The 72,089-nt window shown below is 40.9% G+C and overlaps 1 protein-coding gene across 1 annotated transcript; it reads left to right on the top strand.

The window, feature by feature from the left end:
* Window positions 1–29,377: 29,377 nt before the first annotated feature.
* Window positions 29,378–43,253, top strand: LOC126473616 (major royal jelly protein 2-like). Its single transcript, XM_050100786.1, has 6 exons — window positions 29,378–29,436; window positions 32,776–33,080; window positions 33,846–34,045; window positions 36,413–36,592; window positions 40,775–41,092; window positions 42,830–43,253. Exons 2-6 carry the CDS (start codon window positions 32,783–32,785, stop codon window positions 43,148–43,150), a joined length of 1,317 nt encoding a protein of 438 aa, XP_049956743.1. The 5' UTR covers window positions 29,378–29,436; window positions 32,776–32,782; the 3' UTR covers window positions 43,151–43,253.
* Window positions 43,254–72,089: the final 28,836 nt, after the last annotated feature.

Here is a 72,089-nt window from a genome sequence, read left to right as displayed (position 1 = left end):
CCTCCGCACTGCTCTCCAATACTAAATTGGTGATCCCTTGATGCCTCAGAATATGTCCTACCAACCGATCCCTTCTTCTAGTCAAGTTGTGCCACAAATTTCTCTTCTCCCCAGTTCTATTCAATACCTCCTCATTAGTTATGTGATCTACCCATGTAATCTTCAGCATTCTTCTGTAGCACCACATCTCGAAAGCTTCTATTTTCTTCTTGTCCAAACTATTTATTGTCCATGTTTCACATCCATACTTGGCTACACTCCATAGAAATACTTTCAGGAACGTCTTCCTGACACTTAAATCTATACTTGATGTTAACAAATTTCTTTTCTTCATAAAGTCTTTCCTTGTGATAGCCAGTCTACATTTTATATCCTCTCTCCTTCGACCATCATTATTTATAGAGATAAGGATTGCAAAAGCGACTCACGTATTAACATAAGGGATAAAATGAGGTGAGAGAAATAACATTTAGATAAGTTTTACAGCAAACATATAAGAAATATGACCAATTAAAAATTGCGGCACTGTTCACGACGATGAGAGGGGTCATTCAATCTTTACATCACAATTAAAAAAAAAAAAACCTTGCACAAACGTGGAGGCGAGTTTGCCCACGTATAGGTTAGATACATATGAAGTGTTTACGCACCAGGGCAAGCCCTTTACTAAAATTTACGCAGTTGTGAAATTTCAATTAGGTTTTCAAGTTAATGTAACTGTTACACTTCCGATAAAAGCAAGATCGGGTACACAAAAAATTGCCGCTAACGTAAGAAAATAACAATAAATATCTGACATATGTAAATGAGAACTGAAAGTAGATTAACAGAGGGCAAGCTTTGTCTTAAGAGACGAAGGGAACTAGAGAAACTAGTTTAGCATTCCTGTTGATAAAAACAGGGTTAGCTTAGTAAAAATAAGGAAATATGTATTGTGTTAGTAGTTTCCGACACGGGTTTTGATAATATCGAATCGAGTGAATTCTCATTAAAGCACTGAGTTATCAACTATCGGGATCTCTAAATCATTGTATCTACGTAGAATAGACTGATGCAATCACGAGAAACGAAATGATATTGACTGTCAAAATCAGTAATCTGATATGTCAGAGTGCGTGACTATAACCATTCGTAATTAACGCTCCCGCAGCAGCCGCTGGGGCCAAGAGTGCTGGCTATCCGGCTGCCCACCAGGGCGGAATGTACGGTACGGTGCTCCTTGCCGGCTGGCGGCTGACTAAGTCGGAAGGGCCGCTGCAACTTATGAAAGACAGCTGCAAAACGAACGCACGCTTTCTGTTTTAAATTTATCTTGGGCTAAGAAAAAGTTGCTTCATAAATGTGATATGAACTTGTTTATTTTTCATTGGAAAATTCTGTAAACTGAGATTTATACTACCAAAATATGTGGCTACAACATATTAAAATTGTTAACATCGGGCAAATATGTTTCAAGATAAATATTTTTAAAGCAAGCAGGTCCTAGTGCAATGCTGGAAACTCATACCATCTTCTGTTCTGCTTGGCAGCGAGAGTTTCTAATAACCTGCATGTTCCCTTACTGCACTGTTCACCTTTCCCAACATTTGATACACCAGTTTCGTAAGATACTTGATGCCCTTCAGATTCTATATGTACGTTTCTTTTGTCTTGTGTAGATTAGTAAATCAAACTGCATCTGCTGGACGATCTAGGAAGCAGAAAGGGTCCCAGAGCAAGCGAATACTGAAGTGCTTGCCGACATTACAAAGATCAGATAACGACAGAGTTGGCAGAAATCTACGCAAGTGTCCCTCTTGGCGTTCTGCCTGCCAATTGTACACTGGGGCCCATAGACAAGAATGGGTTAATAGGTGTACTGAAATGATAATGAAGTAAGTCAGGGATTGTTTCCACGTGCGATTGATTTGTCATTGACTGAAAATCGGAATGACCTGATTTACAAAAGACAAAGCCGTATTCGCCAAAATAGAAAATATCTCATGCTAGCTGATAGCTATAATGTATACATGAACAATAATAGGCTACGGTAAGGTTGAAGTGAGGTAGGGGAGAATCTGAATGACCAAATCTCAATCTTGGTGAAAAGACTTTCTGAAATGTAAGACTAATTTTACTAACTCGGAAACAAAATAGAGAACGAATGAACATGCCACAAATAAACAGTAAAAAAGATTGCACAAGTGGAAAGTGTTTTCTGTAGAGAGAAACTACTTCTAACGTGGAAAAATATGAAGTTTTAAGCCAGAGCAAGGATGATGAAAAGCTGTGTTTAGAGAAAATGTCTGTATTGGTGCGAACCGTGGGGAAGGCAGAAATGAAAGAACTGCAAGCCTTTATGCAATGGTCAGAGCAATGGATTAAGAGAGCCGGGAAACAATGTTTGTTCAAGGGGAATGCAAGTTCTATAAAAAGAAACCGCTGTTAACATGGGAAAAATTAACATTTAACCGAAGAAATTTTCGTGAAAAGGTATGTTTCGATTAGAACTGTGTCCTGGAGCGAAAACTGAATACTGAAAAAACCAGAAAAGAATTAATTGAAAGCCTTTGTAAATACCTTCAAAGTAGTACATTATGAGAATTGGGAGGAAGAACTCCAACGAATCGCCGACAAAAATGAATTTAACAAGGTCTTAGAAATGGAGAAAAGGGATCACATGGGTGTAACGGGTACTTTGATGGTGTGTATGAGGAGGACGGACAGTATGTGATCGTGATGAAAGAAAAAATGTATATCAGTCTGTAAGGAATCCGTGATCCCACGAACATAGATTCTAGTATCCGACGCCCGGGTCGATAGCAGACACGAATCGATTGTCGAGCGCTGCAGGAGGCAGTAAGACGAGTGTCGATTGCGTAGTAGCACTGGGGTGTGTTGAGTGACAAGTAGTGTTGGAGAGATGGGCAAGAATGGTGGTCGAGTTAATAGTAAATGGTAAAATTCACCAGAGCATGACGACTGAGCACGTCCCCCTGATCGTCGTGGGGTTGACCCTCACTAATATAGATTCGCAAGTGATATGAAACAGAAAGTGACAAGTGCCGAATTACGTGTTTCGCGTCAACCGTGTCGGCCAGCAACAACCATGGTTTGCAGTGAGGATTGTTGTGAACGTTAATCAGCAGCGTTGCGTGTGACGAAGTACTGAAATTCAGCAACCAATAAAAAAAAAAGTGTAATTCGACGTGTAAGGCGAAGGTAGCAACTGCCACAGAATTTGTGTGTTAGTAGGAAATACATATCAGTTTGTACATCGCAACCTTTGTGGTTCTTAATAATAGACAACTTTCAATCAATAACTATTCAGTCTCAGAACAGCCGCACTCGGTTGAAATACCCCTGAAACCACGGCAGAAAAAGCGATAGCCTTTCTTCAATTAAGCACACGGTCATATAATTACAATAATTAACTATCTGACGGCTACGGTAAATTACACAAAACCCAATAAGGAATTTAAATGGGGGGTGTTTCATCTTGGCTCCTGTGTATAGGACAGTTGCAGTCTTTGGATCAGAACAATGATTTTTTTTACTAAGCACCATTTCTGGTTTCAGTGGAATGACATTTGCAATTATCGGACAATTTTAGTGCAAGAGCAATCCGGTACTGTCGTTACAGTGACTAAAATCAGAGTGTTTCAACTAGAAACATTGTAATGTAACGGATGTATGGTGAAATTAGAAATCGCGGGAACGAAGCACATTATTTAAACAATAAAGTGCAAAGCGACTGAGAATCAGTAAACAGTTTCTTTTTACGAATTTAAGTGACAAGAGCAGTGTTAATGAACAATATATGGAAGTATGGACACGAGAACCTGTGTGAATTCCTGTCAAATTAATATTCTAAGAAAAGGGGCGTTTGTGCATAATCGCAATTGAACCAGCCAAAATTCTGTTACGAAAGTATGAGGAGCATGTTCTGAAGTGAGTTTGTATCCTAAATTATCTTTTGATCGGTGTAAATCGCTCAATTTGTTGTGGACCCATAAACTGTTAGCGCATTTGCGAGTGTTGACTGGTGTAATTGTTGGATGACGTCACCCAGATTCTGTGAGCGGCTAACCAAAGCATCTGAAGCCGTGAAGAAGTTCCACACGCCACGAAAGCAAGGATTTGGATGGCGAAGATGTACCACACTGACCAGTGAATACTGCAGAGGCAAGTGGTTGAAGTAGAAACAACGACGACGCGGCGTTTGACATCTAGTGGCGAACCCTCGAAGTATACGACGTCTGCGCCACCTACCCGCCGAACAACGATATACGTGGCAGCAGCTCCATCCCGTCGCCAACCTCCGAACTACGAGGCTGCGTCAGCGCTATTCGCCGCGGACGTAAATAGTGTACAGGGCACCACACCAGCTACAACGACGCTTCGCCTGACAGCTGCCGCGCCGGAAGAACCAACGCCAACACGACTAGCAGCGCGACTTCAAACGTCAAAACATCGTGACTTCGACGAGCGTCGAGGGGTGAGTGAGGACGATTTGCTGGCGCGATAGTAAACCGTATTGTTCTATCTTCAGAGCGCGGAGGGAACTTCAAATTAAATTTGTCAATTGCAGAAAAGATAAAAACAATATCTTTTGACTTTTTGTTTTTTGCGAATTTGCTCTGAAGCATGGTGTGCTAATATGCGCTTGTTTTCATGCTGTATAGCACAGAATAGTGTCTCATTTGCATTATTTATTGTAAACTACATGTTTAAGTTGTGTGTGTTACTTTCAGATTTTGTGTATAAATGTAGTCACTGATGTTTGATCTGGGTAGGCTTCTGCAATTATTGCTGTTCAATGGAGAGGTCTACTTTGCCAGTCTGGGTTAAACCTATACAGTGAAGGATTATTTTGTTATTAGCTGATTGATGAGTGCTTGGGTTACTAGAAGGTTATATTTATTTTATTTTACTTCTTTTTCTTGTCTGTGCATAGTGAATAGTTAGAATGGATCCTGAATTGAAAGAAAAGGTTGTGGAGGAGGTAGTTAGAAAAATGTATATAGTTCAGGAGGACAAAGATGAGTCAGGAATTGGTAGTAGTGAAATGTCAATGGACAGCCCATAGGGTCATTCAACCAGTTACCCTGAGACACCGATAAAACCAATTAGAAAGGAACTGAGTCTAGAAGATGGAGAATTGCAGCGAATGATATTTAAGATGCTCCAAGAAATCAACAAGAAAATATAAGGCATGTCCAAAGGAAGTGAAGAAATCAACAAGTGTTTGGAAGAGACGTCCAAAAGAAATGACGAAATCAAGAAAGGAAATGACGAAATCAAGGGAGAAAATAAAGAAATCAAGAAGCGTATAGAAGAGATATCCAAAGAAAACCAAGAAAACTTAAGGAAAGGGCTGCAGGAATTCCAGGAACAGATGAGAATCACCCTTCAGAGAGATGACAAGATACAGGTGAATGCAGATCGACTCCGAGAGGAAATGAGCTATATGAAGGCAGAGATAATTCGAAAAGCTGAGGAAGAGGTTGAGGGTGTCAAAACTGAATTGGAAGGGAGAATGCAAGAAGTTGAAGCACACCAGAACCAACAGATTCAAGACATGGTACAAATACAACAGCAGTGCCATGTTAATATTGGTAAATTGGGAAACAAGCAAGTGAAATATGGAGGAGGCTGTGGAACATATAGTCACAAATTAGATCAAACAGCAGCTGGAGGGAGTCCAACAGCTAGAAACTAAAACCGAAGAGATTGATAGGAAGATAAATAGTGCCACCTTAACAGTAGGGGTGGGCAAGTACATTACACTTGTAACCTCCCCACAAAAATTTAAAAGACAATATTATTTAAGAATGCTAATGGACATTGCGCTAAGTGTAACCTCTCCACTGAAATTTTAAAGACAGAAATAATAAATGAATAGGAGCCAAACGTAACCTCCCTGCAATTAAATTTAATGACAATAAAAGTGAGAATCGCAATCTGACTCAAGTATAAGTTCTTCATAAAAAAATTAAGGTCCATTCAGTGATAAGAAAATCTCAGTGATAATAATGATTCAATTAAACCGAAATATCGGTCTTTGGCCCTGTGCAAAAATCAAAATTAAATTCTTACCTCATTGCAACACCTAGTCAAATTTCTGCTCTTGTTGTTGCGCACCGCTTGGAGGAACTGCATTGCAAATAATAATATTCCCTTTTTTTTTTTTTTTTTTGTAATCTAATTGAAAACTGAAACTTTTGTTTAGGGGAAGTGGAACGAAATAGTTACTTCAATAAAAATGAAAATTTTATGTAAAATTGCTTTTGAAATCAAAGTTATTATTGGGGGCACTTGTTGAAAATTAGTTACAATAATTAAACTTTACATTATCCGATGATTATCTTCATTAACAGTATACCTCATTCAGCATATTGACCAGTGTTGTCGCCAGACCACATCACGCATTCCCACTGGACTGCTACCACTGACCGACCGCTCTGCATGACGACTACTAGCGTACTGCACGCCACTGAACAGAGCTGCTGCTCGCGACGACTACTGACAGAGTACTGCCCTCAACTAGACAGAGCTACAGATTCGCAACGACTAACTGACAGAGTACTGCCCTCAACTAGACAGAGCTACAGACTCGCAACGACTGACTGACAGACTGAGAACCGCTCGCAACACTCGCGCGGTCAAGCGCATACTCTCTGGTCACAGATGCTACAATGCCTCGCCATCGCTGCTATGTTACATACGTGTTTCAAAACCCTCCACTGGGGGGGCAAAAATTTGGCAGCGATGGTGAGTCATTTGGACTTGCCAAGCGCGGCAAAATTTTTCTTTAACTAACAAAATTCTACAACTTACAGAGTATTTAAATGTTGTGCACACGCACTAAGTACAAAATATATCAGACAAAGACAAAATGTGAGTACAAAACATAGTAGCAAATCAGAAAAATGTATATACCAATTATTTGACAGATAACAAAGTGCACAGGCACTGAAAAAAAATTCTTTAGCATATTCAGAACAAATAAACAGACTGGCAAAATATTATGTTGACAAGTGACATGAGTGCACATGCACTGCAGTTGAGAACATATCAGTAATTGATGAAATGTATGTACAATTAGTAACAAATGACATAAGTGCATACGCATTAAAGTATTGAATATACAGAATAGTAGAAATCAAATTGAAAAATGAGAAAAGTGTACAGGGACTGAAGTTCAGTAGAAAACATATTAACACCTAACAGAAGTGCACATGCACTGTAGTTCAGAAAATAAAAAATGTATATACAATATAAAAGACAAAAGTGCACATATACTGTACTTCAGAACAAATAAAAAAAAATGTCTTTAGCATTTTGGCAATAAATAAACATAATAGCAAAAAAAAAAAAAATATCATGTCGACCAGTGACATAAGTGTACTCGCACTGGAGTTTAGCGAATCGAAAAAATGTATAACCCATGAACATAAATAATGTTAGCAAAAATGATTTTCACTATGTGACAAGAATTAGGATAGGAAAGGGAAGGATTGCATCATGGTTGTAGCACTTTAGATTGCACACAGCTGTTTTGAAAGTCCATATCTTTCCACAGAAGTACAACACCAAGTGACACAACTTGAAGTTCTTTTCCCCTCAGAATTTATCACTGTAGCCAAGACACTGAACTGTCGTATTAATGTTTCATGTTTTCATTTTGGCAGTACATTAGGTACACCAAACAGTGGGACCATAATAACGTCTTCATCGCTCACGGTGGTGGACAGCATGTCGTGTCAACACCACGCTCTTACACGGCACATCAACGTAGAATTAGTGCAAAACCAAAGATAGTGCTCCATGATCACTAGGATAAACAAGACAAATGGACATCGCAGTAATTCAGGGTAGTTAGCTCATGAGGTGAAGGACATTAAGTCACATAATATTGTCAATTACAGTACTAGTTTGCGGCATTCATAGCCCAGTTATTGAACATTTCTGTACCATGTATGTAGTATTACAGAAAAATGTTCATTAATTGTTTTACATAGAATCAGTAATCTTCTTTTCCTAGTTACAAAGCATTATTAAATAATCGCATTCTTTTCCAGTTACAAAGTATAGCATAGTTAATTAATCATTTGTCATTCCAATATAGTATTAATCATTAACCTTCTCCTAATTACAAAGCATCATGAAACAATCGCATTCTTTTCCAGTTACAAAGTATGGCATAGTTAATTAATCATTTGTCATTTCAATATAGTAATAATCATTAGCTTTTTCCTAATTACAAAGCATTATGAAACAATAGCATAGTTAATTAATTATGCATCATTCCAATCTAGTAAGAATCATTAGCCTTCTTCTAATTACAAAGCATTATTAAACAGTCACATTCATTTCCAATTACAAAGTATGAACATTGAAAACAAGAGCTAATTAATGGCATAATTAATAACAATTCATTAAGTGACACTAATTATTGGCACTCAGTGGCCATCAGGTATCGAATAGTATAAAGCATTGTTCCTCATTCAGTATTATTCAGATCATTACAAAGTCATTATTAAAAATCAGTTAATTATAGTCATAGCATTAATAATCATGGGGATTATAAGTAGTCTCATTACAATAACAGTGGCAATTACTAGCCAGTTACTAAGCATTATTTTATATATATGTGTATTTTTGTTGTCTCATTAAGAAGTCATTACTCAAGTGACATACTATTCAGAGCTAATCAGTATTATTCAGAATTTTCTCAAACTGGTATCACTATTTGGGACTGTTAATACATTTTTTTGTTAGCAATGCATTGCGTTGGGATCGATAATTAATTGCTGAGGCATAACACTTTTTGCTTTTGACCTATTGCTGCAAATGAGGATAGGTAACATCATTCGTCATGAGTCAGCTGTAGCAAGGTTATGTAACAAGGCAGTATATGTGATTACATTTATAAATGGTAAACACAAATGGGTAAAAAAAAAATAAAAATGCAAGTACTAGAATAGGTATAATAAGTAACAGGTTTAGTAAGTATCATGAAAAGCTTCTCCTGGAAAAAATACAAAATGGATTATTGACCTGAAAGAAGAAACGCACACTATGCTGAAAAGTAGTGAACTTCGAATGAACAGGTAGTGAAATGTGTATAAAATGTGTTCCATAGCTGTCCTTTCCAAAACTTTCTGTCATCCTACTATGCAATATAACACCTGCTGTCAAAACAAACTGCAACAAATACTTAAATAACTACATAGCATAAATATAACTTCAACATTATCCTCATCTGTAAAGAAAAAACTTCATTATCAATCACTTCATTATCCATATTATCATAACTTCATTATTATCATCACCTGTAAATAAAAACTTCATTATTCATATCAGCATATTCTTCACCATTATTCATCAGTATTCATTATCATCTGCAAAAAAATCACTTCATTACTCATTATACAACTATTCCTTATCTCTAGCATATTTCATCACTAAAACTAAGATGTGTAGTTCAGTCTGACAGCCTGCATCAATCACCTTGTATTCTGAAAGAAATAATTAGTTAAGACTGCTATTCTACGATGAGTATAGTATATTCTTGTTAATGCTTGTTAATCCTGATCCATTTACTCTTCCTCATAAAGTTATTGCATCTTCTTTCGTTTATTCCGTAGGTGAAATTCCCATTTCTGTTGAATTTATTTCTTACACGCATCATTTCTTTCTGAAATTGATGAACAAAGATTAATGTCCTGCATTTAAATCATATACCCACTAGATAATGAATGGTTTATGGTGACATAATTAACCATACAGCATAACATGACAGAAAATGTAATATGTCAAAGACATTGACAGTGTTCAGATGCAAAAATGTACACAGAATAATACAATGCAGCAGCAAAATGTAAAACAGTCACGATGTTGAGATGTCATAAGGCAAAAAATGTCAAAGTCACAGGTGTGTTATATCTTAACTATTTCACAGTGCATACAAACAAAACTGGAGTACAATCATATACACAAAAAAAGTGGAAAATGTGCATGGTCTGATGTGTAACGACAAGAAAAGCGACCTGCTAACCTTACCTTGCCGGGCACTTGCCAAGAAAAAATGCGATAATCATCAGTAATTAGTCAAGTGAAATAATTGCATTAATAAATGACATCATAATGTGTTGAATCATAAAGTGTCTTCATTCAATAAACGGTTTAATGTTTGAGATATGGTGGTTGCCTTTCGATTTTCTAGTTCTCAAAGTTTCGACGTGTACAACATTGGGGTGAGGGATGCTGCGAATCCGATATGGACCTGCGTATAGAAGTTCAAATTTACTGCACTTACCTTTTAATTTACTGGATAAATAATGTGTACGTACTAATATTTTCTGTCCAACGTGAAAGTCGCGGCGTGTACAAACCTGTTTTTGCTGTCTTCTCCGGCGCTCTGCGGCACGTTTGATGTTGTTCAGCGCAATGTCAATTATTTCGTGGTGTCTTAGTCGACGACATTTAGGGAAGTTTACTAATTCTTTAATTTTGTTCGGTGGTTCAACGTTTTTGAGTATAACAGACGGAGATAGCATAGTGGATTCATTTGGAATGCAATTAATTACATCTTGGAATGAGAGTATGTGTGTATCCCAATCAATATGTCTTTTGTGGCAGTATATTCGGCACAGCTTACCAATTTCTTTCATTAATCTTTCACAGGGGTTCGAAGAAGCGTGGTACTTGGATATATAGATCGGAGAAATGTTTCTGGCTCGTAACATGCGTGTCCATACACTACTACGAAATTGTGATCCATTGTCGGAAATTACTTTCATCACATGCCCTACATGAAATAGAAAATGTTTTACAAATGCTTTCGAAACAGTTTTAGCAGTAGCTTTACGTAACGGAGTGAAAGTAACAAATTTTGAAGTGAGCTCAATAGCGACAAAGATGTAGCAAAAACCTCTGTTAGTTCTCGGAATCGGACCAAAAATATCTACTGCGGTCATGTGTCTTAATTTAACAGGTATAATGGGATATAATGGAGGAATATGTGAAGTGGTGTCTGATTTAGCTTTCTGGCAAATTTTACAAGACGCTAAAACTCGTCGTATACGTTTCTCCATGTTGGTAAAATAACAGTTCTGTCTCAGTATAAGAAAACATTTTCGTGCTCCGTAATGTGCGTAACTTAAATGAGTGTACCAAATTAATTTGTTAACCAGTTCGTCAGGAATGCATAATAACCAATTGTTGCTGTCAGGATGAGAGCGGCGAAACAGAATGTCATTGCGTACAGTGTAGTGGTTCCTAATCGTAACATTTTTCCTATCTTCCCAAAGGTGTTTAATTTCTTTCCACACATTGTCCTTATTTTGCTCTTGTGCTATGTCCTGTAATGACGATGAAATAAAATTTTCAAATGCGACTTGCTGAATGTACATGACACTGAAATTTGTTTTGCAGAAGTTGGTTGCTACGTCTTGCTGATTGTTGCCGAGAGAGCGCGATAGTGCGTCTGCTATAACATTTTGTGTGCCGGGAATGTGAACAATCGTAAAATTAAATTCTTGCAAATAAAGTTTCCATCTGCTTAATCTGTCGTGAGTAAATTTAGCTGAAAGTAAAAATTGTATTGCTCTGTGGTCTGTGTAGACGGTGGTATGTCTGCCATAAAGAAAATGCCTAAATCTCGTGAAAGCCCATACAACACATAATGTTTCAAGTTCTGTAACGGAGTAATTTCGTTCAGCAGGTGACAAAATGCGACTTGCAAATGCGATGTTTTTAATTACTGTAGAACCATCTTCTTCTATTTCCTGGAAAATGTGTACGCCTAAAGCGGTGTTGGAACTGTCGGTGGCAATGGAAAAATTTCTAGTAAGGTCTGGGTGCGATAACAGTGGAGCATTCAACAAAGCATGCTTCAGGTTCATGAACTCAGAATGTGCTTGCTTATCCCAAGACCAAATACTGTTTTTACCTGTTAATTGGCATAGTCTAGGCGTGTCTAAAGCGGAGTGATGAATAAATTTACGAAAAAAGTTAATTAAACCCAAAAAACTGCGTAGTTGTTTCTTTGTCGTAGGAACAGTAATGTCACGTAGAGCTTGAAGTTTTTCCGGATCAGGTGCAATGCCTTCTGCTGAAATTACGTGTCCAAGAAATTTTATAGAAGTTTTACCAAAGTGCGATTTACTGAGGTTAATTGTAAGTCCTTGTGCATGGAAAGTTTGTAACAGTTGTTCAAGAATCAGATTGTGTTCAGACCAGTTAGCTTCTGCGATAAGAATGTCGTCTACATACGTTGTAATTCTGTCCTTAATGCAAACGTGTGTCGGATGGCGTCAAAATTAATAACATTTTCGTGAACAAAATTCTGCGTGTCAAAAGTAATGTTTGCGTTACTGTAATATGCAATCTGTGCTGTATCTGGTTAAAATCTATCGTACGTATTATTATTTACGGGAGAATGTTGTGGCATATCCACTATATGAACTGTTCTGTTATTTCTTACTGACGTGTTACGCTATGGATGACACCTATTGTCTGTTTCATTCATGATTATTTGTTGTTGCTGAGGTTGTTGCTGCTCATAAGATCGACTGTTATTAAATGTACGCCGAGAATTGTGCTCATTATTTTTACGTCTGTCGTGATAGTCATTCCTATACGGTGTATTGCGATACGAGTTGAAATAGAGTGTTGTCTGTACGTAGTTAATTCTTTGCTGCCATGCGTTACCATTTGTTGGAGCTGGGACTATACGTGCACGCGGCGAAACATTAAAGTCTGGTTGACCTTGTAGACTGCATTGTTGGTTAGGTATGCTAAGCGGTTGACTTTCATGCTATTGTGGTGAAAAACATCTATTGTTACAAAAATGTGGTTGCGATTGCTCAAAATTTTATACATACTGATGATTACGATTTTATCTGTAATTAAAATTACGGCGGTAGTTGTCATTACGGGAGTGCCTGCTGAAAATTGTCACATTCGGTAAAAGATTTGTCATATCCGGTTTTCATTACATATTCTTAATCCTAGATAGAGCAATAGTTGAAGAGCAGTTTTGATAGATATAAAGGATAGTAGAAGAAAAGGCAGCAGTGCAGAAAACTAAAGATGAAACAGCACTACTACAGCTCGGGGCCCTATGCTCGCTACGGCACATATTCATTAAAGCGTAATGAATCCCCTGAGGTCTTTTACGCACTGCAAATAAATTTTAGCTTTTGCGTTGCAAGCAATAGCGATAAAATTCCAAAAGTAAATCTCTGTATTCTTGCTAATTCCAGTTTCTGCATAATACGTAATGCTGATGAAAATACAATAGCAAATTGTCGCCTCTGGTTCAAAGCTAGTTTCTGCATTACAGGTAATAGCGGTGAATGTACAAAGATAAATTGTCGTATACAGTGCAAATCGTGTACCTGTACGCTGTCATTATTAAATTCCTTACATTTTCTTACAAATGCAAATTGCTCGAAATCTACGTTCTCGTCACTCAGTTTGATAACACGTTCAGGTTTGTGTGTGAATCTGTTCGTCTGTGTCATTTCGGATTTCAAGTTGCGTAGCTTTTCAGATTTTAAGTCGCGTGGCTTTTCGGATTTTAAGTCGCGTAGTCTCTGTAAATTGTTCACATTATACACGCTGCGTGAGTCTGACAAATGTTCATAACGTGGCGTCTGTTGTGGTATGTTATTAACTGAAATGTTTTTCATCTCTGTTACTTCTTGTTGTAAATTTGACAACTTCCTACGTAACGTGTTGTTAGACGAATCGATCTCATTAATTGCCTGCTGTAAATTTTGAAATTCAGGTGTTTGGATAAATGAAACCGGTGCAGTATCGTCTGATTTATTGTCATTAGTATTTTCGATGACATCAATACGACTGGCCATTCATCACATTTTTCAGACAGCATTTTAACCTGATCATCTGTTTTAGAATCAGACGCATTAATCTGTTTTTGTAACTTACGCGTAGTTTCGCTCAGTTTTTTAACATCAGCTTTGATGACATCGCAATCCTGTGTTAGATCTAATTGTTCGAATCTATCTGTCACTGTTTGAATATTTACTGTGTGTGTATCTGTTTTTGATTTAAGATCAGAAATTTCATCCCTCAATTCCGCGTTCAATTGTTCTATGGTATTAATTTTGTCGGACACTGTAGTAATATTATTGTCTACATACGTTTTTGCTTTCGCGAATATTTTACGTTTGTCCTCTTGTCTTTGTGCAGTGATTGTTTCCATGACTTGTCGTTTTACTTTGTTTTGATCTTGAATAAATTTGCGGAAACGCGTATCACTGTTCTGTATGTGCTGATTAAAGCGCTCGTTAATCTGAGTGTTCTGCTGTTCGAATTTCGCGTCTATCTTTGCGTCCATAGTGCGCGAAAGTTCTACCGTCATTGCTTTAAACTCGTCCCGTAATTGTGCAGCTTTTCCAGAGCATTGTTTAGCGACTCCGCTAATTTCGTTTCTGAGTGTTTCTGTTGCGGCTGTTTGCATTTCCCTTAATTCCTGCGCAACAGACTTAATTTCTTCGCTATTTTTTCGTGAACAAGCCTCAATTTCCACGCGCAACTGTTCCTTAGTGTCATGACACTGCGCGGCAACGGCTCTAATTTGTTCACTAAGCTGTCTGGAATTGTCGTCTAATTTTTCATTCTGTTGTCTGACCTGTTCACTAAGTTGTTTGAGATTTTCGTCATTATTGTCAAGTTTCTCATTTAAATGTTTGTTATCTTCCCTAAGTTGTTTGACCTGTTCATTAAGTTGTTGTTTGAAATCTTCACTCTGTTGTTTGGAAGTGTTATCCAGTTTTTCATTAAGTTGTTTATTCATTTGTAGCAAAAATGCCATAATTACATTCGACACAACATCATCATTTCTATTCCTCGTGTTGTTTAGTGGTGTATCTGGAATTGTCTCGTTTTCCGTAACCATTTGGTTATTCTGAGATTCACAAATAGGTTTGTGAGTCAAACATACACTGTCAGTCCCTATTTCGGAATTAAATAAATCCGTCGTACTTCCAGTACACTGTTCATTTTCACCAGAAAAATTTGTCTGTACATTACTGGGATTTTCTAAATCGGGTGTGTTAAGCTCGGCAGCGCTCATTACTATAGACCGCTCCGCGTCATCAATTGTCGTCAAATTAACAGACGAGACAATTGAGTTCGTTTGTTCATTATCAGGGTAAAAGTCATCACTAGTGGTTGGAATGCACTGACTGTTAGTGAACGCAGGATTGTCATCATTACACTGCGTGTCACAATTACTATCGGTCACGCTGTTTAAGTCGGTAATTTCATTCAAAATACCTCGCGATACACTATTCACAGTCTTTCGCGGCATTTTTACAATAGTCACAATTTTTCAGAAAATAAATAAGCACAATGCAAAAGGAACACACAAATACAACAAAGCAACGAATTGCCGTTGACCTGTAGAAAGAAAGTCACAAGTTAATAAAAGCGTTGCGCCAAATCCTAATTATATCTAAACAAATAAGAGCAGATATCTGACTGTTGCTCAAAAGACTCTCAACGAAATTCGATCCTGGACTGGGTGTCGCCAAGTGTAACCTCGCCACAAAAATTTAAAAGACAATATTATTTAAGAATGCTAATGGACATTGCGCTAAGTGTAACCTCTCCACTGAAATTTTAAAGACAGAAATAATAAATGAATAGGAGCCAAACGTAACCTCCCTGCAATTAAATTTAATGACAATAAAAGTGAGAATCGCAATCTGACTCAAGTATAAGTTCTTCATAAAAAAATTAAGGTCCATTCAGTGATAAGAAAATCTCAGTGATAATAATGATTCAATTAAACCGAAATATCGGTCTTTGGCCCTGTGCAAAAATCAAAATTAAATTCTTACCTCATTGCAACACCTAGTCAAATTTCTCCTCTTGTTGTTGCGCACCGCTTGGAGGAACTGCATTGCAAATAATAATATTCCCTTTTTTTTTTGTAATCTAATTGAAAACTGAAACTTTTGTTTAGGGGAAGTGGAACGAAATAGTTACTTCAATAAAAATGAAAATTTTATGTAAAATTGCTTTTGAAATCAAAGTTATTATTGGGGGCACTTGTTGAAAATTAGTTACAATAATTAAACTTTACATTATCCGATGATTATCTTAATTAACAGTATACCTCATTCAGCATCTTGACCAGTGTTGTCGCCAGACCACATCACGCAATCCCACTGGACTGCTACCACTGACCGACCGCTCTGCATGACGACTACTAGCGTACTGCACGCCACTGAACAGAGCTGCTGCTCGCGACGACTACTGACAGAGTACTGCCCTCAACTAGACAGAGCTACAGACTCGCAACGACTAACTGACAGAGTACTGCCCTCAACTAGACAGAGCTACAGACTCGCAACGACTGACTGACAGACGGAGAACCGCTCGCAACACTCGCGCGGTCAAGCGCATACTCTCTGGTCACAGATGCTACAATGCCTCGCCATCGCTGCTATGTTACATACGTGTTTCACACTAGTAAACGCTGATAATAGGTACACCCAGACCCACATCAGACAAAAATATAAACCCAAAGGGCCATTGCATCCAATGATATTTACTAAGATGTTGCGGAAGTATGGCATACCACAGAAGATCTTAAACATCATAAAAGATCTGTATGATGGCCACGAATGCTGCATACTCCACAAGGGAAATATGAAAGAGCCCATAAAAGTAACAACTGGAGTCCGGCAGGGCTGCATTTTGTCACCAACACTTTGTCCGCCCTGGTAGCTGACTGGTCAGCGTGACAGACTGTCAATCCTAAGGGCCCGGGTTCGATACCCGGCTGGGTCGGAAACTTTCTCCGCTCACGGACTGGGTGTTGTGTTGTCCTAATCATCATCATTTCATCCCCATCAACGCGCAGGTCGCCGAAGTGGCGTCAAATCGAAAGACCTGCACTAGGCGAACGGTCTACCCGACGGGAGGCCCTAGCCACACGACATTTCCATTTACCAACACTTTTTCTACTCATTCTAGACTCCGTTGTGAGAAGAGTCACAGCAGGCAGTAGACGAGGAATCCAGTGGGGGATCCACGAACGTCTGGAGGATTTGGATTTTGCAGATGACATAGCTCCAAGGCTGACTGATGTGCAAGCTAAATTAATCTTGCTGAAAGAAGAAGCAGAGACTGCTGGCCTCAAGATAAATACAGGCAAAACAAAGGAAATGAGAGTAAATTTAGGGAACATGGAGATGCCCCAGTTAATAAGTGGGCAGCGAGTTGAGACTGTAAACTCATTCCCGTATCTGGGTAGTATAGTGGCGGAAGATGGTAGAGCTGGAGATGACGTGAAAAACCACATTAAAAAGGCAAATGCTGCCTTCATACAATTGTATCCAATATGGAACAATAGAAATATCACATACAAAACAAAAATCCGTATTTTTAATACGAATGTGAAGGCAGTCCTTCCGTACGCCAGTGAAAGCTGGAAAATGGATAAAAAGATAACAACCCAGTTACAAAGCTTCATAAATAGGTGTCTTCGACACATCATGAATATCTGGTGGCCGGAAAAAATATGTAATTGGTTGAAATACGCCCGAAACCACGGCAGAAAAACCGATAACCTTTCTTCTATTAAGCACACAGTCATATAATTGTAATACTTAACTGTTTGGCGGCTTCGGTAAATTACACAAAACCCAATAAGGAATTTAAATGAGGGGAGTTTGAAATCGAAGTAGGTGAGACAGTGTAAGAGAAAGAGCTTTGGAAAATCTTGAAATTTCCTAAATAATTGCGGGAAATACAAAACAACTCTTCAAGTTGCTGTGTAGAATGCTTGGGATTAGGGACTAACATAAGACTTCCGAAAGCACATTATATGAAAGATCACGTAAATAGCATTGACACAGATATGTCACAACATTCACACAGTTACTTCCGCAGCTAATGCATTCAAAATGTAGACAAGAATAACGAACAGAAACGTGGAAAAGAGAATTAATGGTGTATAACATGACGATCAATTCAGTATTAGAAAAGGTAAAGGCGTAGTGGGGAAGCTCTGTCGTCGAGTTTAATAATGCGGAGAAGACTTACGAAAACTCTAAACATAATAGGACTTCCATGGAAGTCCTTTGACAATGGAAAATGCTACAAGATTTATGAAAGCCTTGAAAGAAAGTTGTATAGTTTAGAGGGAAAGACGGGTAACATGCAACATGTAGAACCCAGAGGGAAGCCTCAGAAATAATCTACCATTAAAAAGTACGCAAGGCGCTGATATAGTCTTCCTCCTCTGAGTTTCTAGCACTTCATCGAGAGGCAATGTCTAAAATAAAAGGAAGAAGTGGGTTTAATATCTAGTGACTTATTATCAACGATAACATTCGCATATGATATCACTGTCCTGTGAAAGTGAGGAAAGCTGCAGGGCTTGTTGAATGGGATGAACTGTCTAATAGAATATCATCTGATAATAAACCGAAGGAGGATTAAAGTAATGAGGAGTATCAGACGTAAATAACGCTCAAGTCAAGATTTACTATGAAAGATACTAATTTATTGAAAATATGACACTGAAGTCGTCAGATTCCCCGCTGAAACGTAGCAGCTCATTCTTCATGCGCTTAACAGAACTAATTTAGCTTATCGTTCGCACGAGACAAAAGCAAATTCCATTTGCTAACTACCCGTGGACTAGGGGTAGCGTCTTTGATTCATAATCAAAACGTCTTCGGTCCCGGGTTCGATCCTCGCCATTGCCTAAATTTTGATAAATAATCAGCATTGGCGGCCGAAGACTTTCGGCGTAAGAAGTCAGACTCATTCTGCCAACGGCCTTGTCAAAGAGGGCGGAGGAGCGGATGGAGGTTCAGGGCACTCTCTTGTCCTAGGGGTGAGAAATTGCCCCTAAAGGCGGAAGAATCAGCAATGATCAACGACATGAGGATGCAGAAGGCAATGGAAACCACTGCATTAAAGACACGCAACGTGTATCCACAGGACATGTGGCCTGTATTTGAAGAAGTGTCTTGATGATCTCTCCATTGGCAAAAGATTCCGGAATAGTCCCCCATTCGGATCTCCTGGAGCGGACTGCCAAGCGGGAGGTTACCATGAGAAAAAGATTGAATAATCAACGAAAGGATAACGTTCTAAGAGTCGGGGCATGGAATGTCAGAAGCTTGAACGTGGTAGGGAAACTAGAAAATCTGAAAAGGGAATTGCAAAGGCTCAATCTAGATATAGTAGGGGTCAGTGAAGTGAAGTGGAAGGAAGACAAGGAATTCTGGTCAGATGAGTATCGGATAATATCAACAGCACAGAAAATGGTATAACAGGTGTAGGATTCGTTATGAATAGGAAGGTAGGGCAGAGGGTATGTTACTGTGAACAGTTCAGTGAGTGGGTTGTTCTAATCAGGATCGACAGCAGACCAACACCGACTACGATAATTCAAGTACACATGCCGACGTCGCAAGCTGAAGATGAACAGGTAGAGAAAGCGTATGAGGATATTGAAAGGGTAATGCAGTATGTAAAGGGGGACGAAAATCTAATAGTCATGGGCGACTGGAATGCAGTTGTAGGGCAAGGAGTAGAAGAAAAGGTTACAGGAGAATATGGGCTTGGGACAAGAAATGAAAGAGGATGGCTCTGAGCACTATGGGACTCAACTGCTGAGGTCATTAGTCCCCTAGAACTTAGAACTAGTTAAACCTAACTAACCTAAGGACATCACAAACATCCATGCCCGAGGTAGGATTCGAACCTGCGACCGTAGCGGTCTTGCGGTTCCAGACTGCAGCGCCTTTAACCACACGGCCCTGCAGCTGGCCAAATGAAAGAGGAGAAATACTAATTGAGTTCTGTAACAAGTTTCAGCTAGTAATAGCGAATACCCTGTTCAAGAATCACAAGAGGAGGAGGTATACTTGGAAAAGGCCGGGAGATACGGGAAGATTTCAATTAGATTACATCATGGTCAGACAGAGATTCCGAAATCAGATACTGGATTGTAAGGCGTACCCAGGAGCAGATATAGACTCAGATCACAATATAGTAGTGATGAAGAGTAGGCTGAAGTTCAAGACATTAGTCAGGAAGAATCAATACGGAAAGAAGTGGGATACGGAAGTACTAAGGAATGACGAGATACGTTTGAAGTTCTCTAACGCTATAGATACAGCAATAAGGAATAGCGCAGTAGGTAGTACAGTTGAAGAGGAATGGACATCTCTAAAAAGGGCCATCACAGAAGTTGGGAAGGAAAACATAGGTACAAAGAAGGTAGCTGCGAAGAAACCATGGGTAACAGAAGAAATACTTCAGTTGATTGATGAAAGGAGGAAGTGCAAACATGTTCCGGGAAAATCAGGATTACAGAAATCCAAGTCGCTGAGGAATGCAATAAATATGAAGTGCAGGGAAGCTAAGACGAAATAGCTGCAGGAAAAATGTGAAGACATCGAAAAAGATATGAATGTCGGAAGGACAGACTCAGCATACAGGAAAGTCAAAACAACCTTTGATGACATTAAAAGCAACGGTGGCTACATTAAGAGTGCATCGGGAATTCCACTGTTAAATGCAGAGGAGATAGCATATAGGTGGAAAAAATACACTGAAAGCCTCTATGAGGGTGAAGATTTGTCTGATGTGATAGAAGAAGAAACAGGAGTCGATGTAGAAGAGATAGGGCATCCAGTATTAGAATCGGAATTTAAAAGAGCTTTGGAGGACTTACGGTCAAATAAGGCAGAAGGGATAGATAGCATTCCATCAGAATTTCTAAAATCATTGGGGGAAGTGGCAACAAAATGACTATTCACGTTGGTGTGTAGAATATATGAGTCTGGCGATATACCATCTGACTTTCGGAAAAGCATCATTAACACAATTCCGAAGACGGCAAGAGCTGACAACTGCGAGAATTATCGCACCGTCAGCTTATCAGCTCATGCATGGAAGCTGCTTACAAGATTAATATACAGAAGATTGGAAAAGAAAATTGAGAATGCGCTAGGTGACGATCAGTTTGGCTTTAGGAAAAGTAAAGGGACGAGAGAGGCAATTCTGACGTTACGGCTAATAATGGAAGCAAGGCTAAAGAAAAATCAAGACACTTTCATAGGATTTGTCGACCTGGAAAAAGCGTTCGACAAAATAAAATGGTGCAAGCTGTTCGAGATTCTGAAAAAAGTAGGGGTAAGCTATAGGGAGAGACGGGTCATAAACAATATGTACAACAACCAAGAGGGAATAATAAGAGTGGACGATCAAGAACGAAGTGCTCGTATTAAGAAGGGTGTAAGACAAGGCTGCAGCCTTTCGCCCCTACTCTTCAATCTGTACATGGGGGAAGCAATGATGGAAATAAAAGAAAGGTTCAGGAGTGGAATTAAAATACAAGGTGAAAGGATATCAATGATACGATTCGCTGATGACATTGCTATCCTGAGTGAAAGTGAAGAAGAATTAAATGATCTGCTGAATGGAATGAACAGTCTAATGAGTACACCGTATAGTCTGAGAGTAAATCGGAGAAAGACGAAGGTAATGAGAAGTAGTAGAAATGAGAACAGCGAGGAACTTAACATCAGGATTGATTGTCACAAAGTCAATGATGTTACGGAATTCTGCTAGCTAGGCAGTAAAATAACCAATGACGGACGGAGCAAGAAGGACATCAAAAGCAGACTCGCTATGGCAAAAAAGGCATTTCTGGCCAAGAGAAGTCTACTAATATCAAATACCAGCCTTAATTTGAGGATGAAATTTCTGAGGATGTACGTCTGGAGTACAGCATTGTATGGTAGTGAAACATGGACTGTGGGAAAACCGGAACAGAAGAGAATCGAAGCATTGGGATGTGGTGCTATAGATGAATGTTGAAAATTAGGTGGACTTATAAGGTAAGGAATGAGGAGGTTCTACGCAGATTCGGAGAGGAAAGGAATATGTGGAAAACACTGATAAGGAGAAGGGGCAGGATGGTAGGACATCTGCTAAGACATGAGGGAATGACTTCCGTGGTACTAGAGGGAGCTGTAGAGGCAAAAACTGTAGAGGAAGACAGACTTGAATACGTCAGTCAAATAATTGAGGATATAGGTTGCAAGTGCTACTCTGAGATGAAGAGGCTAGCACAGGGATGGAATTCGTGGTGGGCTGCATCAAACCAGTCAGCAGACTGATGACAAAAAAAAAAAAAAAAAAAACTACCTGTTGTATCATTGGACAGGCCTCATGTAAGTACTTTCATTTTTGAATATCAAAATTTAACTTTCAGTAACATAATTCAAAGTACTCATCAATATTACATCCATCCATTGCTAGGAACATGTAAAATCAATTTATCTAGTTACAATTAAAAGCTGTAACTCCGAAAATGCAGATGAAATACTTTCTACACCATCCAAAATTTTTCACCGTTTAGTATCTGTTCATAACTTGTACTGTACTTGTAATTCTGAATCTGTAGGCTTTGTTACAGAAACTATATTTAATATGTAAGTGAATGTAATACTGTAAGTTTTAATGTATATGATCGATTGTAGTTATAATGCAGATATTGTAAATTTCTGAGTAATAGCCAAGGAAATCTAATATTTCATGTATCGAAATCAACGGTGAAATGGCAGTAGGTGTGCTTTTGTTCATCTTTTGGTATGGAGAATCTGTCATGCTGTGAGCAGAGAGAAGGAAGAGTAGCTACATTCATGAAAGAGTAGAGGAGTGTTTGTTGTGCACTCCCACCGGTATGGTGAGCAGCTATTATTGCGCCAGAGTATGCGCACCTAAATCATGAACCCGCGAGTATTGGGAGCATGGTAGGAGTGGACACGCGGAGGAAGCTGCTGTTCTAACTATTGCTTGTTTGATAATTTTCTGTGGCTCTGGAGGCGACTAATGGTTCTCAACTAGCAGCAGAAACAGTAGCAGCTCAGGATTGTCGTCAGCTACATTCTTCGTCGTCCGCTCAGCTACAACATCATAAGTCCGTTAAGTGGCAAAATATAACTGGTAATCTAGAGTCATTACCCAGTGACACTGCTTTCCCAAAGTATGATTAACCTGAATTAAAATCTGCAATATTTAAAACTTGTAGGACACCTGTGTTGCCATTGTCTTCCTTTCCTTTCCATGCAATTGCTGAGTATCATACAAATTTGTAAACTGATTGTTTACTGGCAGTTTTGTTTGTTTGCTAATGACTAGTTCCATCTAAATTTTCTGCCTCTGTTACTCTTTATTCTTGTGTTGCAGCAGTTTAACTAATTTGCAGTTCTCAGTATAAACTGCATTCATTTAAATTAACGTAAAATTTGACTGGCAAATAGTAGTATCTAAAGATACAGCACAAATTAAAAATGCTCAATTCCATTTATTCTATTTTTAGCTTAGCGAGCGGCTTCTGCTGTCTTGTATGTATTTCATCGTTGTTACATTAAAAGTAAAATCAGTTGCTCATTTCCTTAAATTCAATTCAATCTTTCAATAATCCAAAACAAAGTGCTTGCCCTTTTCTGATTTTTGCAGTACATTACACTCAGATTATTGAAAGTCATTTATTAAATATAAAGTTCAAGCTACACCCAGTCATTTATTTAACCAGGATATTCATTTAACATAATTTTCAAAATTTACTATTTTACAATAAGTAACTGTGAACTCAGTGTTTTCAGATTTATTTACTTTCTTGTCACCTGTCACGTTGTGGAAAATCGTGACAAGATTTGCTGCCATGCTAGTGGTTATTTGCTTCAATTTCTTTGTCATTACCTTTCTTGAGATTCTGTACATTCATTACCCTAGTGGGCTGACGACCATTTAATTATTGCATTTTTAGCTAATCAGTACTTTTCTGCATTATCAGTATTTTTTGTATCAAATGTTACGTGGAACTCTTTTCCCTCCTGTGTTCGCAAGCAATTTCACTATATTCCACCCATTTCATAATTATCTTCAATATTTAGATTCGGTTTAGAGAAGGTACCTGCTTCAGAAGGGTCTGTTGTACACATTCCTCCTACTAACCGTCGTTTTTTTCCTTCAGTAACGATAACCTTACTGCCTGTAATATTTCATTAGCCAAATTCCATCACTATCGATTTAATCTCAATCCGGTAGATTGATAAGGATAGGGGAGGTTACAAAGCTTTAGTTACCAACTAGGAGATAATGAAAAAGACACAAAAAAATCTGTTCTTATAGTGCTTGAAACCTGTTACAGCCCTGCTTTACATATTGTCAGCTTGCTATGCAACTGCTAATCATAGAATCATTTAATTACTTAGTAGTTACTGAAAATCATAAAACGAAATCTTTTTGATGATGTTAAAAAAGTGATTATTTTGGTTACTGTAATATTTATCGTAATTCCTTTCGTACCAAAAAAATAGTGTACACATATTTGAAACCAAAAACATTTTAGTAATCTTCGAGAAAGGTTAATTTCTGTGTAATTAACAGAAAAGTAGTCAGCATTGTTTATTCAAAGCGTTTCGATAATATTTCCTTCAAAAGAGAAGAATTATAGTTCAGGTGTTATCATATTCAATGCATTTCAATTGTAGCTACAGGCTGATGTAAATTTTTGTAACTGCTGATAACCATTGTCATTGTAATTAGTGAATTTACTATGTGTAAAAAGTTTTGATTGTTGTAAAAACTTGGTAAAGAGAAGAAGTGCGAGGAACTAGCAGCAGCAAGGAAGATGAAAGATTTCTATGAAGTCTCTGTGACATAATAAGTACTACACCTGTCTTTACTTGGTTATTGAGAACCATGCAGTATGCTGCCCATTTCCACTTAATAAACTTCCAGGAAAAATTGAAAATGTGTGGTAAGGACGATGGGAACAAACTGCTGAGGTCATCGGTTCCTAGGCTTACATGCTACTTAATCTAACTTGAACTAACTTTTGCTAAGGACAACACACACACCCATGGCCGAGGATGGACTCGAACCTCTGATAGGGCGAGGTGCACCAAACGTGACAAGGTGCCAGTGACCACATGGCTACCCCGAGTGGTCCCAGCATACATCATTTGCAGCGAATCACCAGGAGCATCAAGAACAAGATAAGTTCACATCGTTAATTATTAGTCTGAAGATACTGAGCTACAGACAACAATTTGCAATAACATCCAATTCACCTGACATTAACATTACGACAAGTTGGTTGACATTCACTTTTTTTCCTTTTGTGGTAACATTTCTTCTATCCCCATAGTTGCAGGTAACCACAGCATGATGGTGCAAGCTTGGATAGTAACGCAATTTGCGTCAAAGTACTAAAGTTAATTTGTGAGTTTCAATTAGATCAGTGTTAACAGCAAGAGTGGCAGACGATTTCATATGGAAAGCCAAATTCTTAACTGGATGCTGAAATCATTTGCAACCAAAAAAATTATGTGGACAATGAAAATGGACTGTGGAATTATGAGATTCATTGGCTACAATCAGCTTTAACATCACAATAACCGATGTTTACCAACTACACTTAGTTCATCTTTTCTTCCGTGTTGTGAAGTCAACATGCAGTGTGAAAAACTTTTCGTTCAGAGAGTGTATTTTCCTTTTTCTTTTGTCTTGTGTGTATTCAGAGAAAAATATTTTCGTGATGTGTGACGATATTAGACCTAACATTCAAGAGGTGGAAAAGATAGAAAATTTGACAAAAGATAGGTAAGAGGAAGTTCAGGACAATTTTAGTGATGTACAACCAGAAGAGAAAGGACCAGGTGGAGATTCAGACAGCTTTCGCTCACTGTTCCTAGCTTTCAGTCTGGAGGAGGTAGTTGGCGATAATAATAGCTCTTTGAATATGCTTGTAAGACTCACTGAAAAATAAACCAGAAGCTAGACAGCAGGAGTGAGTAATTTGAAAAAAAGAAAAACGAGAACTTAGATGAAATCTCTTGCGTAAAAACTTGGAGAGGCAAGGCTAGTCACTGAAATGCACTAGGAAAACCCTAGAGAGTGTCAATATTCAGACAGACAAAACTGCAGAGACAACTGAGGAACTAAAAGTAGAATGTAATGATTTTAAAACATATATAAACAAAGAGCAAAGTAAATTTGAAATCATATTTCTTCTGTAGAAAACAAAACTGAGAAAACGCAAGAAAAACACTAAAAAGTAGAGCGCACAGACTGTAGCATAATAATCTGACAGTGCATGGGTAAATCTGAAGGCGACAGCTTCTGTTTAAAATTGTGCAGAACAGCACAATATTTAACGAAGAAGTTGCATCTTGACATTGCAGAAACATTGAAATAGGAAATTCAGTCTCATCTTAACTGTTACCAACGTTATTAGAATCATTTTTTTGAAATATGGAGATGATAATAAGTTTACTTTTTGGTTTTAAGTTTGATTTTCGAGGTTTTATTGATTATCTAACAATGTAGTAACATCACAATATTTTGAAGTAGTTGATATGATCACATTTAGTGGTAAAGAGTTTTATCAAAAGATTTGTACATAACAGGCATCATTTATGGAGGTTTATGAAAAAATTCTTTTATTCTTTGACAGTTGCGGTATATGGCATCATATCTTTGTAAATACATACCAGGTTTTGCTTAGTATAATGTACATGACACTTTTGAATTCAGAATTGTTAGATATATTTTAAATATGCACTGGCACTTCAGGTATGAAAACTACTGATTTCTGTTTCCTGATCTTGTATACAAAGGTGATTATGAACTTTTTATATGATAATACTAACAGAGGGAAATTTTATTTGGTTCATGTTTACTTACATGTACTGGAATCATTCTAGTAACACACTGTAGTGATGACTTTTTGCATACTGGAGAAAGAGAAATGATATCTTACTTGAGATGCCCCATCATAATGCGAAAAGGGAATCACTGCAGGTTTGCTCTGTGTAGAAAGAAAATATGTATTTGAATAGAAATGCCCTATGTTGAGTAAATATTAATAGCAGATTGGACATGTCTTTGTCAACGAGAGGATATTAGTGATTGTTAGACAGAGATTAAGGTATGCAGAGAGAGGTTGAAATGCTGTAAGATAACTATTTGTGTGTGAAGATTTGTAAAACTATCAGTATGCATTATGGTTGAAGTGAAACGAAAATGGGACATGAGATGTGCTTATCTGCCTCAAATTAAAGTTAGGATCTATGCTGAACTTATTTGCTTCGTTTCAACATTAATGTTAAAATGAGACATAACATGAAAAAGTCAAATTTTGTGAAATGTAACAGAAAGTAGGAACACATATTATGTTTGAGTATAATGACATTTCTGGAGACTAGAAATCTGCTCTGTAGGAATCAGAATGGGTTCGAAAAAAACGATCGTCTGAAACCCAGCTCGCGCTACTCGACCACGAAACTCAGAGGGCCATAGACACGGGTTCCCAGGTAGATGCCGTGTTTCTTGACTTCCGGAAGGCGTTTGATACAGTTCCCCACAGTCGTTTAATGAACAAAGCGAGAGCATATGGACTATCACACCAATTGTGTGATTGGATTGAAGAGTTCCTAGATAGCAGAACGCAGCATGTCATTGTCAATGGAGAGAATTTTTCCGAAGTAAGAGTGATTTCAGGTGTGCCGCAGGGGAGTGTCGTAGGACCGTTGCTATTCACAATATATAAATGACCTTGTGGATAACATCGGAAGTTCACTGCGGCTTTTTGCGGACGATGCTGTAGTATATCGAGAGGTTGTAACAATGGAAAATTGTAATGAAATGCAGGAGGATCTGAAAAGAATTGACGCATGGTGCAAGGAATGTCAATTGAATCTGAATGTAGACAAGTGTAATGTGCTGTGATAAATAGAAAGAAAGATCCTTTTTCGTTTAGCTACAATATAGCAGGTAAGCAACTGGGAGCAGTTAATTCCAAAAATTATGTGAGAGTAGGCATTAAGAGTGATTTAAAATGGAATGACCATATACAATTAATCGTCGGTAAAGCAGATGCCAGACTCAGATTCATTGGAAAAATCCTAGCGAAATGCAGTCCGGAAACAAAGGAAGTAGGTTACAGTACATTTGTTCACCCACTGCTTGAGTACTACTCACCAGTGTGGGATCCATACCAGATAGGGTTGATAGAATAGATATCCAACGGAGAGCAGCGCGCTTCGTTACAGAATCATTTAGTAATCGCGGTAGCGTTAGAGAGATGATAGATAAACTCCAGTGGAAGACTCTGCAAGAGGGACGCTCAGTAGCTCGGTACGGCTTTTGTTGAAGTTTCGAGAACATATCTTCACCAAGGAGTCAAGCAGTATATTACCCCCTCCTATGTATATCTCACGAAGAGACCATGAGGATAAAATCAGAGAGATTAGAGCCCACACAGAGGCATACCGACAATCTTTCTTTCCACGAACAATGCAAGACTGGAATAGAAGGGAGAACCTTTAGAGGTACTCAGGTTACCCTCCACCACACACCGTTAGGTGGCTTGCGGAGTATGGATGTAGATGTAGAAAGTTGATTTTGATCTTCTATGAATATTTGTCATTAGATGACACAGTGCTTGTATTCTACATAGTAAGCAAACACACACACACACACACACACACACACACACACACACACACACACACACACACACATATATATATATATATATATATATATATATATATATATATATATATATATATATATATACACAAACATAAACACTACTGTTCAGCGCCCTGTCAGGGCACATGGATTTTTGTCAACAGAACCTGGCTGTGCCACTGGATTCCTTAGTACACGTTCTGTGTTAGAAGCCCCATATAAGAATAATGTTTGGTCTAGATTAAGAGACATATAGAAATAAATGTTTTTAATTTAATATGCGACTACAACCAGGATGGTGCTGCGAGGGACATGTGAGGAATGATTTCCAGATCTTTTCCCTTTACAGCCATCCTCCCATCAGAAAGTAGCACATCTGGAGTCTGATGTTCACATCATACTTAAAATACAAAAAGGTTAACAATAATCCCTATGATAGACAACGTCGCACCGCCTCACCACACGGTCATCTTACAGTTAGAGAGGATGAGCTGCGCTACCTGGACACGAGGCAAAGCGCTACAGGTTCGCTAGACCTGAAACCACCCAAATAAGACTGAGCTTCCTGGGGTGCTAGCCATCTGCCACCACCTGGAGTTACGTATTACTTGCTGAATGCCATGGAAGCATCGAGAATAACGCCTAGTATGGAAATTAAGCATTGCGCCGAGTTATCAACACACTCCATATCTACTTCTATTGTTTCCTTCGTTTCAGTGCAGGAACAAGTTGCTGATAGAAGTACAATACAATATAAATCATAATGACGTTCCACAAGTTGGTAATGTGGAAACCGGCTGCAGTTACTACTGAATTGAGCGTATATATAACTTTCGTAGACGGAGGTACTTTCAGAAGTTGTCACACCTCACTTTCTGGCAGACCACGTTTAAGGTAAGCACAGTGGCTTTTGTAGTCGATTTCTGTTAGTTATTATGGACACTGCTAGCGTTATAATGGTGGCAATACCATCTATTTCCCTTTCTCAACGTTTCATTTCGTAAATACATGGATACGTATTCGTTTCAAACAAACTTTTTGCAACAGTACCTGTGTTAAGAAGCGTTGGTAACACCTGAGAATTAGTGATGACAAACATCGCTTTTCAGTAAAAGTCAGACATTTAAATTTACGCTGTCCCTTTCTTTGAGGTGTAATATTTAACACAGAATGAATAACAGTAGTCGACTTTGGTAATCACTTGTTGGTCTGCGCTGGTATGAAATTTCTTCTTGAAACAATTGACTGTTCATAGAGAAAAGCCTCATTGTCTCTTGTTTCCCGTACCTAGGTGCTTACTCCCATAAGCTACCTCCTTCCTTCACAATAAGAGCAACAGATGTTTTATTGTACCCAAGGCACGAAATGGCATTTTCTTATGTACGTAACTGATATAAATAAAAAAGTTGATGAGAGACTGAAGTGAGGAATGGACTCTGGAAGGCACACAGGAATATACAGGAGTCATTTCAAAATCCTTGCCACAAACGTTGTCTGTTACAGACAATATTTTTTGCTTTTATGCGAGTCCTCTGCGCAGCCTGAAAGCGGGTAGGCGTAGCTTCTAATGGACTTTTCTCCGCTCAGAGACAATAATTCTTAAGTTTTGCTTGTACAGAATCACTCTACCCATCCTCTGCCGTAGATGGTTCGCAGATAGATGCAGTACAGGTGCCTAGTAGACCCTACTAGTTCGTGAAATTTGATCGTGTTAGAGCACACGAATTCAGTGAAACGATGGCTTTAGGAAGCGTCACGTAGCAGTTTGTTCCAAACAAAAGTACTCATGACGCGATGTATCACCCTGAGGGATCTGTCGCAAAACACTGCGACACAATACGTATACAGGGTGTAAAACATGTAAGTGTGGATGTTTCTGAGGATGGCTCTCAACACAATTAAAACAGTACTTACGTCATTTGCAGACTAATACTTGTAAGTATTACAAGTCGTATGTTTCTTGAGGTGCATACTTTTACTTCCAAGTACATGCGGCAAGACCAAGCCATTAACGTGTATTTTTCCATGGACAGGTCAAGGGGCGGGTGTACACACGTGTACACAAAAGATTGGCCCATACTGACAGGGGTAGTCGAAATAGTGGTGCAATTATGACAGTCCAGAAAACATCGTGTAGCTAATTACGTGATGTGTTTGCAGAAATACAATTTGACACAGAGAAAAAACTGCTAACACACTGATTTGTGTACGTATTACATTATTTCGTTATATTGTACTGCATGACATTGTTACATGGAAGCTGAGAAACATGGAATTGCCTAGCTGTTTATTTATTCTAACCTTCTATAATCGATAATCGATCCCCTCTTCCCTTCTCTCTCTCTGTCTCTCTCATTCTCTCTCTCTCTCTGTCTGTCTCTCTCTACATCTCTCCCCTGCCGTCTCTCTGTGATCTCTCATCTCTGTCAACCACCCAATCAACCCTTCTCTATCCATTACCCTATTATCACCTCCATCCCAATAGAAGGTTGGTGATTTTCATCCCCTTCCCCCCTCCCCCTGCAGTATTTCTTTCCGGATACTAGCAATACATGTACAAATTTTGGTTGAAGCCGATCACATGCACATACGTTCTACATCGCCTGCTGGAATGTATTGCACTCATTTACAATGTCTGGTTCTCTGCTGTTTTACCCCATACAACTCCAGAGAGGATCTTAAATTTACCTGTGGCATTGAGTAGTGTGGCTTCATCTTACTTCACGAAACACGGTGATAAGATTATTGGCTCGCTGCAGTACTCATTCTCGCGATCTCGTTGTTACACTGAACAACACGAACAAGGGACAAACTGCACTTCACACTTCTAAATGCCTCAGTGGCAACTAAATACAGGGAATAAGTACGAACAGTCGTTTTGGATATATTTTCTTCAACTCTTATCATCCACACCCACACCCTGAGTGGCACCTGAGACAGTTCAACTCGAATACATCGAGGACAGCGAACACTATTTAGGTATGGCTTTTGCTAAATTAGAACTGATTTTGTATTGTAATTATCTGCTGCATGCTATTAGCTTCCATCATTTGTAGCTGCTCAATTACGACAACGAATTTACTTTTCTACGGGAACAACAAAACGTAAAATGCCGTCAAACAGTTCTTCTACGACACAACAGGAGTAGAATTTAATCAAGTGTCAACAAGATGATACAGCCGGAAAAGATTGTGAAATGGGAAAATATGTCCTTCAAACGTTTACTGTGTGAAATGTAAGCAAACAACTACCTCAGGCGTGGTTTGTATGTTTACCTGTGAGCTTGAAACCTGTCAGTGGGTCTGTTGCTCTTATTGTGGCCAGACAACTCGCTCATGAAGTCATTCAGACTTTCACGTTACAAGAGTCGAAAAAGAGGACACTTTCACCGTTTATAGTGAATTTCTAAAAGCTATTAGAGGAACAGTGTGGTCATAAGCAGCAATGCATACTGATCCAATCAAGCCGACGCGATCTGTTTTTGTAAAAGGAATAAAAAAATTCGAGATCCAAGTAAGCCAAGGTGTCTACAATAAATTACCCCAACTAAAAACAAGAAATGATGAGAGAAATGCAACTATCGTTATAGCACATTCACACCATACTACTAACCAGCTTTCCAAATTTTCCTTCCATGGCAGAAAGGTGACTGCGAAAGCTACAAACCGTCCCTCTGCACTAATTTTACTAACAAAACGGGACAAATATCTATTCAACATACCATACTGATCAGTTCAAAATACATGTAAAACAAGAGAAATGGATAAAAAACGACCTTGGTCTGTAAACGTCCCGCGGGTCCTTTCAGGAATGGCGTAATGTTTTGCAACTTTATGTAAATGTTCCGATCGGATTGTCTGCCGCTTTTACTGAACGGCATTCTAGTGCATGTACGGCAATCCACATGGTAAATACGGGGCGAATGTTCCCTCCTCCCCCCCTCCACCCCTAACCGTAAGGATTATTACAGTCCATCTATCTTAACAGAACAAGTGGTGCCCGTAGGATCGCTCGTTCGGATAAAAAAATCTTTAAGCAAATTAGATTTAGCAGCATCTGGACTTCTGCTGATGAATCACTGAAACACCGACACGAAAACCAATTCTATAAGTTCCATGCAATCTCCTAAGACTAATGACAATACTTTGCATCTAGGGACGTCTTGATTTCTCGTTTCCATCTAGTTAATTTTGATAGCGTACTGAATTTTACTAACAAAATATTCTCAAACAGGTACGAGATGGGACCTCGCGTGTCGACGTTTGCGTTGCTGGTGCTGCTGCTGGTCGCGGCTGGTGACGCTCACCACAGGTCAAGCCACGCCACGAGGCACGGCGGTCGAGTCAGAGCGGCTCATAGGACCAGCAAGGCGTCCCCAGGGACGAGGAGCAAGGGCGCTTCCGAGGAGTCGCTGCTCGTCACCGTCAAGGCCGCCAAAGAGCTCGAATACGACTTCGGAGACGATGGGACGTTGGAGAAGGAAATGATAGCCAGCGGGCGCTATGACCCTAAAATGGTTTTCGGATACGACTTAACAAGTAAGAATTCCAGTTAGAAACACATTACTCTTACTTCTTATCATCCGATATTTGTTATGGCATGTGGCTGATAGCATGATGCTGATCATAACCAAGGACGTGGCCGAAAGACAGTAAGATCAGTAACTCTACTGTGCTAATTTCTGCAAAAAGTGGGACAGTAAGGGAGCAAGTAGGAGATCGATAAGTGACGCCTGTGGGATCTGCAGCGTTAGGTTTAGGTGTATCATTATTGTTAATACGAAAAACTCCAGAAAGATAACATACGTGTAACTGTGACATTTACTGGTGAAACAGGAAAGTAAGGTTGCGGCTCGTATTGATGCATAATTTAGCATAATATGTTACGTTGGATGCTCAAATTGGTATATGTTGCAGATAATGTCAATGAGTCACAACTGGTAACTGTCAATTATCTCCACACAAGTGAGTAACAATTTGTAATGATATACAATTAAATCATAAAATAAGCACCGTTGTTTTATAAGTTATTTTAAAAATTTATGTTTAAATTGCTTCAGGCTAACACACTGTGTCTAATTCGTGTACGCAAAAGTACAGCAGACGCTATCAGAACATAGAGATAAAAGGAGATGCGGAAGCAGGTAGTGGGTGTAGATTTGCTTTAGCTAGTACTCTGCTATGGGTGAATTGAGTATCGTGTGATGCCTTTATGGCCATGTTGCACTTGCAGCGAATGTTATGTCTATTTAGATGTCTGATTATAATACACAATGTGAACTGCCTATGGTCGTCTTGTCGCAGTGGACGATCACCAGCGCAACCGCATATTAGTCACGACCCCTCTTGTCCGTCGCGGCATCCCGGTGACGCTGAGCACCATCCCCTATGACGGAGAGCAGAGTTCGCCCCTGAAGCCGTACCCCAACCTGGAAATCCACCACACCACCGAGGACTCCATCACCGACTGCAACTCACAGTTGGTGGACGTCGTCAGAACGACCGTGAGTCTCTCGTGGCATGTACATTCGTACTCTGCACATCAGCAGTCTCTGTGCTGAGGTCTTCCTGGCGTTTTCATCCTTATCTGGTTATCAGTGTCCTTTTCTTCCATTCATCATGTTCTTTCTTCAGAATCTTTTCTATGTACCTTCTATTATTCTTTTTCATCCCGAAAAAAGTGCTAGTACTCAATAAACATTTCCAGTGCTTCTGACCTATCTATCTGGTTGTTAGTACACTCCTGGAAATTGAAATAAGAACACCGTGAATTCATTGTCCCAGGAAGGGGAAACTTTATTGACACATTCCTGGGGTCAGATACATCACATGATCACACTGACAGAACCACAGGCACATAGACACAGGTAATAGAGCATGCACAATGTCGGCACTAGTACAGTGTATATCCACCTTTCGCAGCAATGCAGGCTGCTGTTCTCCCATGGAGACGATCGTAGAGATGCTGGATGTAGTCCTATGGAACGGCTTGCCATGCCGTTTCCACCTGGCGCCTCAGTTGGACCAACGTTCGTGCTGGACGTGCAGACCGCGTGAGACGCCGCTTCATCCAGTCCCAAACATGCTCAATGGGGGACAGATCCAGAGATCTTGCTGGCCAGGGTAGTTGACTTACACCTTCTAGAGCACGTTGGGTGGCACGGGATACATGCGGACGTGCATTGTCCTGTTGGAACAGCAAGTTCCCTTGCCGGTCTAGGAATGGTAGAACGATGGGTTCGATGACGGTTTGGATGTACCGTGCACTATTCAGTGTTCCCTCGACGATCACCAGTGGTGTACGGCCAGTGTAGGAGATCGCTCCCCACACCATGATGCCGGGTGTTGGCCCTGTGTGCCTCGGTCGTATGCAGTCCTGATTGTGGCGCTCACCTGCACGGCGCCAAACACGCATACGACCATCATTGGCACCAAGGCAGAAGCGACTCTCATCGCTGAAGACGACACGTCTCCATTCGTCCCTCCATTCACGCCTGTCGCGACACCACTGGAGGCGGGCCGCACGAGGTTGGGGCGTGAGCGGAAGACGGCCTAACGGTGTGCGGGACCGTAGCCCAGCTTCATGGAAACGGTTGCGAATGGTCCTCGCCGATACCCCAGGAGCAACAGTGTCCGTAATTTGCTGGGAAGTGGCGGTGCGGTCCCCTACAGCACTGCGTAGGATCCTGCGGTCTTGGCGTGCATCCGTGTGTCTCTGCGGTCCGGTCCCAGGTCGACGGGCACGTGCACCTTCCGCCTACCACTGGCGACAACATCGATGTACTGTGGAGACCTCACGCCCCACGTGTTGAGCAATTCGGCGGTACGTCCACCCGGCCTCCCGCATGCCCACTATACGCCCTCGCTCAAAGTCCGTCAACTGCACATGCGGTTCACGTCCACGCTGTCGCGGCATGCTACCAGTGTTAAAGACTGCGATGGAGCTCCGTATGCCACGGCAAACTGGCTGACACTGACGGCGGCGGTGCACAAATGCTGCGCAGCTAGCGCCATTCGACGGCCAACACCGCGGTTCCTGGTGTGTCCGCTGGGCCGTGCGTGTGATCATTGCTTGTACAGCCCTCTCGCAGTGTCCGGAGCAAGTATGGTGGGTCTGACACACCGGTGTCAATGTGTTCTTTTTTACATTTCCAGGAGTGTATTTAGTTCATTTTACACTAACGTTACAGTGCCAAAAACCTTTTTCCATAATTTTAACTGAGAATGTTGCAATAATTATCTAATTTTTGTAACTATTTTCCTTATTTTTATTAATCATATTAAGATTGTGAGTATCACTAGTTATATACACATTGTTATACCACCTTCAAAGAAATCTGATTGCATACCAAAGGCGGGGCCTTAATTTTACTTGGTGAAATGCTTGTGTAATTAAATAAGCAGTCAAACCATTTCCCTCTATGATGAAATAATCTTCTGCATATTCCAATCTACTCGTTACTGCTTCACAGCTTCAGCTGTCGAGCATTATCTTGAATACATTGTAGGACACTTTAACTTCTATCGGTACAGAAGTCCAGTTTATTGTTACTTTTGGCGATGTTGTCGTTGTTTTTTATGTTAAAATTAATTTGGATTTAAAATCGTTCTCATTGTAAGTAGTGGTACACATTCATTTCTGAATCGTGTAATTTCAGTCAGTAACTTACGAAAGCTGTTCGTCACTGTTTCTTCTGTCATTTTTATTACGATTACTTAAATAGTAGATAGCAAGCAACATATCAGGTAAGGACCAGATATAAGAACTTACAAGGAGATTAATATTTTCCTCTGTGCAGTAATCCACGATTCTAGTACGCGCATCTGCCGTCGATAGTGTCAACTTTGAGTTCATTCACTGACTGTTTCAGAAAACGTGGGCGGATGACGATACACTATACGCTCTCGACAATGGTGCTTTGGACCTGACAACGAGTCCCAAAAACGTGTGTCCACCCAAAATTGTTATCTTCGACCTGCGAAAAGATGAGATCATCAACTCCACAGTTATACAGAACGCAGCCTGCAACGCATTCTACACGTATTTATGGGTGAGTACTTATTGGAAAAGACAGTATATGTAAAAATGATCTTATATCTCCGTATGAGAACTGACCATAAAATTATGATAGAGTTGCTGACTATCAACGTCTGATTCTATTTTACACAACTACATATTGTCAAAAGAAATATTTTTCAATTGTTTCCTATGTTTTATCTTCCTTTAGGTTTGTATCTAATGATCATGAAAGATAATCATTTAGTATATTTCTTGCTAATGTGGTCATGCCACTTATGATACATTTCGTTTGGTTCGTGATCTCATTATTCTTTATTATTTCCATACTGCTACGTTCTTTTAGTGGCCCATGACTCATTTCCATTCAATACAATAGTAACAGCCATGATCTTATAATATTTAAATAATGTTTCAATGTTTTCTTTTCAGGCACTTGTTTACAATTCCAAGTATACGTTAGGGTACTTCCAGTCTCCCCTTAGCATCATGCACATTGTATGGAATGTATCACTCTTTCCAAAAAATAACGCACTGCAGACATTAAAAAAGAGCTATATTTTATACAATCAGCATAAATGACTTATTCGCCCCGAGGATTTCTCCTACATATGTATGTATGTATTGAACTTGGGACCTAGAAACGATGGAGAGGCTTTGCCCCCCCCCCCCCCGCCCCCCATAGCCCTCAGTGGTACAGAAACCCACAACAGGCTACAGCAGTCCACTCACCCCACACCGCCGCCCCACAAGGCACACGGAACCCAGGGTTATTGAGCGGTTTGGCGCCCTGTGGACCCCCCCCCCCCCCCCCCCCCCCACTCTGGGAACGTCTCATCCGGATGAGTGAAACCCCAATGTTTGCGTGGTAGAGTAATTATGGTGTACGCGTACGTGGAGACAGTGTTTGCACAGCAACCACCGACATAGTGTAACTGAGGCAGAATAAGGGTAACCAGCCCGCATTCGCCGAGGCAGATGGAAAACCGCCTTAAAAACCATCCACAGCCTTGCTGACACACTGGACCCCGGCACTAATTCGCCGGGCGTATTCGTGCCGGGGACAGGCACGCCTTCCTGCTCGGAAAACAGTGCGTTAGACCGCACGGCTAGCCGGGCCGGCTCTCCTACACAACTGATTGACAACGTATATTTCTCAATGGCCATTTAACAAAGTGCATAACTGCAACAACCTGCTACAACCTACCACAAGAATACCAATCTAGTTTCCGTAAACATCGCAGCACGACATCTGACTAATAAAGGTAATAGAGTATTTGATGCTTGCTGTGGATGAGTACGAGGCGACAATCGCATGCTTCTCAGACGTCAGTAGAGCCTTTGACTCAGTCTACTTTAATATTTTATTTGCCACACTGAGCAGCTTAAATTTGTAGAAAAGGGAAGTGGAAATGTTTCGCTCATACTTTACGTCTCACCAGCAATTCGTCATGTCCACAAACATAAAGTAACAATGGAGACCGGTAGTATCACACGCCCCCCCGTGTTCAATATTAGGACCTGCACTCTTTCCACTGAACAAATATGCCACTGAGGTGTCATCAGTTTTGTCTTACTGCAAATACCACATTTATGCTGATAACCTCAAGTTGTATCTAAGAATAAAATTAATGACGCTGAAGTAAGTTGTCGAGAAACGCAATGTCGACCTGTGTGCACTATCCAAATTGGAACAGAATACACGTTTATAGTTCAACCCATACAAGACCTAAGCGGTACAGGTTACTCACTGTAGGCTCATTAGCCCGAAATATCGGGAATCCCTACCATTTGTAGCCTTTGGGACAAATATCAACCGACCACCCTCAACAAACAGTCTTGGAGTATTGAAAGAGGAAAGTCTGAATTATTGAACAGTGATGTCATCCGGCAAGATCTTTCTGAGGAAACCTCAGGGCGCCTGTAAGTGGTTATGAATACCTGTGTTTGTTATATTTGTGATGTTCGACTCTTTGATCATATTTCAGCAACATATGCACAGCCACCCTGACTGTGTGGGCACAGGTGCAGAGATTTCCATGTCCTCTGCCTTCTCTACTGTCTTATCAACGTACTCTGTCCCTCATATCTTTGTTTGACAATAACGTTCTTGTCTGAAGGGCATGGCAGAAGCAGGCGTTTCCAACAGTGCTAAGTCCTTTGTGTCCCACTCCGTCATCCAGCGAATTTGTCGACGTCTTCTCAATAGCAGGATCCCCATTCTGAAATAAAATCCCACATTATATTATAGATCTGAATAACTTCTCCAGCTTCAGAAGTAGTTGACATATCTACTAAAGCAACAATAATAACCACCAGTGTCGCTGTATGCACTCGTTACCCTTCCTTGTACAACTATCTTTCAACAAATTTTCCCAGTTTTCTTAGCTGGTATAAATCCTTACTTTTTCAATCGCCAGGACTCCCTAAATCAGGAAACTTCTGTTTTGGACATCTACAAATTCTTTTCATATCTGCTACTATCGTTATTGTTATTATCATCATTGTTACTTCTATTATCATTACAGTCTTTATTATTTACCCACATTGCCACTATAAACACTCAAAGCACTTTAATACTAACTGTCATATTACAATTAATGTTTCTTAGGTAGCTATGAGGTAACGAAGGTATTGTGTAAGTAAACCGTTGGTCCAATGAAAGATACAGTCTGATGGCCTTAATCAGATCAGGTTAAATAAATACATGAACAAGTAAATAAGTGAATATAGCAGGTACGTAGTCGACACCTTCCATAACTGACACGACCGCCATAGCAACCATGGGAATTATGGTCCTTTAATCCTGAATGACACGATGATTAGAACAGTGATGAATCCAACGAGCCAGTTCAGTGACAACGTTGTCTGTCTAAGGTTGTAGATGATAAGTCTTGTGGAATTATAGTTTCCGTAATCTGTCTTACATATTCGCGATGTTTCCATAGCATACAGCGTCCCATAACATTGTGTGTAAACTCTGGAAGACCTTTTGACATACGAAGAGGCAGCAATATGAGCATTATTCCTTATAGCTCAGGATGCAGCCTGAGTATTGGTACTAGGATTACTACCATAAGAAAGCAGCGCATACCTTTTACCCTTATTGACGGAAACCATCTCATCTTGGTTGCTACTAATTCCCTTCGTTTAAAATAATTTCGTAGGGGAGTTGTATATGTCCTCAACACATGAACCTTTGGCGCCTAGGTATTCATCAGGATGTTCTCAATTTGTAATTTTACCGTCGAGGCGGGAGGAGAAATACTGAGAACACTGATGGGCCCATAAAAGAATCAAATGTGCAGGGCAAGAATCCACTCTGGTCCTCAAGAGGCGACTAAGTGGTGTGTGGTGTGTATGTGGTGAGGGGGACGAGGGTGAGGGAGGACTAGAGAAGATTTATTTTGTTTCTCTTACCCACTCTACATCTGGCAACTAGGAGTTGTGTTTCGCAAGGGCAACCTAAGTCAACAAAACTCATCCAAAGTCGTCTAACGGTAGCAGCATTGCACCAGTAGTGAGTGCTGACGAGCCTTGTACCCCTATTACTCACTCAGTAAAAAGTCTTCCCTTATTTTCACACTATCGAGGTCCATCTTGAGCGCTGCAGATACCGTTAGGGCCTTTGCTGGTAGATGAGGCTGAAATCTCTAACATATTCTGTGCACTGGGCCAGTGTGCTGCAAAACTGTGAACTGACAGGGACACCACTCAATGGGAGAGCTGCTTCGGAATATGGCCCCTACCTGCCATATAAAGGATTTCTATATTACTGTCGTCATCAAATCTGTTCTCTAACTTTGCTGTATTTAAGCAAAGTTTTAAAAATGGAATAAACCGTAATACAGCTGAGTAGCTTTTCGTATGTTTCTTTTAACTGGTCACTATTTTTTTTTTTTTGTAGAAGAAGGTCTTTTATGGTCCGAATAGTTAAGAGAGAGGTTGTGTCATTGAGAGAAGTAGTATTCACCTACCTCCATGATCAATCTTCATTAGACATAGACGTTCAAATGAAAGACAAATAAAGTTTTTGGAATTGTTTGATGATGCAGTCACATTGTTTAACTGAAAGAGATTTACATTTATTTTCCTGGTAGATATGTACGTTCTTATGTCAGTCAATTGAGAGTTGTCTAAAATAACCTCTGTGTTCACTTCAAACACGAATAACGAGTGTGTTAAAGGACATACACAGACATGAGTTTGTATTCAGGTGGACGCGTGCCCAGATGGTTGCCTGACGGCCTACAGCTCTGACAGCAGAGGCAACGTACTGTCGGTGACGGACCTCACCACAGGGACCACCAAACACCTGCAGAGCCAGTACTTCTACCCCAAGCCCGGCTTCTTCTTCACGAAGGCGGGAGGTCCAGCCTACTACCTACCGGACGGCATAAATGGAGCGACGGCCGACGAGAGCTGCGATGGGAAACTCTACTTCCAGGCGTTCGCCAGCAATATCCAGGGCGTTGTCGACAAGCAGGTCATCCGAGATGCATGCGACGGGGATGTTTTGGACATCAAGACGCAGGTAACGACACATGGGTTCCGCTGTCGCAGAATGCGTGAAAACTTCCGCATGGAGCGAGTACTTCTGTTGGTGTGATGCCGTGATTCTGGAATATCAATCCTTCAGTTTCTGAGAACCTCGGTGAAACAGACTATAAGACGTGGGTGCTAAACTGCGCAAGTCAACTGTACTAAGTTTCACACCACGGCTTTTCTTGGCAACTGTGTTTCCATTTACAGCAACAGTACAGTTGTTACTGGTGTCATAGTATCTATGAAAAACTAATTAAACAAAAATCAACTTTTATACGAAGCCATTCCACTCATGCTTTGCACTGTCATTTCGTGAATGTTTACAGTTCAATTCCTATTCATGGTGTGAAAGCAGAACTAATTTTACCTTAGTTGTCACTAGGAGAATGACAAATTACCGTCTTATTCATAACACGAAATGAAGAATTCGTTGGCTTTTTTAAGCCCTAAGCAATGATAGCATTTTTTTCATTCAGTTTCTCGTACGGTTGCTAGTGCAACCAGCTATCTCTAGACGCATTTGTCAAATCTTAGAGTACCAAATTTAACATTATAATCTATGGGAAACCTGTTACGTAAACGAGAATAATCTAGCGCCTAGTTGCAGGAAACTGAACTCATTCTGTGGTTACTGTAGACATTAACTCTCATTTATGTACTTGCAGGGCCATTGGGTTTCTTTTATCGGCGCGATGCTGCAGTATACCATCTTTGTTTTTAATTTTACACCTATGCGAGTGGTGCGGCTCTGTTCACCTTAGGCATTCTAAGGTTGCGAGTTGTGGTCAGCGTCATCGTCCAAAGGAAAGCCCCGATATTATTCACGATACCTTCTCTAAATTTACTTAACAGTGGTTCTCGACGACTACATCGCCTCTCTTCCAGGATTACCACTTATATCCCCAATATTTCTGCCACATTTTCACGTGGCCTACACCGAATTGTTAACGATCTCAACATCGAGTGTCTGTATTCTCGCTTGTAATCTTTTCTCAAGCTCATTCTGTAAGGACTCCAAAAGCTGGACCACTACTCTAGATTTAGTGGCGGTAGCTTCTTGAATGTGATTTACTATACTAATGCATTGAATTTTCGTAGATCTTTTCGAAGAAATTCGTTTTCTATCACCTCACCTAATACTGAAATTGCGTAATGGCCCTATATGTACTGCTTCTTGGTATTACCACCAAATATTTTTAACATGTGACTTTATCTAGTTATTCATTACTAACCTTGGAATCAGATACTGTCACATTCTTTCTCTTTGTTGTAAGCATTGACAGCCTGCCGCTCGTTGCACCAATTGGAAATTATGTCAAAGTGTTTCTGCTATTTATAACATTCACCGAGCGATGACATTTTGATGAGTACAGCAATACTGTGAGGGAAAAATCTTATAAAGCAGCTGATCCTATCTAACAAGTTTTTTACGCACTTTTTCTCACTTGATACACATCCGAAGTTACTTGCGTTTCTGTGGGACATTAACCGTCGTGTAAAATGTACTGGATTCTATTTATGAATTTATTTACTCAGCCAATGACACATTTAAGAAAATACTCTTAATGATCTTGGAAAATGTGGTGTAACCAAAAATGCCATACAAATAGTAATGTTGGGTGGTTCCCTGGTATTACTACAGAAATTCAGTAGTGGGTGATACAGGTAAAACTTTTTCTGTTATCTGATACTAACTTTCTAATCGAGACTGATGTATCTGTTTCAGGTTGATCTGCCAGGAAAATTACCGGGACAGAGTGGAGTAATGACGGTGGATCCGAAGGGTCAGCTACTATTCTTCCCTGTTCTGGATGAATTGGCCATCTACTGCTGGGACACGAGCAAGCCGCACGATCGTAAGAACTTCCACCTGATCGTTCAAGATGATGAACATCTACAATTTGTCAGCAGCATGGAAATAGACACCAAAACACAAAGATTATATATAATGAGCGATCGATTTACATCATACCTGTCAAATACCACCAACTATTCTGAAGACAACTACCAGATTTTGTATATTGACATAAAGGATATAAAATGTTAGTTGTGTGTACCACAGATTTTGTTTTGTCAAGACGAATAAACTTGGTGCCCTGGAAGATCAAACGAATGTAACTACCACTATATAAAATACTGAAACGAATTAAATACAGACTGCAAAAATTGGGGTCGATCTAATTTCATGAACTTGTACCCCTATCACTACTATTGTAATTTAGTGTGCTTTTACCTGAATAACAGAAAACCTGTCTCTATGTGGCCACATAGAACCCTCTTAGGAAAATTTTGTTTAGTTTCCATATAAAGTACTCTATGGGAGGATAGTCCTGTTAATATGAAAAGCTAATCAATTTTGTTACCCTTTTTACAGGGTTTGACCGTGTGTTGGCTCTAATGGATACTTAAATCAGACTATTCCCTTCTGTTCTTAAAATCTTACCCAGCGGTTAGATAGAAAGGCAGTATGAATAACATTGTACTGAAGCTAGAACAATTCATTTCCAAGTACATTTGGTGGTTTTATTAAATGGTCGCCAGCCTATCCAGGCAATGAAAGTGAAGTATTGGAAAAGCAGAAGTATCAATTTTGCTTATTTTCTTGCTACTGTTTAATTTGGTTCTTCAAATAAATATTACTCCACTTAAAGAATGTTGGCTTACACCCTTATACATTAGGTTTTTAAAAGAGAAAAAGATGAGTAGATAACTTCAAGGAAGCGAAAAGAATTTGGCCAGGGGGAGGGGGGGGAGCACTAGAAAAGTGCCTTGCATAATCAACAAACTTCAGTACTAAAATGGTTAGATACTAAAGCACAGACTTTTTAAACTGAACATTTCACTTCAAGAAAACTCCTTTCTTACTGGAGTTTAGTTTCAAAAGCTATTATTTTTTGAACTAACTTTCTATAGTCATTTTACAGTTTCTAATAACATAGCTACACTCTGATTGAATTTTACATCAGCAAACTCTTACTATAACACTTTGCACTAGTTAAGTAAAAAGACAAAAAGAATTTAAATGTTGCCTCTTTATGTTAACTTGACATTTCGTAAGTCTGTAAAATAAGGACCTGGATTAATCAAACAACAGGAAGGAACCCTATATAGGTATATGATTAGGATGAAATAACAGGGCGAACCAGTTTCTTTAAAGTTCAAGAATGATTATTGAAACTCAGTTCAAATTAATGGTTCATCCTGTGCAAAAGTAAAATAAAAAAAAAATCTTATCTGGTGGCTGTAGGCTTGGGTGTGGCGGACAGTTATGACGGCTATATTACCCACAATATGGCCTGCAAGTATCTTGCTGCAAGGGCTAAATTTCTCTTCTCTGAATCGTTCAGTTTTACGTACAGTAGTCCAACAACTCGCACCTATGCTGTAAATCGTTTTCAGTCTTCATCCGAGACATTTTTGTGCAAATTTTCAAACGAAGTTTCTCCCGCTACACAATGGTGTTGCCTCCATCCCTGCTACCTACAGACTGTATAGCTTGCTTCCCGCAGTTGCGCCCCAGTTCGCCCGTTCCACGTTTTCCACTCCACAGAGCCACTTTCGTTTCAAACAAAAGCCCACTTGCTTTTGTGTAACGCCTATTTCTTGTATTGTTCCTAAGCGTGACCATTTCTTAAATTGTCAAATTTACATCAACATGAACAATTTATCAACACAAATACTTTTAAATACAAAATTTAATCAGAAAATTATTTAATGTAATAAACAATTTACATAGTATTTTACATACACTACTCACATGCAGTGCAAAGAACTTCAAACTGCAGTATAGCACACGTTACTTTACAACTACAGAAAATATAGTACTAGTATACGAAAATTTTAAACCAAAGATAAAAAAATTTATATGAACCTTAAACAAATAATGTTATAAACTATTAGAACTCATAATGAGACAGAATAACCTTCAATGCTTTGTGACACACTAAATGAAAATTACAGTCTCTCATGATCATCAGTTTAAATACCAGCTCCTACATTTACACTTGAGCACACATTATTAAAAAAAACGGAATACATGTACATTTACGTTATTTTATTCTCATGTGACGTAAACAATGGAAATGTGTGATGTCTTGTCCCATCGACACTAAGGCCACTAACGATGGTGTACAAACTCAGACACGGGAACAACATTAGCCATGTCTTTTCTGGACTAACACCCAGTCGTTTGATTAAATCAACTTTCTATATCATAGATAATCAAAATCTCGACGCAAAAGTGGGGATTCAAAAGGGAATGCGAGCCTCCTCCAATAAGCACTGTCGCATTTGTTTTTGTTCCTCAGTTCATGTCCGTTGATGAAACAAAGACAATAGAAATAATTAGGACACTGAGAACTGTTGGTGTCTCACCATGGAAATCAATGAATGCCGTGTGACTTGGGCCTCCCGTCGGGTACACCGTTCGCCAGAGGCAAGTCTTTCGATTTGACGCCACCACGGCGGCTTGCGGGTCGATGGGGATGAAATGATGATGTTTGGACAACACAACACCCAGTCCCTGAGCGGAGAAAATCTCCGACCCAGCCGGGAATTGAACCCGGGTCCTTAGAAATGACATTCTGTCGCGCTGACCACTCAGGTACCGGGGGTGGACAGCATAGAAATGAAATTAGTTGATTTCATGTGTCAGAAATCAATGAGAAGATTTATATCGATATGATGTTGAACCAGTGTAATTACACATGCTAGTTACGTTAAGTTGCCAAATTCCAACTTTGCATTTTCCAGCACTTGTTTATAATACTTTCCATTTTAATTTTGTTTTACGCTATACAAGAATGAATCTTTATACTCAAACTTACTTTCCACCTCCATTCAGTGACGACAGATAACCGAAATATCAACATCACTATAAAGAAAAATGCGTAGACGATCATAGTGAACGGCACTGAAATCATTTGCTTCAGTTTTCAATTGGTTCGCAAGAAGGTGTCAGTACTGTGCTATACAAACTTTCGTAGACTGAGACGAGAGACCGACTTGTCAGCACATTTACTTGGGGCTGAGGTGCTAGTTTTCACTTGTGACCATCTCCTAACTGCTGCACTCTTAAAATCACGATAATTTTGAACTTTGAAATTTCCTTCGCAAAGAATGAAGTGAATTGTATTACTTCCTGTTCTTTAAGATAATCTATACTCACTGTATGTGGCTTTTCCCAATGGCGCTTTGACAAAACATGTACTTCACCCAGGCAAATGTTAGCTCAAAAGGCAATTTGACGAACAATACTTGTGATTTTAGTTATTTATTTAGCGTATGGCAAGTACAAATCACGTTTATAGAGAAATAAGCTGCTACAATAACTTTATAACTTTGGCACTAAATACAAGACATAAAGAATGAAATACAGTTATGTCAGAACAACATATATATAATTACAAATTAACATTTAGGTTTTTAATATACTGAACTGCACTTCGAGTCGCATCCAGGAAGTCCGTTGTTTGACCTGAGTAGGCTCTCAGAGAGCGCCGCAGTCGCACTTTGGGGATGGTGCTCTTCCCCATTTGTGTAGAGAATCCGCACATCGACCGTGGCCCGTCCTGATCCTGTCAAGGATGGTCCAGGTTTTACGTGGTAAGCCAAAGCCTGGAGGTCTGTTCGACGGTTTCAGTTTCCCATTCAACTTTCCAGCGTTCGTCAAGACAGAAACCATTTTCCTCCAGATCTTTGGCCCTTATAAGAGGCGGATGTCTAGAGCGCAATCTATCTCTGTCAATGCCATTGCTCAAAGCGTGAATCGGAAGTTGCGGGTTGTCTTGTATTTTTTTAAATTCTCTGAGAAGCGCATTTTCTCTTCGTAAGTTAGGTGGTGGTATGTGGCATACTACACGTAGCCAGTGAATTGGGGGTTGATTTTATTGTACCTGAAATAATCCTCATAGTTTGGTTCAGTACTGTGTCCACCATCTTGGTGTGAGCGCTCTTTAGCCAAACAGGGGAACAGTACTCTGTCGCAGAGTATACAAGTCCCAAAGCAGAGCATCGCAAGGTAGAGGCGGAGGAGCCCCAGCTGGTACCACATAGTTTCTGAATGATATTGTTCCTAGTACGGATTTTTGCAGCAGTGTTGATTAGGTGTTGTTTGTAGCTCAGGGTTCTATCTAATGTCACTCCCAGGTATTTTGGATTTTTATTATAAGGCAGAATATTGTTATCAAAATATATCTTAAGGCATCTGTTAGCCAATTTATTATTCAGGTGGAAACACATAGCCTCAGTTTAAGTTGGACTAGGTTGTAGTCTCCATTCACGAAAGTACGTTCCCAGCAAGGACAAGTTGCTTGTCAGGACAGTCTCAGTATGCTCCATATCTCGATGTTGTGTAGCTATGACCTAGTCATCTGCATATCCAAACTTTTCAGATTTAGTATTAGGCATATCGGCTATATACATGCTGAAAAGTAGTGGTGCCAGGACTGTTCCTTGGGGCAATCCATTATTGAGCTTCAGTGTTTTGCTCCTATAATTTCCAAGTATCACCTGGAATGATCTGTTGCAGAGCATCTCGTTAGTAAGTTTAGCCATTTTCAAACGTGGCACGATGCGGAGTAGTTTGTAAATCAGGCCTTGCCTCCATAATCAGGCCTTGCCTCCATACAGTATCGTAAGCCGCTGTCAGGTCTATAAATACCACGGATGTTTTTTCTTGTCTTTGGAAGCCTGCCTCGATGTAGGAAGTTAGTGAGAGGACTTGATCTGTGCAGCTCCTGTTTGGCCGGAAGCCTGCTTGTTCACAGGGATACACATTAGGATATGTGGACTTATTCTGTTACATATAAGTCTCTCCAGTAGTTTGTAGATCATGCTAAGAAGGGCAATTGGGCGGTAGCTGTTTGGTTGGTCATTCGGTTTACCTGGTTTCAGTATCGCTATGAATTTTGCTTTCTTAAGAGTATTTGGTATTCTTCCAGTTTCCATCATGCTGGAGAAGAATTGTGCAAGCCATAATTTTGCAAATTTACTGCAGTGACTCAGAAACTCTGAATGAATTCCATCAAAACCTGGGGCTTACCGTGGCTTGATGTCTCTCAGAGCCAGTGTTGTCTCTTCGATTGAGAAGGGCTGCGAGTGTAGTGAATTGTTTCCTACTAAAGATTTCAACTTCTTAAGTTCCTCTTTAACTTTTATGGTATGAGCTCGATCCCCTGGAGCTCTAGAGGTTTTACTGATGGCGCCGCAACTGTGTTTGGAGAAATAGAGCTGGTTGGTCGTTGGTTCCTGCTACTGCCTCCAAGCTTCCGAAGTAGCGACCACGCCTTTCTGCTTGATTTTCTGAAGTCTATTTCCTCAACAGTCTCTGTACATTTAGTGCGCCTGGCAGCGTCCAGACTGTGCAATAAGTCATCTGCAATCTCCCTATCCCCATGCTCTAGGAACTGTTTATAGAGGCGCCCACTCTCTTCGTTCCACCCTTGGACAATGGATAGGAAAATGAATGGGCACCAGTTTTGGGACTTTCTGTATATTCTGATGGTTGAAATGCTACCTGCAATTGTTGTTCCTCGCTTTTTGCAGTCAAGCCCTTCCTTCTGGATAACTACCTGAGAAACGTTTGCCATAAGATATTAATAAGTCGAAATGCGGAAATAAAACAAAATACTGATTTGCATCTTTCCCGAAGTAGCAAGTGTGTGAAGAGAATTTACCTATACAAAAAATCAGTAATATTTTTCCTCATTTTTTCATGAGTATTCTCACCCACGAAATTAGATTTTGGATTATATGTGTTTCTGGTTTTACAGATCTGCTAATTGCTCTTTTAAGTTTCTCTTTGACTGAAATTTATTATTAGATGACAAAGTTTTTATATCTGCTGGGAAATTAATGGAAATATCTGTTGCTGGAAAAGAGACATCTTTCTGGACCAAAGAAAATGACTTTAATCTCTGCAAATGCTAACTTATTTCTGATATTTATATCATGAAGCGACCTTCTGGTTTTTAAAAGAAACACATATTACTAACAACAAATATTATTAAAGTATACCGGGAACCAACCGTTGGTATCACAGGTTGCTTGAATATGGCGTACTGGACGTTCTTGAGTTCACACAACAAATAATTCGTATTACGCTCTCATGAATGTAGATTACTTTCGTTTGGCTTAATGAGTTACCTCAAGAAAGTGTTCTCCGTGGTTTTTAGAGTGAGAAGAAAAGAGGTATGCCTTATTTTTTATATGCGTATCGCCTATGTGTAACAGCACTTGCATTTCTAATGAAGATTTGGTTAGGGGCTACAACAGTTGTATGATATGCTCCTCACAGTTGAACACATTATGAAGCTATAATTGCAAAACTTTCTATGCTGACAGCCTCTCCTTCCTGCTTGTAATATTTTTGGAATATACTGGGGGTAGGGGAGACTTCTTACAAGATCTAAACTAAATACAGAACGTTTCTTCCAAAATTGAGGGACAAAAATTAACTAGCAATCATTCATTAACGCCAATGACAATAATAATCAATGAAGTTAGTTCTCAGTTGTATGATTCCTGATGGCATATTATAGGACTCTCTGCTGGTGTCATCCAAATTTTCCTGTCAGCAAGATACGAATTGAAACATTTAGTAGATTTCTTGTGTCATCATAGTATTTGTATTTACTTGAATGGACATGGTGATTTATACAGTCAAATGCCTTTGAGACTCACAGAACATATGAACAGATTGCACTTTATTGTCAAAAATATTGAGCACTTTGTTGCAGCATGTATAAGTAGCTTTCACAGTATCAGAATCCTCTATAAATCCAAACAGGGACATTGAAAATATGTTATTTGAAGTCGGACAGTTAAGATGTCCATTGCGAATTACCTATTCTAGAATTATCTAAAATGCAGGCAAAAGAGAGGCTGGATGAAAGTTTGACAGTATTTTTTCATCTACTTTCTGATACAAACTATCAGTCATTCTCGAAATACTCCCCTAACAAATGACCGATTACACAAATAACTTAATATGTTATAAGACTCAGAAGAAAACTCTTTCCTTAACTTTGTTGCCACGTTATGATGACGGCTAAAATATTTTAATATGAGAGATTTTATGATGGACATTACCTCTAATGTTATTGTTATTTATAATTGCTGGACAGAGATATTCCTCACAATATATCAGTCTTTCAGAAGCAGTTACGAAATCTTCTCAAGGACTTTATTAATAACAGCCAAGCATGTTCCATTTATGTCAAGAGCACTATACATCACTCCAGTGCATGTCTTCAGAGAGTGAAGTAAGCAATTTTTGGGTTACTATTTACTAGGTATTTTTATACCTTGGTCAGTATTAGCATGTACCTGTAAGAAAAACAACTGTTGCCTATGCTCTGAGAGGCTATTGACTTTTTATTTTGTGATATTATTTTCTTCATTAGAACTTTCTGACGAAGATATTATCAGCGGCTAAGCAATTAGTTATGCTAGTTGTGTGACTTACAGTAGGAATGTACATTGTTGCAGACTGTAATGAACGCTTACTGGAAGAGATTTCAAGAAAATCTATATTATAATCACAACAACTATTCTTTTTTAGTTTCTGCTGTTAAACAGTGCAATAGAGCATCAAGCTGATTTGTGAACAGACTAAAACCAGCTACAGATGGTTGGTATATATTTATATTACTAATAATTTAGTATAAAATTCTACTTGTTGCACGTGTTTCTATACGCCAGACTAACAATATTCACTAACTAATGATGCACTGACTGTTTTTATTATTCTATTTATAGCGTAGAATTCAATACACCATCTTCTTGCTTATTATGAGTTCATTTGGAAAACTAGTTTTCCTACTAATTCTTAATTAAGCAATACTAATAACTGCTTCTGTTACTGTCTCTGACCAGATTAACAACAGTACAATATAAGCTCTGAGTGATGTATATATAGTGTTACAACATTCAAAAATATAATGAGGAGAAGAAGACACTAAGTTGAATGCTGTGAAATATAATTCATGACTTTCCTTTGTCTCAAAGTATTGTCTTCCACCAATGTATAAAAGAATTCTTATTCCAATTACTCCATTCCATAAATGACATTCAAAATTAATTACTTGAAATATAACTGAATTAATGAAATTTAAGCTGTCTTTAAAGAAGGTCATAATGTACATATGTACATAATCAAATGCTTTTGGCAAGCTGACGATTTATAGATCTGTACTGAGTAAAGAAAATACGACCTGCTCGTCTTTCAATATTATAAATATTATTTGAGTGTACATCTAGATCAGATGTGTTATTTAAATTTGTATATTTAAACATGAAACTGCTGTATAGCTCAGATATCTATGAAAATTATACTTGCAATGAAACTCAACAGACTTATTTAGAAGTTTTATGACATCTTTCTCATAAACACACATAAGAAACGAATTTATTCTTCTATCTGGATGAAGGCTTCAGAATTTAGATGAAAATTACTTCCTCATTACACAAGTGTTTATTTTCGTGAAGCCTGATAGTCCCATGACTTAACAACAGATGTGAGGCTATCTGACTATGGAAATTTGGTAGAAATTGTTTTTAAGTCCCTCTCCTTCCTCTTTCAGTGAGCTATTTGACCCTATCTTTATCCAAAATTAAAAACATTGGGATTCAAAATATTTGGAATTTGTGCTTAATCATTCACGGTATTATCACTCTAAAAAATTGTGAGGCTATCTTGTGCATTAACTGGTTGTTCAGCTTCTCATTTTCCTTATAGTCAAAATTATTTTACTGTTATCACTAATATCTGTTACAATGTGCATATGTAAGAACGTTTTATTTTCTTAACATTCTGGAGAAAGTGAGCAAGATACAATCTTTGCATGTTTTCACAGTTATATATGTTTCTCTATTGATTTACATCTGTACAGTTATATACAATTATAAATTTGATTTAATCGTGTTTCTGGATGGCATTTAAAGACACTTTATTTAGAAAATGGACTCAAAATATTGCAGTTCAACAATTGAATGCATCATTGTAATATGCCTCCGACTTGTAACATTTTAGATCATCCCATTATTAACAAACACATAGCCATGTTTCAGATTTGTAAGGTGTTACAGTATTCTTTTTCAACAGTTACAACTAATTACGAGATATTGTATTAATAATGAGGTAGTTATTTTCAAGTTTGGTAACCATTTACAAAAATGTTGCCAACGAAAGTCAAAAGGCCATACTATATTCATTGAAATAAGTTCACAATTCAGTACTGAAATCATATTGTAATAGCCAAATAATACTTCTAGGGTATTTGCATATGTCAATACTTTTGTAAGAATATACTTTAAAAGTACACTGCTGCTATATCCCTGATGCTGAGAGTAACAATGAATCTTGGTCTCATACATAACAAAAAATTTCAAAGTAGTTAGCTGAAAATTGTTACATAATTGCAAAATACGTATCATCTATATACAATTTGCAAGCACAAACCTCTAGATGAACCTACAACCCTGAAAATAACTCTACTCCATATCATTTACGATTGGAATCAGTTGGTATGAAGTATTCCAACTTTTAAAATACTTGTCTCATCATTAATCAAGTTCGACTGAGAAATTAAAGTTGACATATTCATGTTCTCACTGTAGCAGCAAACCACGTGTAATTGAGAAATGTCGTTTTCAGAGACATGCTGTGACCACTTATGCAATCAGACCATTTGCATGCATGTATGACGGAAAGTGGGATAAATATCACCGCCTGATATTCACGCCAGACTTTTTCAGACCACACTGAATGGCACAATACAGCACCAACATGTCATTAGAAACCTCAACTTTCTGCAGGCTCACATGCACTGGTTTCGAAATGAATGACTGTTCTTTCTCTGGCATCCGCAGACAGTCCACCTTGACGATATGAAATGGTATCTTTATTTTCTACACAGAATTGGACAGTTTGAACCCCATCTAGGGTCGTTTTTACTCTTCACTCCAATTTCAGAAAGAGTGAAGAACCGTCAAACGCCGTAGACTGCTTGTTGTACATAGATATAATCAAGGAATGCCTCTACGTTTGGAAGGCTCTAAAGAGTCTACATCATCCAGTATATGTTTCCATGGAATATTACCAGGTCCGTACTGTAGCACTAACTCCATGTATAAGTAGCAGCATTTAATTTAAAGAGCCTTGTGTTATCATGTTTTCTTCTAAGGTTGTGTAACTTTATAGTGGAGAGCATGTAGTTAAAGAGCCTATGGAATCCAATTGTACAATATATTTCGCCTATTTCGTATTCTGTAAAGTCTCGGTTGCGCATTAACACTGCTTACCAAATTTCGAAAATTTTCATTTGTGCTAACTGCAGAGAGCAAATGACTTCAAATTATCTTTTCATCAGTTCTAAACTCTTAATCTTCGGTTTCAGCGATTTAAAATGTCGCTTTTCCGTGAACAGTTTTTGAACTCACAATGCAAGTCTATTAAGTCCACACACTGTCTCTTTTTTCTCACTCCTTTCTTCCCGTTCTCTCCCGCACTCTCGGTATTTATTAAATTCAACACTAAAACAGTAAACTTGGTAGAGTCCCAATGAAGAAATATGTTTGCTTGATGATAATGATGATAATGATGGTGTAACACGTTTCGCCTGTTTGTTTTGAGGTGTATTCATAAATTCGATAACAGTCTGATAGAGTTTTATTATAGTTATGGTAGATATTAAATCCGTGCATGAACATTTACGAAGAAACTTAACTTTTTAATTCATTTAGACAAGGTGGGAATACAGGGAGCTAAATAGCTTCCTCACTATTTGTTTTGTTTCCATATCAGTACAATCACTACTGTGCACTGCTGAATAAGTTAGGAGAAGAAAGAAGTTTGAAACAAGTGTGATACAGCCATGAGCATTAGAACCCTAAAGAAACACAAATCTGAGGCAAGGCAATGGCCAAGGATGCTTGCGCCCTTGCGCTAAACCGTGTCGAAATATGCAGAGCTTGTTTGAATTTTTCGTGATTTTACTGAGATCAAAGGATGAATTATTTAGCTATGGTTTGTGTGAGATACCGTAAGCTACTTTTGTTACGGCAACATAACTCTCTGCTCTGAAAAGGCAATAAAACCAATTTTAAGAATCCGATTTTTTTGTTTTATTTTAATAATACAGATAATTTGGGCCGTGTCCCTTACCATTAATCATTTCTCACATGGGTCAGTACGTTCAGACAAACCGCGAGAAGGGCAAGCGACAAACAGGATTCCCTCGCCCCATCAGATCGCTATGAGAGCATTGTTGTGTGGTCAGAGCGGCCGAATACCGTGCGAACGGTCCGGGTTCGATCACCGGTTCGGTCGGAGATTTTCTTCGCTCAGACACTGGGTGTTGTGTTGTCTTCAGCATTATATCAACGACACGTAAGTTGCGGAAGTGCTGTCAACTGAAAAGATTTGCACCAGGCGACCAGTCTATCCAATGGAAGGTCCCAGCCACACGACATTTCATTGAGATAGTGAAAGCTTGAATCGTGCATTTCCCACAGCTATCTGCGCGCAGACATACGTCCACCTTCGGACATTCCGATCGTTCAGTGAGGCGAATTCTTCACGATGACCTTCATTACCTTCCATACAAGTTGGCCATTGCGTAGGAACTCTCCGAACGTGACTTCATGGAGCAACACAAGTAATGCACTTTTCTATCACGTTCTTGTGATTATTTTCTCCAGTGAATAAGCCCATTTTGACTTGGCTGGATGCGTCGACAAAATGAACATGCACAACTGGGCCACACTAATTCCCGAGCATTGCAGTCATCTAACATCACAGTGTAGCGCGCAATTCTCTCAGGTGGGTTTGCTCCTCCCTGGATTTTTGAAGAAAGAGGGGTCACAGTGACAGTGACTTCAGACCGCTATGTGTTATTTTACATGAGCTGACGAATGGACTTTGTTGCAATTTGCTTCCAACAGGACGGAGCAACTGCTCACACATTCAAGGGTATCATTGGCTGTTTTGAGGCAACATTTCCGCAGCGCCTGATTGAAATAAATGGTGATTTGGAGTGGCTATCCCTCTCCCACGATTTGGTCCATTACGATATTCTGAAGAGGGGGAATTTTTAAATTCTGCATTCATGTCAACCGTCCAAAAACTCTAGGAGACTAGGAGGCCAACATGGGGACAGATGTTGCCAATATAACCGTTGCTATGCTGGTAAGTATCGTAATAAACGCCAGATATCGGTTTCTTCAGTGCATGGGCAATGGGAGGTGTCACAGACGGGATAAGAATTTTAAAACAGCGTGAACCATAACCTTAGATATGTACCTACATTACTAAAAACTAAAATTCTTATTCATTAAGTTGATTTATTGCATCCGAAATCAGGTAGTTACACTATCGCACCGTGTATGAGGGCAGCCAGCAGTGAAATCTTCGTACAGTGCATAGAACAAGTTTATTAATTAGTACTCTAAGGTAATTGGATGCTTTTGAATGAAATAATTTCAAAATATTGATCTATTAGAGCAATCAGATGATAAGAAATAGGATAAACCTAAGACAGAAAAGTAATATTTTGGCTGAAAATCTTCATAAGGTTTCACTAAAAAGGTACATTCATTTTCTTAGCAAGTGAACAAAACAGATTTGATAAAATTGTTTAAGAACTTGTTGTTGGGATAGTTAACGTTTCCTTTACAGTGTGCTCAGTGGAAAGTGCGTGACGATACTGTGAGTACGGAGCGATTAATTTTGGATACAATTTCCTCACGTATTATAAAGTAGGAAAACTTTCAATATATTCTATTCTAAATGTAATTGTACGTTATTTTAAGTGAATTAATTTCTCCTTTGTCAGAACTGCAGACCTCCAGAGTATTTTGAAGCACAACTCATTATCCTTACTAGAGACTTAAATGATTTTTCGTATTGAGTAGCTCCAAATGTGTTGTTGGAAGGAGGAAATCTACTGTATCTAGAAATCCACTTCGACTGACCATTGCGCGAGATACATTTCAGCATATCACCAGCAACCACTCTGTGCTTAGATGGTTGCAATACGTCTGTTTACAGACCAATGCATAGCTAGTTACCGGTCTTTACATGTAAGTGAAGTGATGGAAGTGATCATAAAGTATGCAGGCACTGTAATTTTTTTATTCTCAGCTGTGGTTCAAGACTGTTTCACGGTTACAGGAAATATCGTTTCCGTAGGATATTTCTTGGTAAAACAGAAATAATGCACTGTTTCCAGTAAACTGATAATTTAAGATCGTAGTTCAGCGTATAATTTGAATGTAAGTGTGCATCGGGTAATTTTGTAGAGGCAAGTTGTTTGTTATTTGTCTCTTAGGCCAACATAGTACTTTCGGACTGATCATACTTTCTACCTCCTACGGATAGGGGCAAGGGCAGCCCGGCGATAGATGGTAGTTCAAAATGGTTCAAATGTCTCTGAGCACTATGGGACTCAACTGCAGTGGTCATAAGTCCCCTAGATCTTAGAACTACTTAAACCTAACTAACCTAAGGACATCACACACATTCGAACCTGCGACCGTAGCGGTCGTGCGGTTCCAGACTGTAGCGCCTTTAACCGCTCGGCCACTCAGGCCGGCGATAGACGGTAGTTTGTAGGTAGAGGTGGGGTATTGTACGTGGGGTGCGGAGTAGTTTTAGAGTTATGGAAGATGAATTGCGACTTTTCAGAAACCATTACAATTCATTAGTAATGTGTGACAACAGTGAAACGTCAGTATTGGTTAGTAAAAACTGAGAATCTATTTTGTTTTGGTTTCAAAATACTATCGCTTAATCTACGAACTAGATCGACCGTGGCCTTGTCATAGGAATCATAACAGGATTTGTCTTAAGCTATTTAAGAAAACCACAAAAAACCTAAATGAGGATGGTCTCAATGGGATTTCAACCAGCGTCCTCCCGTCCAGTGTCTTACCACTACACCATATCGCCTTCTACAGCTTCTAAGAGTGAGTAATAATGGGGGCGAAACGATGCCTTCACAATGCTCGCAATCGTCGGGGCGTCATAAGGGCACACAACTCTACAGGTCGGGCAACCCATTGGCAGTAGACTTTGCTCATACGTAATAAAATAAACCAGTGTATTGTATTGAGCGACTTCAAGATTATAAGATCAATAAAATCTTTTATCCTTTTTTGAAATTTCAGCTATATCAGAAGATTCTTTTTTGTTGCTGCCTTCTTCGGTGTACTCAACAACATGGATCCACTTCTTGAGAAGAGAGTTTCGTTTTAGCCAGGAGCAAACGTCGGTGAAGGTTTTGGACAATGCGTAAGATTTCGGGACAGAGGACGAGGAACGAGAGCCAGTAAGACAGATCAAAGTTTGCATACTTCAAATGTCCGCTATTGAATTCCCATTACATCCTGTACACTTTACTTCTCTTACCCCTTCAAAGCGTTTGTGGAAAAAAATTACTGCAAATACAATAGTTTGGTACCCGCGTTAAACTGTGGCTGGGTAAGTCTTCTCACAAGTCAGTTAAAGGCAAGAGTTCACCATCTTCAATATCGTGGCTAGTACAGCATTATGGTGTCGAAACCATGCATATCGATGAAGGCACCGTTATTAACTGATATGTTGCTGGCAGGTCTCAAGGCTGCGGGCAGTGAAAGGGCCAAGCCCACTGAGGATTCTCAACGACAAAGTTTATTTACCATTCATCGAAACAACCAATACAGCTAATACCACAGCGACGCAATGATACACTCCTGGAAATTGAAATAAGAACACCGTGAATTCATTGTCCCAGGAAGGGGAAACTTTATTGACACATTCCTGGGGTCAGATACATCACATGATCACACTGACAGACCCACAGGCACATAGACACAGACAACAGAGCATGCACAATGCCGGCACTAGTACAGTGTATATCCACCTTTCGCAGCAATGCAGGCTGCTATTCTCCCATGGAGACGATCGTAGAGATGCTGGATGTAGTCCTGTGGAACGGCTTGCCATGCCATTTCCACCTGGCGCCTCAGTTGGACCAGCGTTCGTCCTGGACGTGCAGACAGCGTGAGACGACGCTTCATCCAGTCCCAAACATGCTCAATGGGGGACAGATCCGGAGATCTTGCTGGCCAGGGTAGTTGACTTACACCTTCTAGAGCACGTTGGGTGGCACGGGATACATGCGGACGTGCATTGTCCTGTTGGAACAGCAAGTTCCCTTGCCGGTCTAGGAATGGTAGAACGATGGGTTCGATGACGGTTTGGATGTACCGTGCACTATTCAGTGTCCCCTCGACGATCACCAGTGGTGTACAGCCAGTGTAGGAGATCGCTCCCCACACCATGATGCCGGGTGTTGGCCCTGTGTGCCTCGGTCGTATGCAGTCCTGATTGTGGCGCTCACCTGCACGGCGCCAAACACGCATACGACCATCATTGGCACCAAGGCAGAAGCGACTCTCATCGCTGAAGACGACACGTCTCCATTCGTCCCTCCATTCACGCCTGTCGCGACACCACTGGAGGCGGGCTGCACGATGTTGGGGCGTGAGCAGAAGACGGCCTAACGGTGTGCGGGACCGTAGCCCAGCTTCATGGAGACGGTTGCGAATGGTCCTCGCCGATACCCCAGGAGCAACAGTGTCCCTAATTTGCTGGGAAGTGGCGGTGCGGTCCCCTACGGCACTGCGTAGGATCCTACGGTCTTGGCGTGCATCCGTGCGTCGCTGCGGTCCGGTCCCAGGTCGACGGGCACGTGCACCTTCCGCCGACCACTGGCGACAACATCGATGTACTGTGGAGACCTCACGCCCCACGTGTTGAGCAATTCGGCGGTACGTCCACCCGGCCTCCCGCATGCCCACTATACGCCCTCGCTCAAAGTCCGTCAACTGCACATACGGTTCACATCCACGCTGTCGCGGCATGCTACCAGTGTTAAAGACTGCGATGGAGCTCCGTATGCCACGGCAAACTGGCTGACACTGACGGCGGCGGTGCACAAATGCTGCGCAGCTAGCGCCATTCGACGGCCAACACCGCGGTTCCTGGTGTGTCCGCTGTGCCGTGCGTGTGATCATTGCTTGTACAGCCCTCTCGCAGTGTCCGGAGCAAGTATGGTGGGTCTGACACACCGGTGTCAATGTGTTCTTTTTTCCATTTCCAGGAGTGTATTAAAGTTTACTAACTGTTCAAGTAATAAGTAAAGTCAAAAACTCAGAAAAATCTTTCAACGCCATAAGCGTAACGTTTAAGAATATATACTTTAATTTAAAACAAGTGGCTGTGATTTCCTTCAGTAAAAGAATTTTTTCTAAATTTGGAACTTACGTTTTAGCTTGCCACGAAACTCAGTTGTTAAATACAGCTTCCTTTACTTAAAAAAAAAAAAAATTAAGAAAAAGCTTTACAGATATTCTACTTGTTGAATGTAAATACTTTAGACAAAATCATTTAACAGAGGACTAACGAGCCTTCCGCCTCCAAAAGGGGTCGAAATTCTTTGAATAGTTTAAAACACGAAAAACATGATTTACAAGCTACAGTTTTAAAACCAGAAAAAACTTTCTTAGGCGTAGAATACATGTATGAATTACAGTACTTCTCAAACTTAGAAGCCTTCCGCTTTCGTAGACCCATTTTGTTGAATAGGTCACGCAGGAACGCGTGAGGAGGACAAGAACAGTTTTGAAACTTCCTAGCAGATTAAAACTGTATGCCGGACAGAGACACGAACTCTGGACCTCTGCCTTTCGCGAGCAAGTGCTCAACCATCTGGGCCACCCAAGAACGACTCACGATCCGTCCTCACAGTTTCAGTTCTGCCAGGACCTCGTCTCCACCTTCCAGATTTCACAGAAGCTCTTCTGCGAACTTTGCAGAACTAGCACTCCAAGAAAGGACAGTTTTAATTTACTTTGGGAATTTCGAGAAGCAACTTCGGGGATGTGGTTAATAAAAGAGGGCATATTGAGGAAACACAAGCAAACAGGTGTTATGTTCGTAGATGGAATACATATGAGTTTAGTTCTTAGGCAATATGGTAGGATCTAAAAGTATAGCACGGGAAATCATTTATTTCATATACAGATGATTGTAGTACTCCCCACGGACATAATGATTCAAAAGCACAGAAATCAGTAAATTGAAACGATATCGCCACTGGTAATTAACTTGTATACTGAAAAAATGATAGACTACGCGAATATAGGAATAGTTTGTCACGGACTGAAAATCGTCACGATACAGTTTCTCTCATCACAGAACAGTATTATCCGAAAGTGACCAGGATCAGTGTCTGGTGCTAACTGATGGCTATAATAAGCACATGAACAGGAAGGAAATTCAGGCGGCGGTGCAAGCAGCTGGTGGACATCCTGGATGTTTAATTGTGAAATTTGGTCATAAGACCCATGATAAAGGAAACGATATCTGGTATCTCGGGAACAGAATAGATAAAGAGGGAAAATTCAAAATAAACATAATGGCAATGATTGGTCGAGTAGAATCAAAGCAGTCAGAAGGCAGAGGACCAAAAAATGAGGAAGGAATTGAAACTTGGTCACAAATTACGAGATGAGTAGCTTCCGAAAAAGTTATTTCAAGAACGGAGAAAGTAAAGAATTGTTATGAGAAGTTCAAATATGAATATACAAGGTAGATAAGCGATAATGCGATATGGACCTCATTACGGTACAGCCTCCCCCAGGCCTCATATGAAGTGTTTAATACAACCTCTTTATATACGCATCGGGATGGTTATCAGACAATTCAGTGCTTCCTAAGGCCTTTTATGTGTGTCTTTATATGTATCATTCTGTCCTATTTCATAAAAAACTTGATATTCATTGCGAAGGCATGTGGAATGTTCTGGAAGGTCGTGCGCTGTCGTAATTATCGCTGGATTTTTGTCACTGATAAAATTATGTACATATACTACATTAAGTAACTAATCAAGAAATTGATGTAGCAAGTCCTTAGTAATAAATAACTAGAGACTGCAGAGATGTTAGCATGAAAAATCAATGCTTCTCATTAACAAAATGGCAATCTAAAAATTCAGTAACAGAAGACCTACCTGTCTTGAGAAACAGCTTAAAAGTTATTACCAAGCGATGGCCGGCCGGAGTGGCCGAGCGGTTCTAGGCGCTTCAGTCTGGAGTCAGGTTCGAATCTTGCCTCTGGCATGGATGTGGTTTAAGTAGTTGTCTAGGGGACTGATGACTTCAGATGTTAAGTCCCATGGTGCTTGGAGCCATTTGAACCAATTTCAGGGGGATTTCAGCAGCGGCCCGCAGATCGTCGGTGGGGAATCCCATGGGTAGATACAGTGCCCTCCTGAGGGCGCGGTTCTACAGACTCTGGAGTTTGTCCAGATGCTGCTTCGCCGCATATCCCCAGACACGGCAGACATACTCCATTACTGGCCATATAAGGGCCTGATAGGCATTTACTCCTACAGAGCAGGGAAGGGAGCTGGTTGTGTTGAGGACTGGCTATAGGATGGGCATTCTGGCACAGACCTTCCTGTGGGGTTTCCACGTTAGCCTCGAGTCCAAGGCTGCACCGAGATATGCGGATCTGCGGCAGAGGAGTCGGGATCCATGTAGATGCAGATGAATTTGGGGGGGGGGGGGGGGGGGGTCCACATCTCCCGAGTCTCCGGGTGATCAGCATAGGCTGCGTCTTTTCAGGATTGATGGTGATGCGCAAGCGATGGGCCTCGGTTTCTGTGTTATCTAAAACCCTTTGCAGCCTACGAATGACTAGGTCCTTATTCGCATTGCGAGTGTAAAAGGCTGTGTTGTCAGCATACTGTGCGGTGTGCATCAGGGGGGCCGTTTTAGTGTTCGCAGTTTACAGACTGTACGAAATGGGCCCAAGGACCGATCCCTGTGGCAGCCCAGCACGAATACGTCTTTTGGTGGAGGGGGCTGTTTTTACCTTGTCAGAGAAAAATCTATTCGTGAGATAGCTTTGGATTAACCTGACTATGCCCCCGGAGAACCCCTGTGTGTATAACTTCTGTAATAGCCCTTTATGCCTTAATGAGTCAAAGGCTTTGGCTGCATCAAGTAACACTATCCCACAGTAACATCTGTCATTGAAGCCCTCTGTGGCTGCTTCCTCCAGTCTCATGATCAGTTGTGGGGCGGAGTACTTCTGTCGGAATCCTAATTGGAAGTCCGGCGGAAGTCGTTCGTCGGATATGTGCTCTCGTACAGGAATAAGCAGGAGGCGCTCATAGAGCTTGTTGAGAATTGGTAAGAGGCTAATCGGTCAGTAGTACTGCGGGAATGAAGGGTCATTCCCTAGCTTTGTATCGCGACCGCTTCCGCGTGTATCCAGTATGCTGGGAACTCGCAGGTTCGAATAATCTCGTTAAAGACGTTCGCGAGGTGTTCGATAGCCGAGGGTGGGTGTTTCTAACTAGCTGGTTGGTGACGCTGTAGTGTCCTTCCGCCTTTTTTGTAGGGAAGGTCCTAATTACTTTTGCCACGTCTTCGGGGGCGAAAAGTGGGGTTTCGTCCTCTGGGTCGCCCTCAGCATTGAGGTAGACTACCTTTTCGTGTCCGTTATCTTGGGATTCTGCCGCTAGAGACTGCTGGTGTCGGCGAGGGCGTTGGCCTTTCCAGCATGGCTTTAGGCCAGACCCCACTCGCCGTGCAGTGGCGGCATCCTAACGCGTCTTTTGGTGAATTGGTTGGTTGCTTGCCATAGTGTATGACCGTCTACTTTGAGGGCTGCGAGGCGGTTTTGCCATTGCTGTGTTCATTGAGCGCTGCCTTCAGCTCTCTCTGTAGACGACTGAGCAGCCTCCTGGTGGCCTGATCTCTGGTGATCTTCCTCTCTTTTGCCACTCTGTTCTTGTGTCGGATTTGAGCTAGCAAATGTTCTGGGAGTTGTACTTGCGGGATCGGGCCGTGCCTTCGTGGGGGAGTGGCATCTTCCGCTGGCAGCAAGATGGTACCTGTTAGGTCTCGTAGTGCTTGTTCTACTGTTTCGGCAGTAGGTGGCGGAGCGCGGGCGATATCAGAGGCGACAGTTTCTCGGTATCGCTCCCAGTTTGTACGTTTGTAAGACGTCTGGTACCGTGGGTGGGCTATCCGTTCTCCCACACAGACCTCTAGAAACACTGGGTTGTGGTAAGGGGGCAGTCTGTTGATTGTCCTTGCGGCTACAAACCCCGCGAACCTTCTAGAGAGGGATATGTCTAACACGGAGGGGCTACCTCCACTTTTTGGAAAAGGTGTGGGCTCGACCGGATCCCACGTTTCGAAGTGGTGGTTCGAGCTAGTTGTTGCAGTTTGGCGCCTGCTCTGCAGGTTACTCTAGAGTTCCAATTGGGGTGTTTGGCATTGAAGTCACCTCCTATTATGAGTTTACTTTCAATTTGTCCTAGAGCAGCTGTGTCTCCCTCGTCTGTATCGTCTTGTGGTGGTCGGTAGATTGCAACAACTGTTACGGGTCTAGTGGCAGTGGTTAGTTCCACCGCCACTGCTTCGGTTTTACTGGTAGCTAGTAAGAATACCTGGTGGTGGGAGATTCCTCTTTTGATGTATATGGCCAGTCCTCCGCCTAGAGTTGGCCTGTCTTAGCGGTAGCTAACGTAGTTGGGAACTGTCGCTTTTATTCCCGGTTTTAGGTGGTTTCCCCCATCATGCTTATGTTGACAGAGAACTCCTTTTTTGTGGACTTCGCAGCCTTGGTACCCTGTCATGTGGTTTTTCCACACAGCACGCACCGTATCTGCGGGTCCATGTGTTTTATTGTGCATGTCCTGGTGTCGTGAGTTTCGGCGCATTTTTTGCAGAGCACGTGAATCTGACAACAGGCGGCTATGTGATCCAGTACCTTACACCTGAATCATTGCACCATCTTGTTCTTGGGGTGGAGCGGCTCCGTGGTGACGGGCTGCCAGAACAGCTTTGATCTCGCGCCTGTTCTTGGGTATGTCCGGCAGAGTGACTTGAAAAATTGGCGACTTACTCTCTGCCCCATTTTTTTCCCATCTGCTAGATAGTTTTTACAACAAATCCCTCGGCAGTCAGGTCTGTCTTGACTGCCTGCGCAGAGAGCTGTCTGGGGAGGTCCCTAATGGCGATGTTTTTGTTTCTTGTCTTGGTGGTGGAAAACGGGTAGAGTGGTATACATTTGTGAGACCTGAGTTTCTCCTGGCGTATACAACTTTCAAATAACTTCCGGGAATTCAGCCAGGTAACACTTTCAGCGACCGCCGATATTACGGCGGGAGAACACCCCGTCATTTTCAAGGCAAACTGCAACGGACAGGCGGCGTACATGCAAATTTAATACCTCAGTTCTCGGACAGAAGCAGGAAAGATAACAGACACACACACTGTTTTGACTAGAGCTCGTCCACCCAAGAGTAATGTAACAGCAGCAGAGAGGGCTGCTTTACGCTCTCTCAAAGTTGATCCCAGTATTGTTATTTTACCTGCTGACAAAGGCAATGCCATCGTTGTTTTAAATAAACATGATTATGTACGAAAGATGCAACGTTTACTATCTGATTCAACGTATCGCAGAATCGATGCTGACCCCACGAAAAGTGTTGAGAGAAAGACCAACAGCCTCCTGAAGAAAAGTGGTTTGTCGCAGGACACAATGAAGAGGCTTAACACCTATAGTGCTGTTCCCCCTAGGTTATATGGCCGTCCAAAGGTTCATAAGGAAGGGGTTCCTTTCCGTCCTATAGTGAGTAACATCGGCGCTCCGACATATCGTGTATCCAAGCATCTTGCTTCTCTGTTGAGTCCACAAGCAGGACGGTGTGAACATCATATCAGGAACTCAGCTGATTTTTTACGTCGTTTGGAGGGACTGAGGCTGAATGACTCTGATATTTTAGTGAGTTTCGATGTGGTCTCTCTCTTCACTCGTGTTCCTCTGTCTGATTCGTTGCGGTTAATTGAAACCAGGTTTGGTGCTGATTTAACTAATCTCTTTAGGCATATGTTGATATCCACTTACTTTTTATTTAATGACCAGTATTACGAGCAGACAGATGGAGTTGCGATGGGTAGTCCGTTGTCTCCTGTGATCGCAAATTTGTTTATGGAAGACTTCGAGGAACGTGCATTGGAGTCGGCGCCTTTAAAACCCGCCTGTTTCTTTAGATACGTTGACGATACCTTCGTTGTTTGGCCTCACGGTAGGGAGAATTTGAATGTCTTTCTAGAACATCTGAACTCGATACACCCGAACATTCGTTTTACGATGGAGGTGGAATAGGATGGATGCCTTCCCTTTCTCGACGTGTTGGTTAGGAGGAAGGATGATGGATCATTGGGACATGCAGTCTACAGGAAACGTACTCACACCGACTTGTACTTATAAGCTACTAGTTGTCACCATTCGGCTCAGCGTGAAGGGGTACTTCGTACCTTGGTACACAGGGCACATGTCGTTTCTGACGCTGAGACTTTGCCAGCTGAGCTGTCCCATCTTGAAGTTACATTTCGTCAAAATGGTTATAGCGATAGCCAGATTGAACGTGCGTTGCGCTATCGACCAACTGTACATCGGGTGATTGATGATAATTCTGAGTCAACACCTAAGTCTACTGCCTTTTTGCCTTACGTAGGAAACACGTCCAATAAGATCGGTCGTATTTTACGGAAATACGATGTGAAATGTGTTTTCCGACCTCCATCTAAAATTAGAGCACTTTTGAATTCCGTTAAGGATGATCTTGGACTGCGTAAGGCGGGTGTATATCGTATTCCTTGTAGTTGCGGCATGGCATATATTGGTCAAACTATCAGGACCATGGAGGACAGATGTACTGAGCATAAACGGCACTCACGATTACAGCAGCCAAATAGATCTGCTATTGCCGAACATTGCTTGGATACTGGTCACCCCATGTTATATAATAACAACGAGATATTGGCATGCACGTCCAGCTATTGGGACAGTGTTATTAGGGAGGCAGTTGAGATTAAATTAGCGAGCAACCTCGTTAACAGGGATGGAGGTTTCTGTTTAAACTCTATTTGGAATCCGGCTCTCTCCCTTGTCAAAAAATAGAGGAACAGAGTCAATGCTGCCTCACCTGCGAATTCACAGTCTCACTATCGATAGCTCTGACTTTGGTCATCTTTGGTGGCACTAGTGTTCAGTGTGTGTGTGTGTTATCTTTCCTGCTTCTGTCCGAGAACCGATGTATTAAATTTGCATGTACGCCGCCTGTCCGTTGCAGTTTGCCTTGAAAATGGCGGGGTGTTCTGCCGCCGAAATATCGGCGGTCGCTGAAAGTGTTACCTGGCTGAATTCCCGGAAGTTATTTGAAAATGGTATACATTTATCTGTAAGGGCCTTTTTATGGTGTTGTAGTCTTCTATGTTGTGTAGTGTGATTTTTATTTGGTCCGCCCCCTCCCCCTGTTGATTTCGCTTTGAAGTTGTCCCCCTTGAATTGTGTTTTGATCATGTCGTGGAGTTCCTCGTAGTTGCGGGGAAACCCACTACGATCGGTGGGAGGCGGTGCGGTGTGTGATTCCGTGCTGTTGTTTCGTGTGGTTCGTCTGACGCATCGGCCACAGCCTGGAACCTTTTCGGGGTGGGTTCCACTTCCCGGGCAGGTGGAGGTCTCGGCTGGCGAAGGGTTTTCCTCTCCAGCACAAAGCTCTCCGAATCGTCCTCGGTTTTATAGTTCCCATCCAGGGCAGCGATTTCCTGCTTCCCTTCCAGGTCGACGACAGGTGCTGTCGGGGCTCAGGAATTGCGGGATACTCAGGGCCAGGAGGGCAGTAGTTTGGGTTGGAGGGGTGGCTTTCCTGCTTTTCTTATGTCTGTCCTTTCTGTCCATCTTTGCACGCCGCTGTTTCATGGACGTGCACTTGGTGGAAGGGGGGGGGGGCGGGATTTGAGGAATTGTGATCAGGTGGGGGGTTGGGTACTAGTTGTGGGTTTGGGGAGGATTTTAGTCGGTTGACGGGACTTTTGCTTGCCATCATTTAGGTCGAGGATGTGTTGGGCGAGTCGGTTTGGGCGTTGGCAAGCAGGAGCGGACCCAGGATAGGGGAGGGAGGGAGGGGATCACAAATACTGACAACGTAACTATTTGTCTGTGTCTTGTGTGTATTTGCATTTTGTGTAGACGTCGCAATGTCCAGAGTGGAAAAGGGGGGCTACTGCCAGGGGATTGGCAGTTGCAACCTTTGTTGGCACCATTGGGTTTGCCGGTTGCATTGCTGGCCCTTATAGCACGATGGTAGACGCGGAGTTCTGGACGGAGGCGGCGGAAAACCTGTCTTTGGTTCCGCGGCCTGCTCTTTCTTTCCGTGAGATTTTGCTGGTGGTCGGTTTCGCCTTGGAGAGAGTCCGACGTGTTTCCCTCCTGACTTCTTTAGCCTTGGCCTTGTCTAAGCCCTGGACCGCCTGTTCCACTACAGAGATGATCTCAGTGGAGGGCAGCTGAGCTGGCGTCGGTGCAGAGTTGAGTCCCTTTTCGAGTAGGCCACAAACCTTCCTCACTCCATTCTCAATCATTGCTTCCCTTTAATGCCCCTCGACTCTTATTACTGCCGTTTAAGTTGCGTAAAAGTTGTAATTAAGCTTTCACTCCATCTGTTTTACCCCTGATACCTTCAGAATCTCAGATTTTCCCCGAGGTCAGCTTCTACCAGTTTTCCTTTCAAAAAAATGGTTCAAATGGCTCTGAGCACAATGGGACTTAACATCTGTGGTCATCAGTCCCCTAGAACTTAGAACTATTTAAACCTAACTAACCTAAGGCCGTCACACACATCCATGCCCAAGGCAGGATTCGAGCCTGCGACCGTAGCAGTCGCGCGGTTCCGGACTGAGCGCCTAGAACTACTAGACAGTTTTCCATTCTTTTGTAAGGAATTACTATTAGCATTCTACAACTAGGGCTTATTAAACTGATAGTTCGTTAAAATTCACACCTGTCAAAATCTGCTTTCTTTTAATTACAAATATTACTATATTCTTCTTCAAGAATGAGAGTATTTCCCTGTCTGATACATCCTCCAGTTCTGTAAAGGCTATCAGCAGTTTCGATGGAATTTCGTCTACTACTGGGACCTTGCTTCGTCTTAGAACTTTCAGCGCTCTTTCAGCTTCTGCTTGAATCAATGTATCTCCCTTCTCACCTTCATCTACGTCGTTATACATGTCCATAATACTCCCTTTGACTTAAGATCCCTTGTATAGATCCTTTATACACTCCTACCACCTCTCGACTTTTGCTTCATCACTTAGTACTGGTTTACTGTCTGATGTCCAGATATTCATACAGCTGTGTTTCCGTTTTAAAAGTGCCTCTTAAATATTCCTGTAGGTAGTACAGGAGCCTGCAGCTGCCTCAGTACCGGATGACGCCACTGATAAGACGTCACCGCGCCAGTTATCAGCGCCGTTGCGCAACAGGATTTGAATTTTCCAGCAACACGCTCCTAGTAATACTAGGGAGCGTGTTGCCCAGCCCATTTGAATCGAGCGCCACAGCCTCGTTCTGCGGCTAAGTCCTGCTGAAGGTCACCCGCCTTACACAGCGGCATACGGTGAACGCACACAACAACTTTTGTTGGTTGCAAGATTCAATTTTCTTGTACTACAAGAGCACCTGTTGTGTGCGTTCACCTTATGCCGCTGTGTAAGGCGGGTGACCTTGAGCGGGACTTAGCCGCAGAACGAGGCTGTGGCGCTCGATTCAAATGGGCTAGGCAACACGCTGCCTAGTATTACTAGGAGCGTGTTGCTGGAAAATTCACATCCTGTTGCGCGACGGCGCTGATAACTGGCGCGGTGACGTCTTATCAGTGGCGTCATCCGGTAGTGGGGCAGCTGCAGGCTCATTCGACTCGAGGCAGCCGCAGCGAGCAGGCAGCCATGCCGTACCGACGCAGAAGATACATGAGGAGGAGCAGACTTCCAGTTTACAAGACAGTGGACACGTTTTCAATTACACCAAATGAGACTGGAGGCCTACAATGAGAGAGATATTATTTCTTATAGCACTTTTGCAGTCGGAGTTGTACCTAACAGGGATTATGGAACATGTGTTGTTACGACAGACAAGCCATTTTCTCTCTACACAAGGAATCGCAGGAGGATTAATGCAGATGATAAGTTAAATGTTTGGTGCAAAATCTCTGGTGTCTTAACTAAATATATTCTTGTACAAGGAGATATTACTTTGTATTACCATTCCTAATAAAGAGAACCATCCTTATCTATCCCGTGAGTTTTTTTTTTAATTAAAAATACTAATTCAGCTACTGAAGCATCTTTCTCTTCTATGGGTTGCAGGGGTCACGACCCCTGGGGAGGTGGGTGGGAGTTTTCTATTGTTGTGTGCGTTCACCGTATGCCGCTGTGTAAGGCGGGTGACCTTGAGCGGGACTTAGCCGCAGAATTTATATAATATATATATATATTAAAACAGCAGTGGTCCCAGAAACGACCACTGAGTGTCCCCTTCCCCCCCCCCCCCCCCCCCTCTTCCAACTCGTAAGATTGTGAACCGATACAGAGCAGCCTGCCTGTCCCATATCGCCGAAAGACAGGCTGCCTTCGTAACTATCCCGAAGACTTTGGAATCACTGATTTTGTGGCGTGATGCATCGTGTTGCGTTAGTGCTGTAATCCACCCATTCATGTATGCTATCAGTGTTCAAAAGTAGCCTGTTGCCATTACAGCCTTTAATTGGTCTGAATGCGCACCCATCGTCCCTGATTTCTTTTGGGCACTGCTCTGAAAGGTATTTGAATCCAGATGGAGCAGAGGTCACTCGAGTTCTAATCAACGAGACAGAGAGATCGAAGAATGTCTCAAGACTAAAGTGCGTATATAGACCACTTCTCAGAGGAATTAAGAGACTATAAAGAGATCAAATGTATCCGGACACTTGACAGAAAATGATTTACAAGTTCGTCCGCTGCTCGTGGTCGTGTGGTAGCGTTCTTGCTTTCCGCGCCCGGGTTCCCGGGTTCGATTCCCTGCGGGGTCAGGGATTTTCTCCGCCTCGTGATGACTGGGTGTTGTGTGATGTCCTTAGGTTAGTTAGGTTTAAGTAGTTCTAAGTTCTAGGGGACTGATGACCATAGTCGTTAAGTCCCATAGTGCTCAGAGCCATTTGAACCATTTTTTCGATTTACAAGTTCGTGGGGTCCTACATCGGTAATGCTGGAATTCCGTATGGTGTTGGCAAACTCTTAGCTTTGATGACAGCTTCCACTCTCCCAGGCATACGTTCAATGAGGTGCTGGAAGGTTTCTTGGGGAGAGTCCGCCTATTCTTTACGGGGTACTGCACTGAGGAGAGGTATCTATGTCTGTCGGTGAGGCCTGGCACGAAGTCGGCGTACCTAAATATCCCAAAGGAGTTCTGTAGGATTCACGTTAGGACTCAGTGCAGGCCAGTGTATTACAGAGATGTTATTGTAGTGAAACCACCCGCCACAGGCTGTGCATTATTAACAGGTGCTCAATCGTGTTGAAAGATGCAATCACCATCCCCAAATTGCTCTTCAACTGTGGGAAGCAAGAAGATGCTTAAAACATCAATGTAGGCCTGTGCTGTGATAGTGCCAAGCAAAACAACAAGGGGTGCAACCCCCTCCACGTAAAGGACGACCACACCATAACATCACAGCCTCCGAATTTTACTGTAGTCACTATACACGGTCATTCGCCCTACCCAGACCCTGCCATCGGATCGCCACATTGTGTACCGTAATTTGTCACTCCACACAACGTTTTTCCACTGTTAAATCGTCCAATTTTTCCGCTCCTTACACCAAGCGAGACGTCGTTTAGCATTTACAGGGGTGATGTGTGGCTTGTGAGTAGCTGCTGGACCATGATATCGAAATTTTCTCACTTCCGGCCTAACTGTCATAGTACTTGCAGTGGATCCTGATGCAGTTCATACATTGAAACTTCCTGGCAGATTAAAACTGTGTGCCGGACCGAGACTCGCACTCGGGAACTTTCCCTTTCGCAGGCAAGTGCTCTACCAACTGAGCTACCCAAGCACTACTCACGCCCCGTCCTCACAGCTTTACTTCTGCCAGTACCTCGTCTCCTACCTTCCAAACTTAGCAGAAGCTCTTCTGCGAACCTTGCAGAACTAGCACTCCTGAAAGAAAGGATATTGCGGAGACATGGCTTAGCCACAGCCTGGGGGATGTTTCCAGACTGAGATTTTCACTTTGCAGCGGAGTGTGCGCTGATATGAAACTTCCTGGCAGATTAAAACTGTGTGCCCGACCGAGACTCGAACTCGGGACCTTTCCCTTTCGCAGGCAAGTGCTCTACCAACTGAGCTACCCAAGCACTACTCACGCCCCGTCCTCACAGCTTTTCTTCTGCCAGTACCTCGTCTCCTACATTCCAAACTTAACAGAAACCATACTAACAAGCATGAATGCAATGAAAGCAAACATAAATTCAAAAATGTCGGGTTTAGAGACTAAAATGTCAAGTTTAGAAACGATACAAGCAGAAATGACTAATATGAAAACAGACATAACTAATATGAAAGTAGATATGACCACAGTAGAGTCCGAGATCGAGAAGGATAATACGAATACAAACATAACACACATTTGAGACGAGGTAAAAAATTTGCACACAGAACTAAATATTCTGACACGAAGTTCACACAGCAGATATTGCAAACCTTCACGGAGGTGGATAGGAAAATTAATGAACAAGTACAAATTTCTGTTCACGTATGGATGAGAAATTAAAAGGCATAATGGGAGAAAAATTTTAAACCCTAACACACACATACCGACGCGAGCTATCCGGAATTAGAGAAACCCAAGAGAATTTACAGGCAATGCAAAAGAATACGAAGGTCAACTTAGACGATGTACAATCAGAAGTAGAAAAGCTACATTCTTTCTGTGACGACTTGCCAGAAAATGAAGAGAAAATCACATTGGAGATACGATTAAAGTTAGAACACAGTAGAATCAACTCAGACATTGTGCAGCTTTATGAATCGCTAA

Source organism: Schistocerca serialis, chromosome 4 (genome assembly GCF_023864345.2).
Source record: "Schistocerca serialis cubense isolate TAMUIC-IGC-003099 chromosome 4, iqSchSeri2.2, whole genome shotgun sequence".
Taxonomy (NCBI): Eukaryota; Metazoa; Arthropoda; class Insecta; order Orthoptera; family Acrididae; genus Schistocerca; species Schistocerca serialis.
Note: the sequence above shows the minus strand (reverse complement) of the source record. Positions and strands in the feature narration are given on the sequence as shown.

Bases quoted from the DNA above. Each gene is read 5' to 3' on its own strand.
- LOC126473616 (XM_050100786.1), top strand. From the start codon at position 32,783: ATGGGACCTCGCGTGTCGACGTTTGCGTTGCTGGTGCTGCTGCTGGTC. The intron at 36,593-40,774 runs GTGAGTACTTAT...GTTTGTATTCAG, and splicing joins CATTCTACACGTATTTATGG to GTGGACGCGTGCCCAGATGG. The intron at 41,093-42,829 runs GTAACGACACAT...TATCTGTTTCAG, and splicing joins TTTTGGACATCAAGACGCAG to GTTGATCTGCCAGGAAAATT.